At 43.0% G+C, this 70,770-nt stretch overlaps 5 protein-coding genes and 1 pseudogene across 8 annotated transcripts; 3 read left to right on the forward strand and 3 right to left on the reverse strand.

Annotated features, from left to right (window-relative positions):
- Positions 1-2,353: 2,353 nt before the first annotated feature.
- Positions 2,354-17,739, forward strand: LOC133733150 (uncharacterized; annotated as a pseudogene).
- A 2,797-nt stretch (positions 17,740-20,536) lies between these two features.
- LOC133726169 (14-3-3-like protein A) lies at positions 20,537-23,654 on the forward strand. Its single transcript, XM_062153667.1, has 5 exons — positions 20,537-20,692; positions 21,374-21,889; positions 21,986-22,108; positions 22,869-22,985; positions 23,288-23,654. The coding sequence occupies exons 2-5, from the start codon at positions 21,404-21,406 to the stop codon at positions 23,351-23,353; spliced, it is 792 nt and encodes a 263-aa protein (XP_062009651.1). The 5' UTR covers positions 20,537-20,692; positions 21,374-21,403; the 3' UTR covers positions 23,354-23,654.
- A 2,480-nt stretch (positions 23,655-26,134) lies between these two features.
- LOC133726170 (uncharacterized) lies at positions 26,135-30,806 on the forward strand. Its single transcript, XM_062153668.1, has 11 exons — positions 26,135-26,288; positions 26,372-26,516; positions 26,633-26,743; positions 26,832-26,892; positions 27,076-27,188; positions 27,572-27,657; positions 27,862-28,063; positions 29,001-29,054; positions 29,356-29,469; positions 30,115-30,171; positions 30,354-30,806. The coding sequence occupies exons 1-11, from the start codon at positions 26,260-26,262 to the stop codon at positions 30,555-30,557; spliced, it is 1,176 nt and encodes a 391-aa protein (XP_062009652.1). The 5' UTR covers positions 26,135-26,259; the 3' UTR covers positions 30,558-30,806.
- Positions 30,807-30,934: 128 nt separating this feature from the next.
- On the reverse strand, positions 30,935-31,795 carry LOC133726171 (membrane protein PM19L-like). Its single transcript, XM_062153669.1, has 4 exons — positions 31,610-31,795; positions 31,357-31,534; positions 31,203-31,251; positions 30,935-31,108 (listed from the first exon to the last, which is right to left on the reverse strand). The coding sequence occupies exons 1-4, from the start codon at positions 31,740-31,742 to the stop codon at positions 31,001-31,003; spliced, it is 468 nt and encodes a 155-aa protein (XP_062009653.1). The 5' UTR covers positions 31,743-31,795; the 3' UTR covers positions 30,935-31,000.
- Positions 31,796-32,903: 1,108 nt separating this feature from the next.
- On the reverse strand, positions 32,904-34,277 carry LOC133733159 (UPF0481 protein At3g47200-like). The gene has a single exon (XM_062160772.1). The coding sequence runs from the start codon at positions 34,275-34,277 to the stop codon at positions 32,904-32,906; it is 1,374 nt and encodes a 457-aa protein (XP_062016756.1).
- Positions 34,278-56,423: 22,146 nt separating this feature from the next.
- LOC133726172 (RHOMBOID-like protein 9, chloroplastic) lies at positions 56,424-59,375 on the reverse strand. 4 transcript variants are annotated; one of them, XM_062153673.1, is made up of 7 exons: positions 59,074-59,375; positions 58,331-58,691; positions 58,078-58,250; positions 57,805-57,861; positions 57,264-57,434; positions 57,010-57,164; positions 56,424-56,749 (listed from the first exon to the last, which is right to left on the reverse strand). In XM_062153673.1, exons 2-7 carry the CDS (start codon positions 58,683-58,685, stop codon positions 56,506-56,508), a joined length of 1,155 nt encoding a protein of 384 aa, XP_062009657.1. In that variant the 5' UTR covers positions 58,686-58,691; positions 59,074-59,375; the 3' UTR covers positions 56,424-56,505. The 4 variants fall into 4 exon arrangements, with proteins under 4 accessions (XP_062009657.1, XP_062009655.1, XP_062009654.1 ...); XM_062153671.1 differs by having other exon boundaries at positions 57,805-57,970; positions 58,076-58,250; positions 58,331-58,724; positions 59,074-59,372; XM_062153670.1 differs by having other exon boundaries at positions 57,805-57,970; positions 58,076-58,250; positions 59,074-59,368.
- Between the last annotated feature and the right edge of the window lie 11,395 nt (positions 59,376-70,770).

Consider the following 70,770-nt stretch of genomic DNA (forward strand, 5'->3'; position numbering starts at 1 on the left):
CTCTTTGTCTTAGTCGTTTACCTCAATTAGCTGGCTTTGGTCCAGCAGACAAGCCAACCAGGCAGCGGACTTTGTCGCAGCCTTGGCTTCCAGGAGGATGTGTCCTGTTGCTTGGGTCTCCAATCTACCTTCCTCCTTTTTAGCTTTGTTATCAGTTGATAGTTCTCACATCCTTTCCCAGGATTTTGTTCCTTCGGGTTTTAATGTTAGTTAGCTTATGTTGTACTCTTGTTCTACTATTTTAATATACGTTGTTTCTCATCAAAAAAAAAAAAAAAAAAGACACAGATTGAAATCTTTTGTTTCTATCTTCGGTTTGTGGTGCAAGTAATCGAAAGGCCTACACATATAGAAAGCAAACATGAGGGTTGAGTAAAGTTGAACACGAGCTTCTACATGTTATAACTCGTATTTAAATCATGCAGACATATAGTATATTGTCGGACCAAAAGATTAAAAACATATAGGATTGGAGTTTGTTAGAAGAGTAGTCCTCCCCTGCCACCTGCCGCTAGACAAAGTGACAAACTGAAAAAAAAAATGCTGATCACTTTGAGCATGCTAAGAATCATACTCCAGCTAAATGCAGTAGTAGTGCGGCTGAATGTAAACCAAATAAAATGGTATAGGAAAGAATTTTATGAAAAATGAACGAGAAATTAAGGTGATATATATCCAACATTATAGAAACTCAATTCAATCACTAAATATCTTCTTACTAAAGCTGCAGTCGGCCCCTAAGGGAGAACCATGCCTGCTTGCTTTCTGCATGCATCAAACTAATATATAAACCTCCTTGGAGTGTGCCTCAGCTTGTTCTTCAAGCCCCTCTTCTTCGCTGCACCATATATGGGGATGTTGATACCGCGGTAGTCTAGCTTCACCATAGTGAAGTTCATAGATAGTCTGACTTTAATTCTAAGAAAATCCAAGTGTCAATAGGAAAGAAATCAAAAATACTACTTTTGTACTAAATTTTCTCAGGAATTTTTTTCTTTTCTTTTAGGAATTAGGATTCCTTTCCGCTTGTAACAAGGAATTGACCATATGTTTGGATTCCTATTACATTATATATAACAATCTCTCATCCATTACATTTTTTTTCTGCAATATATATGTTCTTTGTCCAAGTTTCTTCAGTCGCCGTTAACACATCCAATACAGCCGTACATGACGACTACAGAGACACTCTGGCAGCATCCAAATGGTGCCTTAGTGAAAAATGATGATCCTCCACAGCTTTTTGAGCAAGTTGAAATTGAATATGTGTTCCAGAGCAATTAGCCGAGTTAAACGATGGCATGTATGCAGATTTCAAACAAATATTCGAATACTTCTGTTTGAGCCCAAAAGTAATTTTGGCAATATCCTTTAGTGGATCTAGCACAGCGGGCCGATACCTGCGGCCCAAAAATAAGCCTACTAGGGTTTGGGTTACAGCTTCGCCCATTCCGGAATCCATGAGGAAAACGAAACCTTATTGGAGTCAGGTAGCAGAGATTGATTAGGAAACTTCAATCAATAATCCTTCTACAACAAGGAGCAGTCGAAACCCTAGGTATATATACCAGGTTTCAAGGACGAATTAAGGGCTGGCATATCAATCAATCCTAGCGATTACAAAGTCTCCCCGGAGCAAACCTTCAACCTTGTTGAAACCCGGTGACCGTGCGCCAGTCCCAGTCTCTCCGAGAGCCGACTGTCAGCATCACCAAACCAACCGGCGACCGTACTTCCAGTCCCAGTCTCCCCAGGAGCCGACTGTGAGCGCAACCGCCACCGTTACTACCAACGAAGCAAGGGTAACGCCCTCGCAACCCAGCGAAGCTAAAGTCACGCTTTAGCGCAACCCGTGCTTTCTCCAAACTTCCCAATGATTGCTCTGCTTAGTCTGCAATACTAAGTATCGATTCGGTGACGCGAAGAGATCACATCCAAAGTCCTTATCCGTAAGGCAAAAGTCCTTTTCCGAAAGGCTAGAGAAGAACCCTGTGACGAGGTTGGTGCTCTCCTCGTCCACAGCGCTTGAAGAAGAAGTCAGGTCAAGGGACTACCCCAACGACTGCACCCCGCGGTGCTGGCACGCCTACGCAATCACTCGCTCAAAAGAGACAGTTTGCAAGCCAACTGATTTTGGAGCCAAACATTTTGGCACGCCCAGTGGGACCTATTTAGTGTCTCTTCGTGAACATTAGCCATTGGGAAGTTAAGCGAAAACCCTTACCAAAAGGTTTACGCCAACTGCCCAAAGCATAAGACCTCCAGTTACAAACCACATCCTCGCGCGGATTGTCGTGGTCTTTCAGAACAACAAGTGACTCAAAGATTCGCTCTTCATTCCCATTTAGCCGACATGTCGACTGAACAAGGAGAGAATCGCCCGACCACTGCTGAGGGTCAAACTGTCACCAACAACCAGGCCAACGAGCCGGTTGATACTGTCGCTGCCTCCAACACATCGACAAGTAGAGAAAGAGAGGCTTTCGTTCCGAAGCCTATCCCAGAGGGAGCCTCCTCCGAGGTCGTATTCGCGATTATCCTGGAAAACATTGAAAACCATAGCAAGAAAATAGTTGCTGATCTTGCAAAGGATAACGCAAGGGCCGACCAGGTCACACGCGAAATACACCAGCGTATTTCCCAACAAGCGGAGGAGACTAAGCAGCAAATCACACAGACTGAGAATGCTTTGATGGCTCATGCTTCAGGTATCGCAGAAGAACAAAACCAACGCCAGAAAGGAATAATGGAGGCTATTGCGAACCATACGAAGCAAACAATGGCTGATATGGCTGGTCTCCGTAAAGATGGAGAGACCCTCGCAACCGAGGTTGCCATGCAAAGGGCCGAGTTGAACCAGGCTAAGGAGGTATTGAACCAGACTTTGGGCGATCCCAATGCTATCCTTGGTTCTCTTGACCAACCATCCGGTTCAGGCAAATACGTCCCACCGAATCAGCGGGAGAGGGTTAGCAGCAATACAGCTATACCTTCCGCAACTGTTGCTGCCACGCCGTCAAAAAACAAAGAACAAGCGCTTGTCATCGGTGGTAGCAAAGAGAAGGGTACTGCCTCAGGTGGGCAGACTACCAGGCAGAAGCATCAGGCCTCAAAGGGCGCTGGATCCTCGCCCGATTCTACGTTCGTTCAATACGACAGCGACGGGGCAGAGAACGTATATCAAGAGTTGCCAGGAAGCTACTACGGGATTGACCAGGCTGGCAACCCGGTTAGGATAACAGCTCTGGCAAAGGGGATGCCCATGCCGGCCGTGACTCTACAGCAGCCGGTTACAACTCGCGTTGTACAGGTAGGAGAAAGAGCAACAACAAATACCATCCAAGCCATACCATTGCAGGCTGCTGCTGCTCGCCAGAATGTGGCGATACCTCCTCCTCCTGGTCCTGAGTACGTGAGACGTGATGAGGTGGAGGAGATGATCCGGCTGGCCAATCCTAGGGCCCAGATGGATGGGGTCTATGAGGGACCTTTCCCACCGCACATAATGCTCGCGCCCTTCCCCAGGGGTTATAAAAACATCATATTTGCTACTTTTTCAGGGGAGGATACCGAGAATGCGGCAACTCATCTGGCCAGGTTCAGAGTACAATGCGGCCAGTACCAGAATGATGACATCCTCAAGTGCAGGATCTTTGACACTTCTCTATCAGGGGCTGCCTTTAGGTGGTTCTCCAAACTGCGACCAGGAACTGTGGCAGATTGGCCTGCAATGGAAAAGCTCTTCCGAGAGACTTTTGGGGCCACAGAACCTGAGGTAGACTTGGCTTCTCTCACCCAGATGGCCCAACAGCCCACGGAATCCGCTGTGGCCTACCTTCAGCGCTTCCAGATTCAGAAGGCCAAACTGAATGTGATCCTGCCGGAGAAAGAGTTGATCAAGTTGGTGATCAAAGGCTTAGAGCCGCGCCAGCGAAAGAAGCAGCATGGAAGCATGATTCAGTCAATGGGAGAGCTCATCACAGAGGTGGGAAGTTTCGAACATCTCCTTAGAGAAACTGATGGCAGGAAGAATGCGTCCAGAGGGACATATATACCAGGGAAAAATCGCACCATAGCGGCCCTGAGCTACCAGCCGGCGACGTATGATCCTTACTATCACTATCACAGTGAGGATTTGGTTCAGGAGGACGATCAGAAAGATGAGAGCGACATCGCCGCTTATGAACTGACAGGGAGAAAGAACCCAGCCTTGAAACAACTGAAAATCTCCAAGGAACCTGTCAAGCTCAAATCGATGGCCTTCACTAAACCTGAGTTCACGGCGTATACATATGATGCCAACAAGGCACACGAGATTCTAGATGAGATGATCGCCGCGAAGATGGTGAAGACCGACTTTGGACCTTTCCCTCGACCAGATCAGCTGAAAGGAAAAAAGTATTGTAAATTTCATAACTTGTGGAACCATAATACAGCTGACTGTGTGAAGCTCAAGGACCAGATTCAGGTATGGCTCAATAACGGTAGTCTTCAAGTGGAAGCTCCAGTAACTGCAGCAGCGCTTGTTGACCTAAACCCTTTTCCTGATACTGGGATCAACATGGTCGATGTGAACTGGACCAAGCAGAACCAGAGGAAACCAACCCTGGATTTGAACACACAGGGGCGAGAAGGAGAGCCTAACGAAGCCCCTGCCCAGAAGAAGGCTAAACCATATGGTCAAGCCTCACCCGTAGTGTTATGCTCGCGATGCAAAGAAGAGTGTGGCATCCAAGTGTCGCACGAAGAGGTCGAGCAGACATTTCGTTTTGGCTCTCTCCCGCCCATGAAGTGGGCCTCGCCATCGCGAAACTATCAACCTTCCAACCCGAGAGAAAGGGAGGAAATGGGGTCACCTACATCACCAAAGGACTCCAACCTGTTCAAGAAGCTGAGGGCAGCTACGGTTGATCAGCAGACAGAGGATAAGGCTGCAAACAAGCACAAAGACATTCTGACCAAACCCTACATACCACTTGCTTCAACCGCTACCATCAAGGAAGGGAAGTGGTACACCAGGGAGAAGGGGAAGGCAGTGGAGATAAGTCCTTCCAAAAAGCGAAAACTGCAGCGCAGGTTTGGGGAAGCCAAGCGCGCGCTCGAGGCTTTAGACCAGGGCCTGATCAAACCTTCACAGTTGGTCAAATCGCCTGAGCAGTATCAGAAGGAGATGGAAGCACTTGCTGCCAAGCCATTAGTGGCCCCTCGCAGTTTGCGAAAGCAAGCGAGCTCAGCAAAAGAGGCATCTGAGCCCAATGTTTTTTGCAGAATTACAAAGGAGAGAACACTTCCGCCAGCCAGAAAGGAGAGCTCGCCGTCCAGGCGACCGCACGTCAGGCGCCGGTTGTTTCGCGAGGAACCAGAAGCCAAATCCTCAGTTTTCGAGAGACTGGGGGGCAAGGATAGGACTACCGACACTTTACAGTGGAGACCTAAGAAAGTCCAGAATGTAGTAGTTGCTCCCCTAGAGGCGGACGTTGCTAGGGAACCAAAGTCAGTTTCCCCAGAAAAAGCTCCCGTGGTTCAGGAGCATGAGCAGTGTGAGGTAAAAGGCCTCACTGAGGAATCCTTAGTAGACAGGCTGGCTAAACAGTTCAACACGGCTATCCCTGTCAACGAACCCAAGCTCAACCTGGAGGACGACATAGGTGAATTAGATACGTCCTGCAATATGGTTTATGTGCTCCCCGCGCAGTATGCAATACCGGTCGCTGCTCAGGAATGCGTAGAAGCTGAGGAATGTAGCACACAGCCCCTGCAGATCACGTCAGCGGTCACAACACCGGTAGAAGAGACTGTCTTTCTGGAAACAGAGGACGCCAACAGTAAAGAATTCTTCATGAGCTTCACTAGGCCAACGCCTGCTATGGTCCAGCACATGAGACCTTTATACATCACGGCAGAAGTTGGCGGTACCAAAGTTAGCAAGATCATGGTTGATACTGGAGCTGCTGTTAATGTCATTACTACTAGGACCATGCACTTGCTTGGAATCAAGAAGGAGAAGATCCAGTCAACGTCTCTCACTCTCAAGAACTTCGCGGGGACTGTGACAAAGACCTTGGGATTACTTTTCTTGCGTATCAAGGTAGGTCCAGCAGAGGGAGTTTATGCTTTCTTTGTGACAGATTGCTATGCGGCCTACAGCGCTATCCTGGGAAGGGACTGGATTCACCGGAGTTACTGTGTTCCGTCAACCCTCCATCAGGAACTTATTATGTGGAACAGGGAGACAGATAAAGCTGAGGTGATCAAAGCGGATCCTCGTCCATTCCCAGTATCCGCAAACTATGTCGATGCCAGGTACTATTTGGAGCCTATCGCTCCATTGCAAGTCAGTGGCCTCGATAACAAAGGCCGCCCTACAGGGGTGACGGCCTCTGAACTGGCACAGTGGGGGCTTACGCTCGCAAAAGAAGGCTTGGAAAGGCCTGGCCACGCTGTGCCTAAACCCTTAAACGATTAATGGATTACGACCTTCCAGAGGAAGGGATAGAGGCCCTCCACTCGCTGTACGAAAGATTATCATCATATCTAGTGGAAAAAGAGGCCTATGAGCGAATCGCGATTTTGGAAATCGTTGAAGAAGAACTCTCTGATCAGGAACAAGAGGATGAGGTGGAAATTCAGCTCGCTCCGGCAGCGTTGGACGACAGGCCTCCCAAAGTCAGAGACCCTACCGAGAAAGTCAATCTCGGGACAGCAGATGAGCCTATGGAAGTGGCTATCAGCGCTTACCTAGAGCCTAGCGAGAAACAGAGGCTTATCGACTTATTGCTAGAATTCAAAGACTGCTTTGCGGAAAAGTACGAGGATATGCCCGGCCTGTCACCGGACTTGGTTTGCCACCAGCTACCAACACTCCCTGACAAGAGGCCTGTGAAACAAGAACCGCGAAGAATGAATTCAGAAACTCAAATCCTCGTCAAAGAGGAGGTTGAAAAAATGCATAAATCAGGCATTATCAGGGTGGCCAAATACAATCAGTGGCTATCTAACATAGTGCCTGTCCGCAAGAAGAATGGCAAGATGAGGGTCTGCGTAGACTATAGAGACCTTAATACTGCTACACCTAAGGATGTCTACCCCATGCCGGTCGCGGATATGTTGGTGGACGCCGTTGCGCAACATGAATTATTGTCCTTCATGGACGGCACTGCAGGATATCACCAGATTCCGGTCGCAGAAGAGGACAGACACAAAACCGCGTTCCGTTGCCCTGGGTTCGCGGGCGTTTTTGAATATGTGGTTATGCCTTTTGGACTGAAGAACGCTGGAGCGACTTATCAAAGAGCCATGAACCTAATCTTCCATGACATCCTTGGAAAGATTTTGGAGGTTTACATTGATGACGTGGTTGTCAAATCTCAGAAAAGAGGGGATCACATCACAGATCTCAGGAAAGTATTCGAGCGCATGCGACAGTACAAGCTTAAAATGAATCCCGCTAAGTGCGTTTTTGGGGTTCAAGCAGGAGACTTTCTGGGGTTCATTGTCCATCAGAGGGGAATTGAGGTCCCTGAAGACAAAGCGAGCGCAGTCATCAACGCATCTCCGCCACGCACGAAGAAAGAGCTGCAGCGTTTGCTCGGTAAAATCAACTTTTTGAGACGCTTTATCTCTAACTCTGCAGGTAAGATCCAGCCTTTCTCTCCTCTGCTGAAGCTACAGGGCCAGAGCGAGTTCGTCTGGGAGCATAAACACCAAGAGGCTTTTGATAAAATCAAGGCCTACCTGGCGAGCCCACCGGTGCTCGTTCCTCCTAGGGCTGGATTCCCATTAAAACTATATATTTCAGCAGCTGAGGCCTCCATTGGCAGCCTGCTCGCCCAAGACGATGAGGACGGTGTCGAACATGCCATATTCTATCTTAGTAGGACACTCACAGACTGCGAGACCAGATACACTCCGATGGAAAAGCTGTGTCTCACATTGTACTTCTCAGCATGCAAGCTGCGCCACTACATGTTATCCTTTACCACTTGCATCATCGCTCAGACTGACTTGGTCAAGTACATGCTTTCGCGGCCTATTCTGAGAGGCCGCATTGGCAAATGGGTATTGGCTTTATCTGAATTCTCGCTACAATACGTGCCACAAAAGGCAGTAAAGGGACAGGCTATCGCAGACTTCCTAGCACACCACCCTACCTTGGACATCCCCATAGTGAAGGAGTTGGAGATAGCAGCTGTGACCATAACTCGGCCAGATTTAGCGCGCATCCCAGAATACGCTATTCGGTATCAAGCCACAGTCTCCTTGCAGCCCTGGATACTATACTTTGATGGTTCAAGAACGGAAACGTTAGCAGGAGCAGGGATTGTTCTGGAGAATCCAGCGGGCAATCGTTTTTCTTATTCTTTCCAGTTGGAGTTTAAATGTACAAACAATCAAGCAGAGTATGAGGCCCTTATCATTGGCCTCGAGGTTCTGCTAGAGTTGGGAGTAAGGGACGTTCAGGTACACGGCAACTCTTTGCTTATAATCAACCAGCTCCAAGGAAAGTACAAGTGTGAAAGCTTTTTGCTTATACCCTATTTGCATCGCGCCATTGAACTTCTGGATCAATTCGATGATGCGGATTTGGAGCACATACCTCGTGAGCGCAACTCTGCGGCCAATGAGCTCGCTCAATTGGCTACAGGCATTACATTGAAGTATGGCGTTCGCGAGCGCATTCTGAAAGTCGAGCACCGCACACTACCTTCGTGGCTCGCGCGGCCTGACCCACCGGATGATCCAGTCGTCGCGGTTCTCGAGCCTATTGACGTCGGTTGGCGCATTCCGCTGATTGACTACCTCAAGCAACCAGATCCTACAGCAGACAGGAAGACTCGTTTTCTTGTCTTAAATTCTTTCCTCAGAGGTGACGAGCTGCGACGACGTGGGGAAGATGGCGTAGACTTTCGCTGTGTCTATGGCCGCGAAGCCAAGAGGTTGATGCGCGAAGCGCACACGGGAGTCTGTGGAGCCCATCAAGCAGGCCCCAAGATGCGTTGGCTTATCAGAAGACATGGGTATTATTGGCCCAGCATTTTGAAGGACTGTATCGCGTTCGCGAAATGCTGCCAAGACTGTCAGGCGCATGGTCCAGTGCAGCACATTCCCAATATTCCCATGCAACCCATTATTAAACCTTGGCCTGCCCGAGGCTGGGCTTTGGATTTGATTGGAATGATTCACCCTCACTCCTCGCTCCAGCATAAGTTCATCATTGTAGCCACTGATTTCTTCACGAAATGGGTTGAGGCTGAACCTTTGAAGGAAGCTTCCGGCGCTACCATTCGCCAGTTTATCTTTCAGAATATTATTTGCAGGTTTGGCATTCCAGAAGTGTTGGTCTCAGACAGGGGGGCAGCATTTATGGGCGGTGAGGTGGAGAAACTTGTCAAGGACTTGGGCATCCAGTTCGTCCACAGCACACCATATTATGCCCAATCCAATGGTCAAGCAGAGGCCAGTAACAAGATTATTATCACCTTGCTCAAGAAGATGCTTGTTGAAAACCCTAGACAGTGGCACGATACGTTGTACGAGACCTTATGGGCTTATCGTACCTCCAAGAGAAATCCCACTGCTACGACCCCCTATGCACTAATGTTCGGTCATGATGCAATCTTACCTTTGGAAATCAACGTCCAGTCTTTGCGCGTCCAAGATCAGCATCACTTGATCGGGGAAGATTATGTTCAGGCGATGTGGCAAGAACACGAGGATCTCAGCGAGCAACGTTTGGCAGCTTTGGACAACTTGGTCTTGGAAAAGCAACGGATTGCTCGCGCCTATGACAAGAGGACGCGTGGCCGTAGTTACAAAGAGGGTGACTTGGTTTGGAAGGCTGTTTTGCCTTTTGGCGAGAAGTTGACCGGTCGCGGTAAATGGTCTCCGCGATGGGAAGGACCCTTCGTTGTTCATCGCATTCTGGAGCGCGGGGCCATTCACCTCAAAGATTTGGATGGCGACCTCCACCGCAATCCCATTAACGGGCGTTTCCTGAAGAAATACTACCCTAGTGTTTGGGAGTTTGAAGATCCACCGGATCAACCTTCTTCTCAGACAGGGGGGCAACCTTAGTCTCCCCAGGTTCGCTTCATCCATATTCAGGCCTTTTCTGTGGCCTTAGTATCCTGTGCTTGCTTCACCTACGAATACTAGGGGGGCAACACTCTGTACATTCAGGCCTTATTTGAGGCTTTATTTTTGTTCGGGCCTTATTTGAGGCTTTATTTTTTAGTCAACAATTTCAAATTTATTGTTATTGTTGTCAATTTTTCTTTTCTTTGACATTATGGTGTTAAGAATGCATGTAATGGCCTATACCTGAGGCTTTATTTTATACATCGATTTACAAAAGTGTTAAAAACTTTCATTCATAAAGTGGCTTTGCGGCCAAGAGCAGTACAAAGTGCAAATCAAAATAATTACATTTGCGGTTTACAAGGCCAGAAGTGGCTTAGAATAAAAACCATAAAGTTACAGATCTACTAAGAGTTTCTGGATCTTGTGGCAGCGAGGGGGCTGTGCTCGGGCATTCATACTCTTCCTCTCTTCACCCACATGCCTCCTCTGATCTGAGTCGCAGCCGCTACCGTCTGTACCGGACGAAAAAGGAAAGAAATAACCCATCGCAACCCTTCTGGTTGGATTATCCTCCGGGATGGAGATGGTCTTCACGGAGAGTGCGACTCACAACCACATCTACCTCCAGGGGAAAAACATAAGTCACGCAGTCAGACCCTGGAGGTAGGCTACGGAGCAAGAACAGGCGACCCATATTGGTCTTCCGCCCTTCTTCCTCCTGCTCCACGCGGGCAATCTGAGAAAGGGGACCCCTCAGAATCGGGTTCCGCCGCGTCGGGAGCACCACATGTTCCTCAGTCTAAATGAAGCCGGTGGATTTCACCGCGACTTCCAGAGACCAAAGACATGTGGTTGGACCTGAGGTTAGGCCATAAGACCTACCCAGGTATTGAGGTTAAGCCATAAGGCCTAGGAATTTGAGGCTAAGGCTGATATCGTGAGGAGAAGATTGTAGAAACTGGAGGAAGAGAAGCAGAGATTGTGATACTATTTCTGGGAAACCCATATTCATTTGTGTATATCATCTCTCCAGAGTGCAGGTATTTATAGTGCCAGTCTCAGTGGCCTCGACCGTACGATGGGCGGTTGTGATTTTCTCACTGCCATCAATGAGCGTATCAATTGGTGTTAAATGCTAAGATCTCGGAAATGAAGATAATTGAAAGCGCGTGGGAAGCGGGGCAGTCTCCAAGGAGGTAACCGCTCCATTTCGAGATTATCTTTTCAATCTTTTCAAACAGTTTTAAAAGCATTAAAACAAATTAAAGCGCTGAACAGTTTGAGAAGTTAAGTTGATATGTATTTGGGCCAAGCAATGTGGGCTAAATATTAAGTTAATAATAATATTATTGTTCATACGAAACATGGGCTTAATTCTAAAGGCCCAAAAGTCTGCAGCCTGCATGGGTCAAGCGAAGGAAAAGTTCATCTAAGCGAAAACTAGCATCCGCAGCAGCTTGTGCGGCTTGTTGGGCTGCCACACGAGCCTGAGCCAGTTCCTGGGATAGCGTCTCGAAGGCAGCGAGGGGTTGTTCTAACTGAGGCTCCGCATGAGTAAGCCTGGTAGTAACGTCAGTTAACCGGGCTTGAAAAGCCTGAATCTGGGACCTCAAGTGGTTCCTTTCGAGCGTCAGTTCCCTGATGAGGTTAGCTTGGTCACCCAAGAAATCGCGCGTGGTCTCTGTGTGCTGAGTGAGGTTCTGATAGTGCGTCTCGGTCTGCCTAGCCTGCGCGTTCGCGACTGCCCGCTCATTGAGCCCTTGGGGAAGATTTTGCAGCAGTTGATCGACCTCTTGGAATTGATCTTCAGTGATGGCTCCCTCGCGGAGAAGTACCCTCAAATATTCTAAGACTCTCACGGGCGCACCAGGAATCAAGATATCAGGGCCCAGGAAGCGACGAAGGCCTTCTCTAGCTTCATCTACGACCCCAGGAGGGGTCACTTCGAGTACGCGACCTAACCTTTCCAGAGTGGAGGGAATTGGTTGCACAGCGACAGGGGCCTCAGGAGGCTCAGCGACAGGTGCTGCCTCTGGCACTGGTTCAGGAAGGTCTTCCAATTCTCCGGCTTCAGCGACTTGGGGGGCAGGGGGAGGAAGTTCCTGACCAACCATATTAAGAGCGGGCTCAGCAGCTTCTGCCTCTACAGCTTCAGCTACAGCATCCTCAGTGTTGAAGGCATTTGGATTTTGAAAGAAGGTATTGTCAGAATATTTAAGCCAGGAAGTAATAATGAATTAGTTGGTTAAGGGAAATACCTCCTCAGCTGGGGGCTCACGCACAACGACCGCTGGCATTGCCTCTGGGTTAGCTTCGCTGGGAATAGGAATTGAGTCAGGCGCTATCTGTTCCGGGACAGGTATATCGCTTGGTTCCTCGCGAGGCGCATCCGGTAACGGTAGTCTATCTTCGGCCTCAGGCGAGCTATCATCTATGATCTGCACTGGGATCAAGGCCAACTGTGCATTACTGGCAGCGCCCGCAGGAGGTGGAGAGTTGTTCACAATAGTTGGCGCTTGGGCTTGGGAAGCAGATGTGCCTTCGCCAGTAGCTGAAGATCCTTCTTCAGTATGTCTCAAGGACCTGTGGCGAACCTGCGAATGAGGATTGTTACATGGTCGCATAGAATGAAAAGAAATTGCTAACAAGTACTGAGTGTGCTTGTGTCTTACCAGTCGGTCAGCGATTGGTTCATCTTCTGCCCATAGGTCAGTTCGAGGATCAGAGCGACTGCGTTTCCGAGCCGAGAGGGCGGCGATCTGTTGGGGTCAGAAGATTAGGTTTGATTCGTGGAGGAAGTATGATTTACTCAAACAGAAAGTTCTTACAGTCTGCGAGTCATCATCATCAGAGGAGGATTCTTTGTCTTCAGGCTCTGTCATTACTGCCTTTTGTTTCCCAGACTGGCCAGTGGCTTGGGAAGTGTTGGCTGCGCGACTGCCAGAAAATGGCGCATTTCCCTGGAATAGCAAAATTTGAATTAAAAGGGAAGGGCAAATGAACAAAGGACAAAACATGAGTCAGGATATTTACCTCTTGAGGGGGTTCGCGGATTACGATACCAGCATGGGCCTGACGTGGGGCTCGCGCGGGTCGCGGAGCCGGCTCAGCAGCAGGAGGAGGAGCTTGTGCAGCGTCTTCAGGGACGCGAGCAAGTAGATCGACGTCGGCAGTATAGGGGTATCGCAGTTCCCCGAAAATGGCGGCGAATAGCTCATCATGCTGTTGCCCCCAGCAGTTAACAGAAACTTCTGCCCACCATGCTTCGTATCCTTCCTCAGCCCCATCCACAGAGTCAATCTCTTTAGCCCAGTCAGGGAGATCAACCAGTGCGAGTGTGCTTTGTGCTGGCAGAGGCCCAGAAAGAGGCCCAAGTGTACGCCAAGAGGTGTTGTAGTTCCAAGCATCATACAGAGGGAATGGCACTAATTGGACAAAGCCGAGTTGGCGAGCGAAGTGGTTGGGAGCGTAGAGCTCGTAACTGAGTTCGTCAGCGGCAATCCTGATGTCCGAACAGGAGATTGCGCGGCGAAAAGCCAAGCGCGCGCGATCACTGTAGCGAGAGGCGCCAGGGAGAAATCCGTGTTCAAGCGGAGCCGGGAATCTTCTACTCAGCACTAAGTCGCAGTATGGCATCTCGTGCAGAAGGTACAAGTATGTGAAGCACTCAGAATAAGGAGGGGATGTGTACCTTTCATCGCGACTGAGCCATCGTCCCAGGAGTTGATCAGTAGGTGGAAGCAATGGGATGTCGTCGCGACGAAAATATGGGAAGTAAATTTGAATCCAGAAGTCAAGAATCCAAAAAGGGCCAGAAATGCTAGTCTCGAAGGGATGCATGGTGGCTTGGTACAAAGTGCGATAGAGGGCACCCAGCACTGGTTGTCCTAACCCCACGCGGCGACCGTTGTAGAGGGCCGTTGCCAGAAAGGTCCAGGCACCAGTGGGCTTACAGGAGGAAGTACAGAAGATAAACTTACAGAGCCAGTACTCCAAGAAGGCAATCCCGCCAGTCGCATTGTGCTCCTGGCGGTAATAAGCCAACCACCGCGGATAGGAGCCACTATGAGCGATGCGACCATGTTGGGCCATGGTGGAGGTAAAAGTATCAGAGTCGAATTGGCCATGCAGATAAGGCTCGCCGTCGATGGGTAGGCCAGTGATGGTGAGAATGTCCAATAAAGTGATACTCATTTGGCCAAATCGAAAATCGAAGGTGTTGGTGGCAGTGTTCCAAAAACAGAGAAAGGCAGCGAGTGGCGAACGATTGTCACCAATAGTGTGGGTGATACCTGCTGCGTTCCAGCGAGCCAGATCTCGAGCTCGCGCTTCACGATACCAGGAAAGCTCCGCCGCACTGATAAAAGATGGCCAATGCCCTATTTTTGATCGATGATTAGGGGCACTCCAACTGGTAAAATCCCCAGGAGTCCTTCGGAGGACTGGGATGGGGCGGCGAACAGGTAAGCCATAGAAGGCGATGGCGTCGGCCGGGAAAGAATCTCGCGGCGTTGGACCCAGTTCGGCATGGTTGTTCGAGAGTCTGAGGAGCAGGGGTCTCTGGATAATGGTCTGGAGGACCAGGCTGGCACCGATGTTGGTTCCCCAAGAATGGGCGGCCTGTTCATTCAGTTCTTCTTCTTGATCGATAACTATCTTTTTCGGGGGAGCCATTTCTGGGTTTCAAAGAGGAAGATGTGTGCAAAAGAGGGTTTCTGGGTTTAGGAGACTAAAAGAGTTTCTGATGTGACAGGTCTGAAGTGGCTGTAGATTTAAATAAGAGATTTTGTGAGGGAAACGATACGACAGAAAGGCGTTTTCGCGAGCGAAAGGACGCAACCCTCATTAATGACATCGTTTCAAGCATTGAACGCGTCGTTTTAGTCCCCTTCAATCAGTTACATTTTCATGGGCCTGATTTCGAGGCCTGGGGGGCAATGTTTGAGCCCAAAAGTAATTTTGGCAATATCCTTTAGTGGATCTAGCACAGCGGGCCGATACCTGCGGCCCAAAAATAAGCCTACTAGGGTTTGAGTTACAGCTTCGCCCATTCCGGAATCCATGAGGAAAACGAAACCTTATTGGAGTCAGGTAGCAGAGATTGATTAGGAAACTTCAATCAATAATCTTTCTACAACAAGGAGCAGTCGAAACCCTAGGTATATATACCAGGTTTCAAGGACGAATTAAGGGCTGGCATATCAATCAATCCTAGCGATTACAAAGCCTCCCCGGAGCAAACCTTCAACCTTGTTGAAACCCGGTGACCGTGCGCCAGTCCCAGTCTCTCCGAGAGCCGACTGTCAGCATCACCAAACCAACCGGCGACCGTACTTCCAGTCCCAGTCTCCCCAGGAGCCGACTGCGAGCGCAACCGCCACCGTTACTACCAACGAAGCAAGGGTAACGCCCTCGCAACCCAGCGAAGCTAAAGTCACGCTTTAGCGCAACCCGTGCTTTCTCCAAACTTCCCAATGATTGCTCTGCTTAGTCTGCAATACTAAGTATCGATTCGGTGACGCGAAGAGATCACATCCAAAGTCCTTATCCGTAAGGCAAAAGTCATTTTCCGAAAGGCTAGAGAAGAACCCTGTGACGAGGTTGGTGCTCTCCTCGTCCACAGCGCTTGAAGAAGAAGTCAGGTCAAGGGACTATCCCAACGACTGCACCCCGTGGTGCTGGCACGCCTGCGCAATCACTCGCTCAAAAGAGACAGTTTGCAAGCCAACTGGTTTTGGAGCCAAACAACTTCACATTCAAGGACGCTGTGGGTGTTGAAGAGGAAAAGAAGGATGATGTCCATCACTCTCAAGAAGACTCAAATTCAGAAGAGGATAATCAACAAAAACAAGAAAAGGGCGTTTCAAACAAGAAGAAAAAGCGCGTGAAGATGAACATTGCGGAACTGAAACAGGTGTGTGCAAGGCCTGATGTTGTTGAGGTGTGGGACGCAACTGCAGCTGGTCCTAAGTTGCTGGTGTTTCTGAAATCATACCGGAACACAGTACCGGTGCCAAGGCATTGGAGCCAGAAGAGGAAATACTTACAGGGAACACGTGGTGTCGAAAAGCAACCTTTTCAGCTCCCTGATTACATTGCTGCAACCGGAATTGAGAAACTCAGACAGGCGTACAATGAGAAAGAAGATAACAAGAAGTTGAAGAAAAAGCAACGAGAAAGAATGCAGCCAAAGACGGGCAAGATGGACATTGATTACCAGGTACTTCATAATGCCTTTTTCAAGCATCAGGTAAAGCCAAAGCTCACAACAGTTGGCGATCTGTACTACGAAGGGAAAGAGTTTGATCAGGTGACACTGATGGATCAGATGAAGCCGGGTGCCATGTTGTCACATGAACTAAAAGAAGCTCTTGGTATGTCATAATAACACTATACTCTCACATCAAGATGATCACCACAGCAGCCTAAGCAATGAGGATGCACATAGGCAATCTTTACCCAAAGGAACTATCTGGAATTCTTCCCCACAAGAGGAGACAACTCGTGCTCTGTCTCAATAGTACAAGAATCAGTTCCTTGTTGTTATATGTTAGCTTCAGACTTCACCCAAACCACACACTTCAATTGTACAACAGACAACTCCTTCAGAAAGCACATGTGATCCATTGTCCAGTAGTAGCTAGGTCTTTATCAGTTGTTGACTTGTTGTATAAATAGCATCCTACTGTAAACAATCTTCAATCAAGCAATTCCATTTCTCTTCATGTCAGAGGGTGCTCCTCCGCCGTGGCTCATTAGTGTGCAGAGATATGGTCCTCCACCATCATATCCACATCTGAAAATCCCGGGGCTGAATGCTCCTATCCCCGGCGGAGCTAGCTTTGGTTACCATCCCGGTGGCTGGGGAAAGCCTCCTGTTAATGAATATGGCCAACCTTTGTATGCGAACGTTTTTGGTGTTGAGCAACCTAATCATGAGGAAGAGCCGGTTGAAAAGATGAAGCATTGGGGTGAGTTGGAGGAAGAAGAAGAAGAAGAAGAAGAAGAAGAAAAGGAGGAAGAAGAGGAAGAGAAAGAAGAGATTGAGAAAGAAAAAGATTTAGAGGAAGATATGGAATCTGTAGATAGCTTTTCAAGTGGCGGAGCTGATCAGACAGTATTTGATGTGATCGAGCTGCGGAAGCAACAGGGAAAAGAAACAGCTGAAAGGCCTTTGTACCAAGTACTTGAAGAGAAAGAAGAAAGAATTGCTGCAGGGACATTGCTCGGAACAACTCACACGTATGTTGTTGGCAGCAACAGCAGCCGAGACGACAAGGCAGGAGCGAAAAGGGTGGATCTGCTCAGAGGTCATAAAGCAGATAAAGTGGATGTGACTCTACAACCGTACCTGAAGAGTTGGAAGCTATGGAGAATGTGTTACCTGAGAAGTATCAACAAGCCAGGGAGGAGGAGAAGATGCGTAGTCAGCCGGAGGATTTTAGTGACATGGTTGCGGAGAACGAGAAGAAGAGGAAGCGTAAGATGCAGGAAAAGGAAGCCAAATCCAACAAGAAGCAGAAGGATTTTAAGTTCTAGGTGTACAGCAAGAAACACTCTAGACCATGATAGATCCGCTCATTAATGCAAAGTTAAGATATAATGTTAGTGTGAACTCCATGATCAAGGAATAAAGCCACCATATTAATCGCAAAACTCGGCCATAAAATAAATCAGGCGCTAACAACAAATTGAGCTAGTAGAATCACAATCAATGATATCGATCGTCATAGATTAAGTTTAATGGTTGAGGATGATCGTGTTAAAAGTCGTACGTGGTTTATTTAAGGTGTTATCAACACGGTCATGTACTTTAGATGGAAAGTTAAGAGTATATGATTATATTAGGACTCTATATGGTTGGACGGTTTGATCAGTTTGCTGAATGGGATCTCTTAGTTGGTCGGTTCGTGGTTTAGTAGATGTTTGGGTTGTTTTGTAAGTGAAAAATTCGATGCTAGCCAATGAGGGTTGTACTTCTCATTAGCGCCACCATGGTGGCCAACGCCAGTTCCTAGGCTACCATAACAACAACGTCAACTCGCGCAGCAGACCCAGCCTGCCTGAGCTTGTTCTTCCAAGGTTGGTTTTGTAACTGCGGCAAAGAATGCGAAAGTTGAAGTGAAAGCTAAGGTTAAGAACGTAGGGTTCCCAGGAGGTTACATAAAGAGGTTACATAAATAGTGATTGGTAACCGAACAATTACGTTAAAAGTACTCCTAGCTATAGTGCAAGAAATAAACACGATAGTAAAAGAGCAAGGAAGTAAACTCTAATTTAAGTGCAGAAAAATAAATTCCAATAAACTAAATGAACAATAACGTAAAGAGCGAAAAAGTAAACGGCTTTGAACAACAAAACTATCAACTATTACCAAAAAAGTAACAATAGAAACAATTGAAATATCGATACTAGGTTACAAGAAAATGAAGGGAAATGACTTGAACTAGTAGAGCTAACAACTAAGAAATTGAAAAGACAATGAAACTAATCTGGAGCTAAGAAAAATGAAAGGAAACCCATGATGGAGTTTTGGCTGGAGTTGTGTGTGTGTTCCTTGTCTTCTGTTGATGCTTCTTTATATAGAGGTGGACTTGCTGGATGACCAAGCGGATGTAAAGTCTTTCTCTCGAACTCAAATTGCTTGCTTCAGTCTTATTAGGACTCCTAATGCATGTTAAGTAATATACTTGATATATACTAAAGCCCCACGTCATCAGCTAACAAATATGCACGATATATATGACTTCTCAATATTTGATCATGCAATTAAGCATTGCACCATGTCATGCAGTAGAAACCCATTCAAATTCAATAAGTATTGTGCATGATTACATTGCTTTGGAGTGTTTGGTGACCACCAAAATACATTGACTTTAATTAGTTCCAACGTTCTTGCTTGCTGCATGGAATTCTTATCATCATGTCAAGAAACTTAATCTCCTCCGATATTTCTAGTTGGAACATATCTCTTCTTCTTAGCCTCATCAAGATAACCATGCTAATAATTAAATAAATCATTAGTAATTATCTTAATTTTGTCTTTTCAACGGCTGCAATTTGATGGAATGGAGGTTCATAAACCGGGTGTAAACAACTTCTCTTGAGCTAGAGCTAGGATTTGATACAATTAGTGAATACAGAGTTGTTTTGATGAAATTAGTTCAAATTGATTTGGTAATATGGAAAAGTTGCGTGTTTCTAAGAAATGGTTATTGTTTTTGTTGCAGACTAAGAGGACAAAGAAGGCTGGAATCGTCGGAAAATATGGTACCGTCGAGATTCTCCATAATATATATATATATATAGTTTAAGAAATCTAAGCCCACCCAAAGTTTCAATCCTGGATCCGCCACTGTTATGGTGTTTAGTTGGAAGGATAGAAATACAAACTTTGTGAGCTACTCGAGCATCTTGCACAAGTTCTCTTGCACCTTTTAAATGAGTATGTTTTCTTATTTAGATTTATCCCTTTAAATATATGTGCTATGTACATTTTTTTTATAATAAGAACCAGTGCGGTTGCTTTTAAGTATTGATTAATGAAACTACGAAATACATGGCGACACATGGTGCATAAACCCCAAATTACAATGTGCATCAAGAGAACTTCCTGAGATAATAACAAGAGTCTCAACTAAAACAATGTATTATATCAAGCACCAACTAGCGAATAGTGCTTTATTGACCACTTCATTTACTTTAAAATTGTGGTGACATATCAAAAAAATAACTCTACTATGAAGAAGCCAAAAAGATCACTGCCGCCGCCTTTTGAAGAAAATAAACCCTAGCAAAGTCTAAGATTTTCTCCCTCTCTCTCACGGCTTGTCCGTTTTTATTGTGAACCGTTATTTATCTACCATGTACATTATTTAAAAATGAAGTAAGAAGATAAAAAATACTTGAAAGTTCTCTATAAGAAATTATTCTACGATAATCGTGTGATATGATTACGTAGATACATTATTTGTCCTAACTCTTCAACTATTAAACTATGATCAAAATTTTGACTTTAGTGCTCATATCAAGATATACTCTGTCATGGCAAAAACCCTTTGCTCGGTTTGATATGTTTGCTCGACTATGACCTTTCACAGGGTTGTATGGTCGTGGTTCCAAGTCTCAACACTGCATCACATTGTGTGTTTTGGTCATTTTTGTAAAGGGTTACAAAGCATTAACTCAATCAAGGACAAAAGGTGCTCCTTCACCAAACGCCCATCATTCAAGATTTGACCAAACACGTCAACGCGGTTGGCGGTGTCGTACTGTCGTTTGCCAAAAGGGCCGAAACGGTGTCGTTCAAAATAGATTTGGGAAACCGTCAAGTCCGTCCGGCCCCACTCACAACGCACAAGGCACGCAAGCAATAATATCAACGACAATCAACAATGTTTGTAGGGTGGCCCTTTAGTGATGGCGTTGACGGTCAACGTCCAGCGTGGTCTGCTCCAAAATAATCTCCCACGGAATCTCCGCCACCCACCACGTGTCTCGTTCCGATTGGACCTACCTCCACTCCTCTCCTCGTTTAAAGCCCCCCACCCCAATGCCCATTTTCCATTTTACGAGCCTAGATCTTCTTCTGCTTCGTCGTCGACCGAGACAGGTACGGACGCTGCAACTTCGCTTAGGGTTGCGCTAGGGTTTGATCCAGTTTTTTATTTTTTATTTTAAAATTTATTTTTTTCTTTCGGATTTCGCAGATCTGTTTCGCGTTTGGTGATGATTTGCGTTAGATCTAGGGTTTTGAATTGTTTTTTTTTTTTTAAATATTTTTTGGATGTGATTATCACTTGTATGTGTTCGTGATTCGATCTGATGGATTTAAGCTGTATGATAGTTAGATTTGGCTACTGGATTGATCCGATTTAGATTTATGACTGGAAAAATGTTGTTGAATCGGAAAAATGTAAGGGATAAGGAATCGAATAAAGCTTGGAATTTACTGTTTGGCTAAGTTGAGAGCAAGATTAGCAAGATTTTTGATCTAATCTGATCCTGATCTGTTTGATTGTGAAGAGAAAAAAAAATTAAAACTAGTAAAGGAACGAATCCAGCGGTTGGGATTGTATTGGAAATTGTTTTATATAAACAACTGGAACTAGCTCTCGAGTTTGTTTTTTTTTTTTTTTTTACAGATCTGAGCAATCATTTATACCCTCGGTGCTTGCTACTGTTGTATGTAACTGATATGCTTTATGATATGATGATTTGTTCCGTGGAATATGTGGTGATATTTGTGTGTGTAAATAGTGGCTTCAATTGATGATTGTTTAACACATTTCAGGTTTGAGAATTTTCTTAATACACTGCAAAGATGTCGCCAACTGATTCTACACGCGAGGAGAATGTTTACATGGCCAAGTTGGCTGAGCAAGCTGAGCGTTATGAGGAGATGGTTGAGTTTATGGAGAAGGTCGCAAAGACTGTTGATGTTGAGGAGCTAACTGTGGAGGAAAGAAACCTCCTCTCTGTTGCTTATAAGAATGTCATTGGAGCTAGGAGAGCTTCGTGGAGAATTATCTCTTCCATTGAGCAGAAGGAGGAGAGCAGGGGTAATGAAGATCACGTGTCAATCATCAAGGAGTACAGGAGCAAGATCGAGACTGAACTGAGCAAGATCTGTGATGGGATCTTGAACCTTCTCGAGTCCCACCTTATACCCTCAGCATCATCTGCTGAGTCCAAGGTGTTCTACCTCAAGATGAAAGGTGACTACCATAGGTACCTTGCTGAATTTAAGACTGGAGGTGAAAGAAAGGAAGCAGCTGAGAGCACATTGTTGGCTTACAAATCTGCTCAGGTTGGTGCTGAGCTTGTTTTGCTGCCACTCTTAGTTGTCTATTTGTGTTTGTGATGTTTCAGTGATCACTAACCTTGTTTCATTTCTTTGGTGTAGGACATTGCTCTGGCTGAGTTGGCTCCAACTCACCCAATAAGGCTGGGACTTGCTCTCAACTTCTCAGTGTTCTACTATGAAATCCTTAACTCACCAGACCGTGCTTGCAATCTGGCTAAACAGGTAGATGCACAAGGCTTTTATACTTGCTGTTTATCTGTTTATTTCATTGACATCCAAGTCCATAGTATTTGAGTAATTCTTTGAAGTTGGTTTATGACATGAATATTAATTCATTTGAATTGATTTCTAAAGCTTCAATACACTTAGTTGCTATAAATATCCATGTTTTATTTGTCTGCTCTGTGTGTTCCATTTATGAATGTCGTTTATTGGTTTTAGTGGAGCTGCTGTTTGCATGGTTTCTTGTTAGTTGGTCTTTAAGCATAAAAGAAGCTTGCTTTGGAGATTTTTTTTCCCTGAATAGTTTCTAATTCCTGACTTTGACTTTACAAATGCCTTTCTTTATTTTGATTAGTTTTAAATATTAGGGTGTTGATCTAGCTGGATAATTAACTTTTTTACACACTTTGATAAAGCTTTTGTTGCTTCCCTCACTTTTGAGAATATTTTTTTTTCCTTTTTTTTCTTTTTACACCTTTTAGAATAATCTTAGGTTGCATGTTATATCTGCATGTGAAGTCTATATATTATCCTCTCTCTGGTGGGTTTAGGGCATGAATTTGGTCATATGTTCTTTACTTTAAAAACAGTTGGTTCGTTATATGAACGTTTTTGTTAATACATCTTGCATATTTTGCATATATTCTTTTCAAAATTAACTTTACTCTTCTGGCTGGCTGATTAAACTTTTTAGCCTGACATTGTGAAATTAAATTTTGAATGGAATGCTTACTGTTTGCCTTTTATATTCATCTCTCAGGCTTTCGATGAGGCTATTTCTGAACTTGACACACTGGGTGAAGAATCATACAAGGACAGTACTTTGATCATGCAACTCCTCCGAGACAATCTGACACTGTGGACCTCTGACATCACGGTATCTTTCTCGCTTTGTCAAAACACACTGCATGCACAAATATGCTTCAATGCATCCATGTGTTCTGATGTTACCTATAAGTTTGGACACGAGACTATTACCGTATTTATGCATGTCCATTTATCCTGTATTGAAAGAACCTGTTCTTATACCAAAACTGAATTTTAATTATCTTTATGATTGGACACTACTTTTTTCTATTCTTTTTTATTTTGTAGTATTGGTATGCAATCTCATGTTCTAACATAAACATTACATTTTTGGTTTTTGTTGGCCAACTGTTTTTGTTCCTGTTATCTTAGGATGATGCTGGGGATGAAATCAAGGAAGCATCAAAGCGTGAATCAGGCGAAGCCCCCGCACAGTGATGAATTTGGATCTTAGGATATGTGCTATGTGTACCTTTATCTTCAGACCTTTGTAATAGATGCCATGTGGTTGTAGCAGGATTTCTCTATGAACTTGACGATCTCGAGTGCGTCAGCACTTAGAGTTGGAATATTCCAACAGATCGTAAAATTGCTTTTATAATTGGCGAGAAGAATTTGGTTCAGTGCTTTGATTGCTCTGCTATATGATTTAGTGTTAAAAAATTAGTGGTTTATGATGTCCTTTTCGATGTTCAACTGTTCTGATTGTTATCCAGATTTGCATTGTTGGTGTGCTTTCTATTTTCTTCTTCCTTTATGATGTGGCAACGTTGAATCCCACCTGTTTGTGTACGATGGTTAACCCTCATTGTTCTGTCTCTCACAGATATCATTCTTCAACTAGACCTCATTCAAAGGCAGTTGATGTTTACGTTGCCTATTATTGTTGAAGTGAAGTTGATGTATTGAAATTGAGTCAAAACTCAAAAGTACACTAGGTGTCATATAAAGTTAAGTATTGCTTTCAGTTTCCTATCCGCCATGCATTAGCTTTGCCTCTTTTGCATAGCTTCTATTGCTGCGGATGTCCCTCTAGCCATTGAGGGACGCAAACACACGCATGTCTCGTCATCTTGTTTACTTCTTTCTCAATCTGTTGCCCTGAGTCACCTTGTTTGCTTGGTATTTGGTTCTGGCTCTTGTTCACTCTGTCGCCATGTGTACTTTATCATTTGCCTCTCGTCAATTTTTCTGGAGGAATTAGAGCATTTCCAATCGCACCACCTTCATAGCCTCTCCTACTCATCTGCATGTGACACGTACTCTCTTCTGTGACATGGTATAATGAGAAAATAAGGATTTGCGTGTATAAAGCAAACTATTAGGCCCCGTTTGGGATTGCTTCGCTTTTAAAAAAATCAGTTTTTGTTCAAAATTTCAGATTTTATTGTGTTTGGTAAATAAATAAAAAACAGCTTTAATTGAAAGCTATAGGTCACTGGCAGTAGATTTTAGAAGCAGCCTATAAGTTGCTTTTAGAAGCTGCTGTGGATCAAAACACACTCTGCAGTTGTTTTATGTATTGGCAGCACTTTTAAAAATATTATTTATCAAACACGAAACTGTTTTAATTCACAGCTGATTATTCTCACAACACATCAGCAACAGTTTTTTTTTTTTAAAGTCACAGCAATCTCAAACTAGCCCTTAATCATTGCACCAAGATAAGAGACTCAGTTGGACCCCTTCCAATTAAATATATATATATATATATATATATATATATATATATATATATATATATATATATATATATAAGCAATTAAAAATGCATTGCACTAACCAATTCCTACTATCCATTTCAGCAAGTATATGATATCTTGAATGGCGAATATTCATTATTAAATTACGTACATTTTATAAAAAAATGCTCTCTCTTTCTCTTTCTCTCTTGAGAGAAACCCCAAGGCTGCAACCGGCCTTGAATGGCGGCGGCGGCGCTGCAAATTTCCTGACTCTCGACAGAGAGGTTTCCCGGCTACGTAGTGGCTCGGTAATTTGGATTTGGAAGGGGGGCGGCGCTTCTCTTTCTTCTCCCCTACTTGGCTGCGACGACGATTGTCTCCGACAGTGTCCCAAGATGTTAAGTTTGGATCTGGTTTGCCCCCTTGATGGTTGCGAAGATGCGGGAATTCTCGCCTTTAATCTCGTTGGTGTTGGGCGATGTCGGAGGGGAACTCGTTGATGGCTGGGTTGCTCAAGTCTATCTGGGTTCAGATCCGATCGGGGGCACTTGGGAGGTGATGGTTTGCTGGGATCGAACAGGCGTTGACGGCGTGGTGCGTTGTTTCGGTGGTTGGGTTGGATCGGGTTCGGCCTTAGGCCGAAGAACTGTAGCGGACACGGCTGTGTTCGTACGTCTTCGTGGTTTGGAGAACGAAGATGATGGAGTGGCTGCCTGGATGACGAGTGTCGGCGGCGACCCGACGGGTGGTTTTTGGCTGGAAAGATGCATGTGGGCTCAATAGGTTAGGGCTTTGGTTTACCCTACTCTTTGGGCCTGCATGTGGAGTGGCTGGGCTTCTTGGGCCTTGAATTGGTCTGTGGGCTGGCTTACCCTTGTGCTATGGGGCTGGGTCTCCTTGTGCTATGGGTCTCCATGGTCTCCTTATATGACATATTCTATTTTTTTTCTTTCAATTTCAATGTTCGTCTATTTCAATCTATATAAAAAGATTAGTAAGTTAACAACTATGAGCAATGAAGAAAATATTGATTTTTTTTTCGTGTTTTAATTTTTTACTTTTAGTGTTCATAAAGAATATTGCAATTATTCAAAAAAAAAAAAAAAGAATATTGCAAAGATTTTGATGAAGTTAACACTAATGGTTTTGTGAATTGAATAATGAATTAACCATGAGGAGAGAATAAAAAGACAAAAAAAAAAGTAATAAATTTAAATTTGGGCGGAGAAGAAAAAGATTAATGTTATCCAATGAGAAATTAAGTAGTATTTGTATTTTATTAACTAATTATGTATTTAGTTTTCTTTACAAATTTAAATTTTAGAAAATTAATGTACTTATTAGTCATTTTGCATTTGAGTAATATAGTCTTTCAATAATTCAAATGTTTGTAGAGTGAACTAAGAAAATAGTAAGGTAACAATAACTGCACCCAAACTAAAATCGTCGCCACAACTCCATTAACCACAAGCCACAACCCCGTAAACTTTTATTGGCGCGTCAAACTTTTCCCACTACGACGCCGTCTTGCCCACTTGGAGTTTGTGCGCATCCTGTTCCAACCCAAATCGGTGCTAGCAGCTCTGCCTATATATATAATAAACTCTCAGTGCTCCACAACTCTATTACCCCTGCTTCTACTATTCCATCACTCTTCCCATGGTATCCGATACCGCCATTATCACCTGGTACCTTCTCCTTCCTCCTCTACCCCTCCTTCACTCGCTATTTACTTGCCTTGCCACTCCACGCGTTTCGTTTTTTGTCTCAGGGGTTCCGGAGAAGATGGCCAATTGGGAATCGGGAGCAACGAGGAGAAGGACCTTGTGTGCGTTGTCACCGCCCTAGAGTCCCGGACTGTTCGCTCCGTTGTCGCCGGTAGCAGAAACTCTCTCGCCATTTGTGAAGATGGCAAGGTGGGTCCCCTCTCCCTTCTGGCTCCTCTCTTTTTTCTGTTTTCATTTGTCTCTTTTTTTCTGGTTACCTGAGAGTTTGGAGGTTTTTGTGTGTTTGTTTTGTGGTGAAATTATAGCTGTTTACATGGGGTTGGAATCAGAGAGGGACTTTGGGGCACCCTCCCGAGAGCAAAACTGAGAACGTTCCTAGCCAAGTTAAAGCTCTTGCCAGTGTTAAAATCGTTCAGGTAAATTTGTTTTAACCATGCTTAGAAAGTAGGGATTGCATTGATTGTTTTGTGTGATTCTCATAGAGGCTTTTCTTTTGGAATATAGGCTGCTATTGGTGGATGGCATTGTTTGGCTGTTGATGATCAAGGCCGCGCTTATGCCTGGGGTAACAGCTCTTTCATACTATTGTTTTTTTTTTTCGTTATTTTTGAATTTGAAGATATAAGAACTAGTGTAACTCCTTTAGCCAGTTGTAGTTTTCTCCTTTGCTGCCGAGAATAGAGAAACCCTTATGTTTTTATTGAGGTTATATATACCATTTTGAGGGAACAAGAGTTGTTTGGTGCAGGTGGAAATGAGTATGGACAGTGTGGTGAAGAACCTGAGCGTGACACTGGTAAACCTTTGAAAAGGGACATAGTGATTCCTCAGCGCTGTGCTCCCAAACTTGTAGTTCGCCAGGTGAGTTGCTAATGCGAATTTTTTGGTTCAGTGCATGATACAAACTGTTGGGTGTGCATCAGCATTGAATTTAGTTGCATTCTCTCAGCAGAATATTCTCCTTTCCCACGCACTTGGTAGTATTCTCCCCAACTGTTGTTGTCTGATCATTGAGTTGTGGCAATGGATTTCAAAAACCACTTTGAAATGAAAGATCAGATGAAGCCAGTGATTTGTTCTGATGTAACTATAGAAACGATGAGCATACACTATTAGCTTACAATTTTTAAGAGTATTAGATTATATGGTTATTATTACTCATTTGGAGCTTATATATTTTGTCCAAGGAAGTCAGTATCAAGTGGCATCTCTCCGTATTTGATATGTCTACTTTCACATCACAGGTAGCTGCTGGGGGCACTCACTCTGTGGTGCTTACACGTGAAGGGCATGTATGGACATGGGGTCAACCATGGCCTCCAGGAGACATGTATGGTGCCCTTAGACTTAACTTTGTCACTTGTTTCTAAGCATCTTTTTTACATAGCATAATGTCTATATCAAGCATCTTTCTTACATCACATAATGTACTGTACCAACCCTTTTCATAGTTATACTACCAACCTGCATGCAATTGAGAACTCATTGGACTATTATCAGTACCATCATCCGTAATTTTTCTTCTGATTTTCAGAAAACAAATTTCAACACCTGTACGAGTACAAGGTCTTGATGCGGTGAAGCTCATTGCAGTAGGAGCATTTCATAATTTGGCTCTCCAAGAGGATGGCACTTTATGGGCATGGGGTAACAACGAATATGGACAGCTTGGAACAGGGGATACGCAGCCAAGATCACAACCCATTCCTGTCCACGGACTTTCTGGTCTTACTTTGGTTTGTATTGCAGTCTCCTATTGGTTTTCTTTCATCTCTTTTAGTCGTTTATGCTTACCAGGTAACACAACTGTTTGATTATCAAAATTTCTTTTATTGTGCACCTTCTGGAATATGCTATTCACAGATGTGTGGTGTTCTCCTGACCTAGATTTCATCATAACTGTGTCATCTTCTGAAGCAGTTTTGAAGTCTTGGTAGTCTATATTGTCCCTATATGGAACAATTTCTACAGCAACTACAAATTAGCAGCAGGTGCTGAATTGGGGGGGAAAGGGCACTGTAGTCATTAGTCAGGGTGGGATGTTGATAGAGCGGCAACTACATAAGCAGTAGCCCACTGGGGCATCTGTACCTTGGCCTTCATATAGTACATAACAAAGTGGCTTAAGATTTGAAACATTTCTACCACATACTCAGGGTTGAATTCTTGAAGCAATGAAATTGTTGCTCTTACGCTTCTGTAGCAGTTAAATATTAGAATGAGTCAACAGAATTAATCTTCTTTCAAGTTTATGTTTAATCCTTGGAATGTTTGCTGGTCAAATTAGGGTTCAGAGAATGTAAGTGTCAAAGATCAACCAACTCCATCCTGTCACTTTTATGCATAGATTCTTGCAATACAATACTGATGATGTAACTAAATTACTTAATAATACATTAATACCTATTTATACAGTGAAAGAAAAAAATTGGGAAATATCTTTATGAGATTTGTTATTAGGTAGAAACCCGGAAGCCTCTCCTCACTCTAGCCTGTCTTGTGGTGCTAATTTTGTCTTGCTTGTTTGTGATTTTCTTCTCCTCACGTAGCCAGGAGATAATGATACAATGGCCTCTGGCTTTTATGTTTATGACTTTATCAACTGCTCATAACAAGATGGTTATTCATGACTCATGTGATATGATTTATTAATCTTTTGTGCCGCCACTATAGGTGGATATTGCTGCTGGAGGATGGCATTCTACTGCACTAACAGATGATGGAGAGGTGATGATTACTCTCACTTTACTAAATATTAGCTATGAGGTTTTTCATTTGCATGAGTGTAATCTATTGGATGCTGTTATTAGTCTAAAGGTGGTTAGTCTTACACTATAGCTTCAGATGCATAGGTATTGAGATCATAGCTGTTTACGGTTTTTTTTTTTTTTTTTTTTTTTTTAATTAGATGATGCGTCAATCACTATCTGAGATAAATTTTCGATAATTTAAATATCCTGTATTGTTAACTTTCTATGTACCTGGGCTAACAGAACCTTATTTCCTTGCCTATATTATTATATTGCAGGTGTATGGATGGGGCCGAGGGGAACATGGTAGACTTGGTTTCGGCGATAATGATAAGAGCAGTAAAATGGTCCCGCAAAAGGTTCATCTTTTAGCTGGGGAGGATATCGTTCAGGTACCAATTATATTGTTTTCCTTGCAAATCCTCTGATAGCTTTGCTTAGTTGGAACTTAGAATACATGGAAACCTATTTGAGTATATAAAGTCAGTGCAGTGACTGACACGTCAGGAGAGGTGGGTTCTGGACTAGTTCTAAATTCTAACAATGCTTTTGTGGTCGATGGTGATAGACAGCAAATGATGTTAGGATTTCAGATATATTTTCTAATAAAGTTCTTATTCTGTTTTTTCGTAAGACCAGAAAGGGGTTTCATGTATTCTGATTTGGGAATTCCAAATCGACTAATTAAAGATGTTAGCTGTTTCTCCATATCAGTTTTGGTAGAATGGGTGAAAAAGAGGAAAGAGATCATCTTAGTGTGCTAGCCTAAGACATTATTTCATGATTTGAATCTCATTTTTGGCACTATGCCTTATAGTCTTAGTCAGAACATCTGTCAACGTTTCCTACCATTTGAAATAGACAATGATACACTTGGCTTCTTCATCATTTGATTGAATGGTCTATGAACGACACGTTGTCTTTTGCCTATTGTCAATTGTTTCTCTTGTTTTGACTGCTCTGAAGTTCCTGCACGCTGTAGTAGTAATCTCAACTACTTTAACAGCTTGAGTAACTCTTGCTTAATTGTGATATAGGTGTCTTGTGGAGGCACTCACTCTGCTGCATTAACACGTGATGGGCGCATTTTCTCGGTAAGAAACTCTTACTGCCGTCATTAAGCTGAAAAATGCAAGTTCCCAGAATATCAATAACACTATTGAAAGACCTCTGTTCGACCTAGTTGGTCGGTGTCTCTTTCTGGTCTTCAAAATTTTAAATTTTCTTTTACATTATGTTTGATTCCGAAATCAACTGCATATGTTTATATTGACAGTATGGTCGAGGTGACCATGGACGTCTCGGATATGGATGGAAGGTAACAACTGGTCAACCGATGGAAGTCCCCATCAAACTCCCTCCCAAAAATGTCAGTGACACTGAAGCCCAGGGACATTGGATTGCCAAACTTATTGCCTCTGGAGGTCGCCATACTCTGGCAATAGTCGAATGGAAATTAGATGAATCAACTGAATCATAATGGTGACGAGTTCATTTTTCAGTACCTAGAATAATTGATGTTTGGTTCTGCATAACAGTACTATTTAAGATGAAATAGTAAGCATATGAGGAATGATAGTTAACTTTACTAGATCTAAAAGGGAGTGAATAGATTGATCAGTCTCCAATTTTATGTTGAAAACTTCGGGTTAACAGTTATTGTTGCTGCCATCGTTTGTTTATGGAGTTTGGTTTTATAACATTCTGCAATTTACCCAACATTTCTTTATATTGCTGCCTTCATTTTGTGTGTGTGTTTTTTTTTTCTTTTAGTTGGGTGGATCATCATTGGTATCTGTTTGATGCTACGGCAAGCGAAATGTACATTGAAAATTTTACAAGTTCCTTGAAACTGATACACAAAACAAAGCGTGGCTATCAGCTAAGAGATAACTAAACACTTGGTAGTGAGAGGCACAGAACTCAGACAACAGTTGGTCCATATCTCCTCTTGAACAGCCCAGCATTCAGTAGCACCAAGTACAGCAATTGACTTAGTAGGGATATTGCAATTAAAAGTTCCAATGTTTGCTGAAAAATTACAAGAGTATAGTTTGTTTACTGTTCAGTTTTGCTTCAAACAACTAATTATAAGTAAGCTAGATCTTGCTTAAAATTCTCTTACCAATCGTCTTCCTCTGTGTCCCCCTAATATGACCTCCTTACATACAAAACTGCATCCAAGACAATCACCCAAGGTGGTAAATGAAAAGATTAGCAAACACCGACTACAGTTTAGGTCCAGTATTTTGAATCCGTTTTAGTTTAGAGTAAATTACCCGAAAGCCAGGGCTATCATAGCCCAGGAAATAATGGCTATAGAAGCTGCAGCAGCATGACTTTCGTGCTGCCATGCTTGCAGATGCATCATCCCTATAATTACAGAGCAAGCACCAAACGCTCCGGCAATTAGAGCAAAGATTAACATAAAGTTAGTCGATGTATTCCCTCCCAAATCTGCATAAGTATCACTTCTCAAAGCTCAAAACAGTAAAACTATGTAACGTACTAAACAAATGCAGAGGAACGTACGTGGGTGATTTTGTTCGCCGTCGATGTACTTATCAAGTGACCAACCAGCCAATCCAACCACGATCAGATGAACCACCAGGTTGACTGCTAAAATAGGAGCCATGAAGCTTCTTCCAACTCTCCCAAGCGCCATTGTTAAAAAGCTTAAGAACACAAGCTACAGTTCAAATCTCAACGCAGGGCGGAAGGGACTCACCGAGGTTTATAGTTATAAGTGGGTGATTCATGTTGATGGAGAAAAGGACACAGAGCTCTGGTTACGTGGTTTCTTGTTAGGACCTCGCCTACAAACGTGTCACTCTTAAGGGCATGGTGCCTTTAAAGTGAAGATAAACCCTGAAAACGGACTTCTTGGAGTCCACTTGGATTAATGAAATTACGAGAGTTTATTTGAAAAAGTCCAACGACACGGCTAACCTTAATTCTTCAACCTAAGGAGGCCAATTCAGACCAAAGAAAAAACCCAAGGAGGCCAATTCTCTCTTCTATGAGCTTATCAACAGTACCACCCTAACTTTATGCCCATTTTGCCCTTGCATTCTCAGGGTCTTCAAGGTTAATGCACTTGCAGGATTTACCGTTTTGCCCTCCATCATCATCCTAACTTTCTTGACGCTGCTCTTGATTCTCAGGGCTTTCAAGGTTAATGCGGCTGTTAAAACTTAAAACCAGAGTACCAAATCCTATGCCCTATTCAGACTATAATTACCTGGCTATATTCTTAACCAAAGTCCACGGTTTCAAACTAGCATTTATTCGGAGAGAACCGGATGAGCATGTTTTCTAAATCGAAGCTGACACATGGCCAAACTAACAACTCTTGTTATATTTTCTCTGGTTTTTACTTCTAAAATTCAAAAGACGTTTTTCTCTATTCACTAGAATCACTAGCTGCCTAAAGGTCCGGTGTATCAAATTGCATAGAATTCAGAACAAACCGATAATGGGTGGCAAATCCGGCCACCATGGTTTGTGAAATACTACGGACATTCTCGAGAAGACAAGGAATTCAATTCACCTAATATTGATGGTATATCAACACATTAGTGGTAGAGAATTAACATGTTATTGTAATGAAATCGGTCTACTAGCTTGCAATTATGAAAATTAATGAATTATTGTACAAACAATTATTTAGAGTCTCTTTAGGTACAATAATGTATAAACATCAACAATTCAACATAGATTACAAATTCAATTACAATGGCCAAGCCTTATTCGTTAAGGTTGAAAGAAAATGAAAGGCAATTACCAAATAATAAAATGAAACATGCATAACAGGTGACATCCAACATTAACTGGGATGATGGTATTGCAGGATTGTGTATATGGTTCCTAAGAAGGTGAGGACCGTGAGGACAAAAGCTGCAAAAAAGGAGATTGTAGCCCATGGTGTGCCAAAATAATCACGTCTCAATTTCTCTCTCCACCTGTTCCATGGTACTTTGTAATATTGTTGCACCTCTCCGCAGAGTCCCAAGTAGTAGAACTCAGAGAGTGTGGCGTCATGGTATAGCTCGTTGAAGAACTTCGAAGCATCATCAGCACTCAACAAGGTGCCTATTATATCTTTCTCACATAGAAGATCCACATCCTGGCTCGTATCGATGAGGTTATCCATCAAAAACGCGTAGGATGTTATCTTATGGAAGCAACTGTGATAGCACTGCTCGTAGGCCATAAGGTTCCTGAACAAAGGACCTGTCCTCTCATCGATAGCCAAATGAGGAATGGTGAATACGCCATTTTTGAACGTTATGTTCAATATGCAACCTGGGCGGCTCTTTACCTTTTCAAACTTAACGCCTGCCTCTGAAAGAGCAGTAGCACTAGGTATCCTCTGCGGCAAGTGGCGGATCAACTTAAATGTGTCGCTTGTACTCGCCTCCGTCTGAGGACTTGGGTCTTCTAGTCCTTCAACGAGGGAAATTCTAATCAGATAAAGTATATGAAGAATTTTATCATCAGACTCGGGATTGAGGTAGCTGAAAATGTTAGGATCAGCCACTGAATTTTTGAAGAAGTCGATGACCAATTTACTGAGGGAATTACGGTGACCAGTCAGACCACCCTCAATTAGGTCATAGAAAAACTCGAGCACAAACCAAGGCAGCTGATTTTCGAGTAACAGAATATCATGGTATAGATATTCGAGCATACAAGGCACGTTGAAAATGGGGTCGTCCTCATCTTGTCTGTCTACAAAAGATTTCTTCCGAAATAATTCTATCAAGAAACAACCATCGAGTATAAGCATCTTGATAAAGTCACTTTGGTCAAGATGAAAGCATGGTTCATAATAACCTCGGGCTTTTTTTTCCTGTTCCTTGATGCTTTCGATCAAGCTATCCAAGGTTATTGTTTCCTTACGCCAGAGAAGACAGTTTAAATACCATTTTTTCACATTTTCGACGAGTTGAAATTTTTCAGCACCTCTGTGAAATGGTCCGATTGAGACTATGTTAGGTTTGTATGCCTCCTCTTTTTGTCCTCGTAGCACCTCGGGAACTTTGAGGATGCAACATGTAGCAGGCAAAGGTGATTTGGCGTTCAAAACCTCTGTATTGAAGGTTGTTTTCCAATGTTCAACAGTCATACCTCTATGTTCTAGATGAACTTGAACGCTTTCATCCACTTCACCCCTTTCTATATCACTGCTACCTCCCATGCCTTTGTATTGGATCTGATCTAAGTTGCTCATATTATGCTGAAAAAACAAGTTTTCTTGAGTTATTATGATTTGTAAGGAATTCATCCATGGTTTTCCAACTTTTAATTACAATGAAATTTATAAATTTTGACTTTTTATCAAATGATAAGTACAATTCAACAATTTTACTGAGATTAATACAATCTAAATAAGCTATCACAATAAATATGAAGTGTTGCAGAGAAAAATTAGGGCTCCTTTGGATTGTTTCCATTTCGTTAAAAAATTTCATAATTGTTTCCTCCGGTGGTTGCATCGGGGAGTCGACGCTGATGGGGTGTGAGAGTCGGTCAGTCTTCTGGTGAGGGGAGGCTGAATTTGTTGGTGGTTTGATGTGCGGTGGTGATGATCGTGGTGGGGTGGCACCGCGCATCTGAAGTTGGGTTTTCTGGGACTCCCACACTTGTATTGACACATTAATAAATAAGACTGGGAGGTTGGTTTTAGACTTTTAGAGACTTACTACACTGGGGTCGTGTCGTCTTCTATACCCGATTTTCCTACGGGTAATGGGGGGTTGGTTTTAGAGACTACAGTGGGCTTGTTGGGCCACTGGGTGTCAACTAGGGTTTTCAGATCTGGGCCTGTTGGGCTCCTCATTTGTGGGCTTGGGTCTTGTGGGCTCGTAGAATGTTTAGCTTTTTAATTTTTATTTTAATTTTGGATCCATCTTTTATCACAAAAGGATGATGGCCTATTTTGTTTTTTCTGTTTTTTTTTTAAATGGGAAATGTCAACAAGATACTAGTGACTTTGTGGTTAGTTTATTTGTTCTTTAAATTATTTAATTTCTTGCTTTTGTGCTTAACTAAAATAGGTAGATGTGTTAGGGGTGTGCTTAGTATTATGCTCGTGTAAGGCTAGTGTTGCATGTATACTGTAATGAATTTTACTGATGGTGCGGCCATTTGAGCAAGTCATTATTGTACAACTTGCTGAAATGCGTAATGGATCACCTTTTCAACTAAACAAAAGGTTTTTTAATCAAAAAATGAATCACAAAGAGTTAACAAAATTAAAGACAGATAGAGGGGGAATATTTAAAAATTTGAGGATTTCTACTATTTTTCACTAATATACAACCTAATTTAAAAACTTCAACTATTGATCCTTTAGATACCTATGCAAGAGTTGTGTCCAAAAAAATCAACCAATTCATAATCATTTGGTCATTGAAAATATATACACAAATGTAATATGTTAGATAAAATTAGAACGAATATTGTGCTAATCAAATAGTTAAATGTTTTTTGATTTGGCTAATTTTTTGTAGGGAGCATGTGTATATGTAACTAGAGAATGGGTGGTTTAAATTATTAAACTACATGCTAAAAATAAAAACATCCTCAAATTTCAAGTTTAAGGACCTAATAAGGATCCTTTTTTTTTTTTTTTTTTTACCAAAAAAAGGATTGCTTGTGCAACCCACTTTGTGATTATCGGTATCTCAACCATTCAGTTTTTAAGTTTTCATGAGTAGATCACTTCTACAAATTTTTAGCCAAATCGGTAATCATTAAGATATTCACAATCACAATTTACCATTATGAACATGAATGGTTCAAGTTGGATAGATTTGGTTGATCCATTGATTTGATCTAGTTCGACACCTTAACAATACCAATGTGGCTAAAATTTTACAGAAATGATCTACTCATGGATACCTAAAAACTGAAAGATCGAGATATCAATATATGATCGAAAAATAGACCTCACAAATGATCTTTTTTTTTGCCAAAAAGAAAAAGAAAAAGAATCCTATAAGAGCCATGTGTGTGTGTGTGTGTGGGTGTGCGTAGATGTGTGTGTGTATTTTAGAATGGAGAACAATATTATTTACAGGACTATTTTTAAATTTTATAGCTTTTAAGTTTTTAATTATAGGAGAAATGTATGGTTGGTAACACAATAGTCAACAAGGCACATTACAAACTTGCCCATCAAGGTTAAAGTCATGCATGCGGCATGCCGTTAAATTTAGGTAATCAAAATCTCATTAATCTGTTCATCATAGTATTTTTTTTTTTTTTTGAATCGGCCCGAGGGGCAATAATATCATTCAACCTGTTCATCATAGTATAGATAGACTAATTGCAGAAATAATAGTTGAAATAGAAATGGGAAGATAAACATGTACCTGAAAATCAGACAAGTTGCAAGATCATTCATCAGCAATAAAAGAGGCATGCCATCAATAGAAGAAGATAAGACTCTTTTACTGTAGAAGAATGAATGTGATTAGGTACTATATAGAACTATATATAGGGGTGTCTTTCTAATGAGGACTATTTGAAGACTTTTGTGTTAGACTTACTTTTCAATCACATTTTTGCAAATCAAGCATAGATGTTTAGATATTTATGTGTAGATCATTTATGCAATTTTTTCAACTAAATTGAACATGAATAGTTCATGTTTGACATATTTGGTTCGTTCATTGATTTGATCTAGTTTGATACCTTCACTATTAGCAATTTGGAAGAAAATTTTCAGAATTGATCTACTCATGCATACATAAACATCTAACGATTGATTTGTCATAATGTAATTGAAAAATGGGTCTCACAAACCATTAATTAGAAAGTCCTCAACTAATCCTCATTTTAGTGGACCTCATTAGAATTACTTCATGTAGGGGAAAACTTCTCTAAAACATAATCTTCAAACACACACAAAGCAAAAGTGCACTATAATATTCTTAACATTTAATTGCACAAGAAAGCACATAACATATTTCTTTCTCAATCCAGAAGCAAAGAAATTCCAACTCTTTCGAAGATATGTAAAAGAAAGAAAAAAAAAAAGTGCAGCACATGAATTGTACGTACGTGGTCTATACATTACCAACTCCACTGGAGATGTTAACAAAAAGAAGAAGATGTGCTATATTGGAGAAGGATTCAGAGCATCGACGTGCACTTGTACTGACACGAATGAATGGCTAGATAACATTAAATACACTTTTTGGATATTATATATCAATGGTTGAGATTATCTAATAAGTGTTGGATCACATACATAGGTGGTGCATAGAAGAATTTCCAATACTTGTATGCCTTAATGAAGCCCGCGACGGAGAGAGAAACATCAAAATAAAAAGTGAAGAGTTAAATAAACTCTTGGGTACTTGCATGTTGCACGGGAGAGCTTTTAGTGTATTCAAAAGTCGCAAGTGAATTTTTATTACTTATTGCATTGCTTGAATTCCAATCATTTTGAAAATATTAGTTTGTTTATTTGTTTAATGGCTAGTTTGGAATTGCTGTGACTTTTAAAAAAAAAAATTGTTGCTGTTGTGTGATAAGAATAATCAGCTGTGAATTAAAATGGTTTTATATTTGGTAAATAATATTTCTAAAAGTGCTATTAATACATAAAATAATTAACTTGCCCAGTACCATTTAGTATAATGGCATAAGTCTTCCATTTGTAAGTGAGAGGTCGTGAGTTTGACTCACAATAGGCTAGTTGCTATATATGAGTTGTTTTAATTGATTAAAAAAAAAAAAACATAAAACAACTTCAGTGATTTAATTGAAAACATCTCCTAAAAGTAACATTTGGGCTGCTTCTAAAATCTGCTGTCAGTGACCTATAATTTTCAATTAAAGCTGTTTATTTATTTATTTACTGAACACAATAAAATCTAAAATTTTAGACAAAAACTGATTTTTTTTCAAAGAGAAACAAACTCAAACGGGCCTTAAATGTAAAGTCTAAAAGAGCATAGTATATATCCCATGTCTTTGGCATAATATGGGCTCGTCTTTATAATGAGAAAGATGCTTTTTGCTTGAGTGATACAATCTTCGCATCAAGATTGTCGGTTACTCTTCCCCAACATTGCAAAATCCATATACAGATGGATGTGGTTTTTGGCCCTTGATGCCAGTTGCATATCATGTGGCTTGATGATTTGTAATTATCTCTTTCACTAACTCACGCATATAAATCCCATATATAAGTTCCATTTTCTGGAAATTCAAAAGTATGAACACATCTATTCCTGTAGGTTCAACTGTTCAAGACGTTCTTTTGCATGGGTAAAGAGAGAAAAACATATGAGACACAAAGTCGACCTCCAAGTGATCCATGGTTATAGGTAACATGATTAATAAAGTTCTAATTATTCTCTCTCTCTCTCTCTCTCTCTCTCTCTCTCTCTCTACCCTATCATTTTGTTTGTTTACCCTACTTGCTCATTATGCCCTACAATTTTAATTTTATTTAAGTAAATCTCTATTTTGTGTTTAGCCCAAACTCTAGGTTACTTGACCTAGTGGTAATATGGTTACATTAGAAGGATCTAGGTTCCTATTCAATGTACGATTACTTTCCTTATATGATTTAGATTTCAAGCATTATAATCCTCTATATAAAGAGGCCCCTATTATCAATGAGAATACACAGCAAATTCCTCTCAATTTTAGTTTCTCTATAACACGTTATCAGCACGAGCCCTAACCCTAGCTTTACAAACCAAAAACCCCAGAAATTGATCAAGCTTCACCGGATTAGCCTCGCCTGCGCTACTACTGCCCCTGTAGCCCCCGCGTCGCAACTCAACGCTAATCCTACCAGATTAGCCTCGCTGCCCCTGCAGCGCCCGCAAGCCTTGCTTGCCTCCTGCCTTTGCGCGACACCGCGACCCAGCGCCGCCAGCGACACCGCGACCTCGCGACCCCGCGACCTCGCGACCCCGCGATACAGTGACCCCAGTGACTCGCCCGCGACTCTGCATACCCGCGACCCTACGTACCCCGCTACGACAGAGACGCTAGCAACTCCGCGACATCCACGACCTCCGCGACCGCTTACAAAGCACCGCATCCATCACTCTGCAATCCTAAGAGGTATGTTTTACTAAAGGTTACCGTTTTTGAAGTTTTTTTTTTCTTCTTTTCTTAGGGACTTCCAACATCTCTTCTTCTACCCTCCTTTTTTCTTCATAGGGGAGACCAAAAGCCGAACTGTGGGAGTTCGTGCACACTCCAAGCTTGGAGCTTGTAGAGTCCTCCAAACTTAGAGTTTGTTGAGAAGAAAACGATCGACCACATACATCGTTGTTTCGATCTAATCCAAAACCCCTCTTGGAATCGGATTTTCTTGGAAGCGACTACGCTAAGAAAATCCCTAATTTCTTAGAAGCGACTACGCTCAGAAATTTAATAGTTTTTCGTGGTAGCCTTTTTCGCTCCGAAACTAACCATAATCTTGTGTTGTTTTTCAGGATGAGTAACCTGAACAAGTTGAACTTTGTTCCACTGGAGACAACTGGCGCTGGATACCATAGGTGGGTCCGAGATGTGCGCCAACATATTAAGGCTAATGGACTTCTGGAAACCATCCAAGAGCCTAGTCAGAACATGCTCTCCATTGAGCAAGCTACTGCTTTAAGCTACTGCTTTTGAAGCAAATCAAGCTAAAGCCATAATTCTCATGACAAGGCACATGAATGACGCGCTCCAAAGTGAATACCTCAATGAGGAAGACCCCAGAAAGCTATGGGTGGAACTTGAGCAGCGATTTGGCAACGTTCGTGACTCCCTGCTTCCTGATTTAGAAGTGAGATGGCATAGCCTCCGCTTTTGTGATTTCAAGTATGTGCTTGATTATAACTCGGAAGCTCTTCGTTTCAAGTCTTTGTTGGAGTTTTGTGGCAAAACCATAACTGATACGATGTTGATCGAGAAGACTCTCTCTACCTTCCCCATCTCTGCCCTGATGATTTCAAAGAATTATCGGAGTTATGTGAATGCAGGACGTATCACAAGGTTTCATGAGCTCATTGGCGCTATGAACGTAGCTGAAAAGCACGACAATATCCTTGTGAAGAACTATAATGCTAGACCCGTGGGAACTAAGTCTATTTCGGAGTCTAACTATAGTCGCGCCCCCAAGGGAGGACGCAAGGAGCGAAACCCTAAGAGTAGGGACAATTCTGGACGTTCTGGTCCATATTCTCGCCCTAAAGAGGAAGGAAATCGCGAAGAGAGGTGTGCACGGAACCGTGGAGGTCAACGTGTGAAGAGAGAGAGAGGGGGAGCCTCCGACGTATCGCGAAGCAAGGGAGGCAAACTACATAGAACAAGAAGATCAAGATGGCGATCTGGATCTAAGGGTGGAAGACTACAAGGATCAAGACCCAGAAACTGGCGATTTTGATTAAGTCTTTTTATTTTCCAAGAGATGTAGGCAATTGCCATATTATTTTTGTAGTAGATTTGGCTTATTAATAAAAGTTGAGTTCTTTTCTTTATGACTCCTTTTTAATTATGAGCATTTATTTTAGGAATTGATGAACTTCAATGTCTTGCGGATAGTGCGACTACGCACACCATTCTACGACATAGGCAATTATTCTTAGAGATGTTGCCTACATATTCCTCTGTGACTACGATGGCTGGGCCATCAGATTTAGTTCAAGGACATGGAATGGCCCAATTCCTATTGCCAAATGGCACATTGATTAAAGTCACTGAAGCTCTCTACGCTCCTAAGGCAAATCGAACCTTATTGAGCTTTAAAGATATAAGAGCCAACGGATTCCATGCGGAAAAGCATAATGAGAACGGAAAAGAGTTCCTTTGCATTACCTCTAATGATTGCGGATGAAAGCGCATCTTAGAGAATCTTATGTGTCAATCTAGTGGACTTTATGTCACTACAATTCGACCTATTGAATCCAATAATGTCATAAGAGAAGATCTCTTGGATTTAGACACATATTGGTTTTGGCATGACCGACTAGGACACCCTGGTCGTGATATGATGCTCCGTATACTAAAGACTTCACACGAACATCCATTCTTCAGAGTGAGAAGAAGCAAGAATTGAAAATTGATTCCAAGACTTAGTAAGACAGCAGCAACTACAGCTTCTGGCGCTGCAGCTGTCTTGGGCCGCGAGAGGGCTGCCCACATCCCTTATGATGACGCCATCAATGGCGCCAACCATGAGCATGACGCCATGGTTGTTCCTCCCAATGGCCTTGACGCCATAAATACCAATTCCCATGGCTCCAACGCCATGATGGGAGATGTAGTCACATATTTTGCTTCTAATAGCGCTACAGACGCTCAGGCCCAACCAAAATCCTCATTGGTTGCTTCGAAGGCCCCTTGCTCGTTTTGTAAAGCCTGTTCCTTCGTGAAATTAGGATCGAGACCGTCCTACGCAAAAGATCCTAAAATACTCATTCCGTTGTTACAGAGAATCCAAGGGGATATCTATGGACCGATTCAACCATCATGCAGACCTTTTAAATACTTTATGGTATTGGTTGATGCGTCGAAACGCTGGTCACATGTCGCGTTGTTGTCCACTCGAAATGCTGCTTATGCTAAACTCCTTGCCCAGATTATCCGTCTATAGGCTCACTACCCTGACCATCCAATTAAGTCAATTCGACTTGATAATGCTGGGGAGTTTACATCGAAAACGTTCAATGACTATTGCATGTCACTGGGGATTGATGTAGAGCATCTAGTTCCCCATGTTCATACCTGTACCTACATGTACGTTTGCAAAGCATAATTAGCTATAATCAGCCACGTTCATCGTACCGCCAGAGATACCAACTACCGTCAAAGGAGTGACCCACGGATAAGCAGCCAGGCGGGCCACGGCCTGAGCACAAGAGTTCCCCGGGATCACCGCTGACGCGCCGCCACGCACTCTGCCAAGACGGCATCAGAAGCTACTGAAACTGGGAACTGAAGCACATCAGTCCCACATCGAAAACAAAGAGAAGATCAGACCTCTCCTCACCTATAAAAGGTCCTCTCTTCTCTCTTCATTAGGACGCATGAACTACTCATTTATTATTGTGCTGCCTATGTGTATCAACTGACTTAGGCATCGGAGAAGTGAAGACCGCCCAACGCGGTCTCCCTCTGACGCCCTGTCTTTCATTTGGCAGCCAGCAAGGATCATCAAGTATACAGAGTAGCGGTCCGCCCACCGGACCCGCGTTAAACGAAGGTTTGGCTACCGCCAGACTTTGAGCATTAACAATACCCAAAATAGTCTCGCAGAAGCCGCTATCAAACGACTATAGATGATAGCACGGACATTGGTTATGCGCACCAATCTCCCTGTTTCTGCTTGGGGATATGCAATATTGCGTGCAGCGACACTAATTCGTCTACGACCCACCGCAACCCAATCTTATTCTGCGTTACAGCTAGTGACTGGGTACGAGACTGATATCTCGCACTTACGCATTTTTAGGTGTGCTATCTATGTGCCTATTACGCCGCCACAACGTACTAAGATGGGTCCACAACGATGAATGGGCATCTATGTTGGCTATGAATCTCCAACTATCGTCCGCTACCTTGAACCCTTGACAGGCGATCTCTTTACCGCTAGATTTGCGGATTGTCACTTTGATGAGACAGTCTTCCCATCGTTAGGGGGAGATAAGAACACAGATGTTCAACAGGAACGACAGGAATTGTCGTGGTTTGTCCCCATTATGTCTCATCTCGATCCCCGTACCGTACAGTCCGAACTTGAAGTGTGAAGAATAATCGAGCTCCAAAACGTAGCAGACACTCTGCCTGATGCGTTTTCTGATGTTGCTAAAGTGACGAGATCACACATATCTGCTGCAAACGTGCCTGCAAGGATTGATGTCCCAAATACTGGACATAACGCCACTCCTGTGACACCAGGAGATGGCGCCATTGCCCAGCATGGCAATGATGTGGAGTCTATGGTCGCAGGTCCTGCAAGAAAGCGCAGTAGACCAATTGGTTCAAAGGATACTCGCCCTAGAAAGAGAGCGAATGAGACACAAACAAATCCTTTGATCATCGATACTCAAAATCCGTCCCATGAGAATGTTCCGGATTATGGTTATGTCTAAGAGACATCATTGGGGGACGCCTCAATGTCAGAACCTATCCCTGAGAACGTAGAGATCTCTGTAAATTACACTAGTGTACATGGGACGTGGGAAAGAAGCTCCATCATCGTTGATGATGTATTCGCGTATTCTGTAGCGCGTGAGATTATTGAGACCGATGACATCGAACCACGCTCCGTTGATGAATGCCAATGTAGAGCCGATTGGCCAAAATAGAAAGATGCGATCCAGGCAGAACTTGATTCTCTAGCGAAAAGAAAGGTATTTGGAAAAATCGTGCCAATATCACCCAACACCAAACCAGTTGGTCACAAATGGGTATTCGTTAGAAAGCGTAATGAGAAAAACGAGATTGTAAGGTACAAAGCTCGCCTTGTGGCCCAAGGCTTCTCACAACGCCCTGGAATCGACTACAAGGAGACTTATTCTCCCGTAATGGACGTCATTACGTTCCGCTACCTTGTCAGTTTGGTAGTTTCCAAAAAATTGAACATGTAGCTTATGGATGTGGTTACAGCGTATCTATATGGGGATCTAGATACGGAAATATACATGAAAGTTCCATATGGATATCAGTTACCCAAATCAAGTGGCTCTAAACCACGGAGCGCGTTTGCTATAAAATTAAAACACTCACCATATGGATTGAAACAATCCGGACGGATGTGGTATAACCATCTAAGTGACTACTTGATTGGAAAGGGATATGTCAACAATGAACTATGCCCATATGTGTTCATAAAAAGGACAAGTTCTGGATTTGCAATAGTAGCAGTCTATGTCGATGACATGAATATAATTGGCACCCTTAAAGAATTAAGGGAAACCGCTGAACATTTGAAATCCGAGTTTGAGATGAAAGATTTTGGGAAAACACGGTTTTGCCTCGGTTTGGAACTTGAGCACCGTGAAGATGGTATCCTGATTCATCAATCAGCTTATACCCAAAAGATGCTTAGGCGTTTCAATATTGACAAGATTAAGCCTTCAAGCACCCCAATGGTCGTTCGTAGTCTTGATCCAAAGAATGATCCATTTCGTCCAAAAGATGACGATGAAGAAGTGCTAGAGGCAGAAGTGCCCTACCTAAGTGCAATAGGCGCATTATTGTACTTAGCACAATGCACAAGACCGAACATCTCTTTCGCTGTGAACTTGTTAGCTAGATATAGCTCTGCGCCAACACGACGCCATTGTACTGGTGTTAAAGATATCTTTCGATACATAAGTGGTACGATTGATATGGGCTTGTTCTATCCCTACAGAGAGATGATGGATTCGGACCCATCAAATGCCTGGGACGCCACACGTAGTGGATTCCATTCCCTCTCCCCATCCCAAAACAATATAAGTGTTTTGGAAGGTTTTGCTGATGTTGGGTACCTCTCTGACCCGCACAAAGGTCGTTCCCAAACTGGTTATGTATTCACCATGGGAAATACCGCGATATCTTGGAGGTCTACAAAGCAGACCTTAGTCGCTACCTCTTCGAATCATGCAGAGATTATTGCTCTTCACGAAACAGTTCGTGAATGTATATGGTTACGATCCATAGTTACGCATGTTCGAAGTAATTGTGGTTTGAAGTCTACCACAGATGAGCCAACAAGCATTTATGAGGATAATGCTGCTTGCATTGAACAATGAAGCAAGGCTACATCAAAGGTGACAACACCAAGCATATATCGCCCAAGTTCTTCTACAATCAGCAACAACAGAAGCTCCTCAAGATCAAAGTAAACCAGGTTCGATCTGAGGACAATGTGGCAAACTTGTTTACTAAGTCATTGCCTAAATCCACGTTCGAGAAACATGTGGCAAGGATTGGCTTGCGGAAATTATCTGAACTCCCATGATCATAGTCATCAGAGGGAGGCGCAGACATCAGGGGGAGATGTCTACATGTTCGTCTCGAAGTGTGAAGGGTGTGTTGTGCTCTTTTTCCCCTTCGACCGAGGTTATTTTTGTCCCACTGGGTTTTTGTTACTCGACAAAGTTTTTAGCTAGGCAACGAGAGAAGCACCGCGTTTGGGCAACACAAGGGGGAGTGTTTAAGTAAATCTCTATTTTGTGTTTAGCCCAAACTCTAGGTTACTTGACCTAGTGGTAACAGGGTTACATTAGAAGGATCTAGATTCCTATTCAATGTACGATTACTTTCCTTATATGATTTAGATTCCATGCATTGTAATCCTCTATATAAAGAGGCCCCTATTATCAATGAGAATACACAACAAATTCCTCTCAATTTCAATCTCTCTACAACAAATTTCAATTATTAAAGTTACTTATCTAACCCATTTTTCCTTCCAAAAATATCCTTATATGGCATATCCTGATATCTAATTAAAAAAGATTTTTTTTTTCAACAAAAATCTCTCATTTAATTTATAGGGCTAATTACTGTTTAGTACCCTGTGGTTTGGGTCCAACATCAATTCAGTCCCTCGACTTTCAATTTCATCAAAAACACCCCCACATTTTCATATTCTCGTCTAATAGATCCTTCCGACTCAATTCCGTCAATTTCAGCCGTTTAGCTGATGACATGGCGTTCCAAGTCAGCACAGGTGGGCCCCACACGGAAGTGAAATTCTAAAAATATCCCTGGCCAACCAAATATGGAAAAATCTAAAATAAACTCCACACTTTGGAGTTGGGGAGACTCGAACCCATTCCAATACACATGCAAATAAAAGCCCCAACCACCAAACACTTACATGGTGTTGGTATATTACAAACAAAAATAATATATGTATAATAGTTTAAAAACACCCTCTCTCCTCCTCTCCTCTTCTTCTTCCTCTTCTGCCATGAAAGACCCAGAAGCATGTGCAACACGGCTACCCCTACCTCTTCACCAACCTCCTCCGCTCCTTCCTCGACTCCGCCTCCGACGAAGATTCTGACGCCGACTCCGACAGCCTCGTCGTCCAGTTCGGGGACCGCCCCCGGCGCAGCCCTTCCTCTTCTCTCACGCAAAAGGTCGAGCAGGTGGAGTGCGGTCTCAGGCTCATGGTCCCTGCGCTGGCGGCGCGTGCGAGGGACGCCCAGGCAGGGTTCGTGGAGTGCGTGGCGAGGAACTGGGGGCCTTACGACGCCGGGAAGAAGGAGGCGGCGATGGCGGTGATGGCGGAGGCGATGGAGGCGGAGATGGTGAGCGTTCTAGTGGATGCGAATAGGCTCAGTGCAAGACTCCTCTCAGTAAGCAATGCCGCTTGGCTATTTGATTCTTGGTCTGGTCCAAGAACAACACGGCGACGGTGGCCGAATTTCTCAATGGCATGGCCGAGAATTTGGCTCTAAATTTTTTATTTTTTATTTTGGTTTTTGAATTTTTTGAGTTAGAAAGAGGAAGGTGTAGTTATTTAAAGTCTGATATGATTCTATTATTGGTTGTGAGTTGTTGATGGTGCACATGCTTCTGGGTCTTTCATGGCAGAAGAGGAAGAAGAAGAGGAGAGGAGGAGATGAGGTGTTTTTAAACTATTATACATATATTATTTTTGTTTGTAATATACCAACACTATGCAAGTGGTCTGGTGGTTGGGGCTTTCATTTGCATGTGTATTGGGATGGGTTCGAGTCTCCCCAACCGCAAAGTGTGGAGTTTATTTTAGAATTTTCCATATCTGGTTGGCCAGGGATATTTTTGGAATTTCACTTCCGTGTGGGCCCCACCTGTGCTGACTTGGAACGCCGCGTCATCAGCTAAACGGCTGAAATTGACGGAATTGAGTCAGAAGGATCTATTGGACGAGAATCTGAAAATGTGGGGGTGTTTTTGATGAAATTGAAAGTCGAGGGACTGAATTGATGTTGGACCCAAATCACAGGGTACTAAACAATAATTAGCCCTAATTTATACCAATAAAAAAATTCTAATATATTAAAGTTTCATAATAAAATCACAATCTAATTTACTTTCATTTTTTTAATTCTTCTTTCAGTTTTAACTTATAATGTTCGTCTATTTCAATCCGGCCATGTCAAAAGATTAGTAAGTTAACAACTATGAGGAATGAAGAATATATTATTTTTTTCTGGTGTTTTAAATTTTTACTTTCGGTGTTCACAAAGAGATAACAAAGATTTTGATGAAACACTAATGATTTTGTGAATTGAATAACGAATTAACGATAAGGAGGCAACAAAAAGACAAAAAAATAATAACAAAATTCAAATTTGGATGAAGAAGATGAAGATTAATGTTAGATTGTTAGCCAATGAGAAATTAAATAGTCTTTGTATTTCTCTATCCAAAAATATCATTATATGGCATATCCAATTAAAAAAGAATATTTTTTAACAAAAATATCTCATTTAATTTATACCAATAAAAAAATATTATAAGTTTCATAATAAATTCACAATCTGATTTACTTCCATTTTTTTAATTTTTTCTTTCAGTTTCAATGTTTGTCTATTTCAATTCATGTCAAAAGATTAGTAAGTTAACAACTATGAGAATGAAGAATAGATTTTTTTTTTCTGGTGTTTTAAATTTTTACTTTCGGTGTTCACAAAGGGATGACAAAGATTTTGATGAAACACTAATGATTTTGTGAATTGAATAACGAATTAACGATGAGGAGGCAACAAAAAGACAAAAAAAATAGTACTAAATTCAATTTTGGGTGGAGAAGATGAAGATTAATGTTAGCCAATGAAAAATTAAATAGTCTTTGTATTTAACTTTATGTAAATTGGATCTCACTTCGCTCTCTCCTAAGCGAACCCTAAGCGCTTGACCACTTCGCGACGCCATACTGCCTCGTCCGACGACACGCCCTTGTGGCGGCGTTGTCGGACGGGCCATTCAAGATGTAAGGGCTGATCCTTGGTCCTTCATTATCCCCAGTCGATGTGGAGAATAGAGTTGTCGGCATCAGAGTTATTTCGCTGGGATCCAGACGCGATGGTGGGCAAGGTCAGCGGTGGTTTAGTGGCTGGCAGCGGTGGTCATGGTCTCCAGGGCGAGATCTTGCAGTCTTTGTCTCGGGGTTCTTTCCAATGGAGATAGATCCAAGTGGCAGGCATGGGGCTGGATCGTCGTTGGCTCAGCCTGTTTGCAGGTTGCAGTGGCGCGCCGAGCTCTGTCTGCTCCATTTCGGATTTGGTTGGTCGGCCTAGGTAGCGACAGGCGGAGGTGGGAGCGTGGAAGGTGGTAGGCCGCGACGGGATTCCAAGCGAGGCGCTGGTACGGTGGCTGCCGTTTCTTGACATGGGCTTGGGCTTGGGTTAGGGTTGTTGGTTTGGGCTTAGTTTTGGGCCCAACCTACTTTACTAGTTTTCTTTTAGGATTAATTTCAGTTTACCCCCCTGAGGTTTGGGGGTGTCATCATTTCACCCCCTCTACTTTCAATTTTGATTTTTTACCCCCCAAACTTTCCAATTTCAATCAGTCGTGTCCAATTTGGACGTTAACTCTGACCTTTGAGGGCTAAAATGGTCATTTCAAGATAAATAAAAAAATTAAAATAAAAAAAATTCCTTTTTTCTTTTCTTTTCTGTTTCTTCGTTTTTTATTTATTTTAATTTTGTCTTCAACCTATACGCCACAAGTTATAATAGGTTTATAAAAACAAAAAAAATACTCTAGGTGGTTGAAAGCCGTTCGCCGGTCTACAATATTTGTGATATATCTCCATAAAAGTGAAGAATTTTAGGATATATCCCCAATAAAGTGAAAAAATATCTGTAAAAAATAATTTTACACACTCGCTGGTCTATGTGATTTGTGATATATCTCTGATGAAGTGAAGAATTTTAGGATATATCCCCAATAAAGTGAAGAAATATCTGTAAAAAATAATTTTACACTTTATCTATAAATAAATATCTGTAAAAAATGATTTTACACAGATATTTCTTCACTTTATTGGGGATATACATATATTTACAGATAAAGTGTAAAATCATTTTTTACAAATATTTCTTCACTTTATTGGAGATATATCACAAATATCGTAGACCAAAAATGATTTTACACAGATATTTCTTCACTTTATTGGGGATATACAAATATTTATTTACAGATAAAGTGTAAAATTATTTTTTACAATATTTCTTCACTTTATTGGGGATATATCCTAAAATTCTTCACTTTATCAGAGATATATCACAAATATTGTAGACCAGCGAGCGGCTTTTAATCACTTAGAGTATTTTTTTTTGTTTTTATAAACCTATTATAACTTGTGGTATATAGGTTAAAGACAAAATTAAAAAAAAAAAAAAAACAACGAAGAAACAGAAGAAAAAAAAAATAAAAAACGAAAAAACAGAATTTTTTATTTTATTTTATTATTATTTTAGTTTTTTGGTCTTGAAATGACCATTTTAGCCCTCAAAAGTCAGAATTAACGTCCAATTTGGACGAAATAGGAGAAATTGGACACGGCTGATTGAAATTGGAAAGTTTGGGGGGTAAAAAATCAAAATTGAAAGTAGAGGGGATGAAATGATGACACCCCCAAACCTCATGGGTGTAAACTGAAATTAATCCTTTCTTTTATTTCCTTTTTTTAAGGAACTCTAGGTTAGTAATTAGTTTTAATTACTTTCAATAATTTCCTAAGTCTCTTAGGGACCTACGCACTTTTGTTCATCTAGCGAATCTTCTGGAGTAGTACCGATGGATGATTCAAGCTATTTCGATGTATTTAATGTCAAATGAGTGACCTAGTTCTATGTACCGCTGTGGGTACTAACACATCTTCTTGTCTGTCTCGATGGCAACAGAAGGGTATGTAATGGCCATTATGGCTTTTGATTAATATATTGGCTCTGCCTTCCTTAAAAAAAATAGTCTTTGTATTTAATTTATTGGTTAGGGAGAATATCACAAATGGTCACTCAACTTTTACTTGTTCGACACTTTGGTCACTCATTTTTTAAATATATCACTATAGTCACTCAACTTTGACTCTGTTATTCACTTTAGTCACTTCGTTAATTTTTTCATTAAAAAAAATATATTTGCCACAATATTAAGGATATTTTCGACCAACCAATTGTGAAAAATTGAGAAATCTGAATTGGAATGAATGAGAGAAGTGATTAAAGTGAGACAAAATGCTCATTCGGTGAATAAAGTGATTGACAGAGTAATAGTTAAGCGACTAAAGTGATATATTTGAAAATTGAGTGACCAAAGTGTCGAATGAGTCATAGTTGAGTGACCATTTGTGAAATTCTCCCAATTGGTTATGTAATTAGTTTTCCTTACAGATTTTGATTTTAGAAAATTAGTGTACTTATTAATCATTTTGCACTTGGGTAATATAATATTTCAATAATTCAAATGTTTGTAGGGTGAACTAAAAGAATGATAGGGTGGCAATAACCACACCACACACACACACACATATATGAGTTTTTGTCCATTTACCCCATTTCTATGGATTTTTTTCCCACTTACCCTATTAAGTTTTTTTAATTCCCTCTTACCCAAAACACTCTAAGGAAGTCTTCCCTAATACCCCATTAAGGTTTTTTTGTTTTGTTTTTAATACCATTTTACCCTCACCTCTTTGTTACTTAGAGAGAGAGAGAGAGAGAGAAAACTAGGAGACTTTGCCGGAGCTGGTCACCGGCCGCCGAATTCCGGTTACCAGCAGCCGGATTCCGGTCAACTTTCGCCAAAATTCTGCCAACCTTCGCAGGAATCCGGTCATCGGCCGCTGTCCACCGAATTTTTTTGAAAAACCTATATTGCCCTCCAATAGACGTATATTGCCCTCAATAGTCTATTGCCCCCTAATAAACATCTATTGCCTCCCAATAGACGTGTATTGCCCTCGAGTAGACGTCTATTGCCCCCTAATAGACGTTTCGATCACCGAAATGGGAATTAATTTTCCTAAAATTAGACAAATAAAACTTTGATTAAAATAAAAAACGAGGAGATTACATCAATTCAAAACGTTTATTGCCTCCCAATAGACGTCTATTGCCCCCCAATATACACTTCTTCTTTTTTCCTTTTTTTCTTTCCTTCTCGGAGTTCCACCCACAATTTACCCAAAACAAAAAAGATTTTGACCATTATTTAACTGATAGCAATTACCAATTTGATCTATCCAATATTATAAAGGCCAGAAAATAGTTCATCATGATGTAACCAAATTAAATATTGATCTATGTATACGCACCACCTTGGCCCAACTTAATGACATCAAACCACTAATGGCAAATCCCCTTATAGAAGGCCACATTTCCTACATGAGTCCATAATATTACTTGGAAACTTTTCCAGAATGTTTGATACTTGTTCTAATAGAACTTCAGTAAGGCAATCCAAACCAAAGTTTCGCAAACAGCCAATTACTGTAAAATACTACGCAACCAATGCAAATGTAGCAGACGACATGCACAATAAAAGTGGCAGACCTAGATAGTAATTTCAGGCCATAAAATAATTTAACGGGAGAATATCACAAATGGTCACTGAACTATGACCCATTCGACACTTTGGTCACTCAACTTTTGAAAATATCACTTTAGTCACTCAAGTTAGATATCGTCTATCACTTTAGTCATTGGTTTTATTTTATTCATTAAAATCTCATAAATAATACATTATCTCAAGGATATTTTAGTCAAATTACTCAAAAATTAAACTGTTTTTTTTGTCTCTTTTTCTTTTTCTGCTTTTTATTTGTTTCTTTCCCTTCCCTGTCTCTTTGATCTGCGCATGGAGCCATAGACAAAATTTTCAGAAACTCTTTCATGATCATTAAATCAAATTATCAGATCTGATTCGGCCTCGGCGGAGCGATAATTCTTGTTGAGCCTGTCCTCGGCGTCCTTGAGAAGCTTCTCATAGGAGGCGTGGAGCTCCTCGAGCTGGAGAATGGCCTTGCAGTCTCACTTCTCTAACTCGGCGGAGTCGCGGCACTCCTGCTAGCGCTCGACGAGGTGGGCCCGCCACTGGAAGCGGTCGACGTCGGAGGGGCGAGGGAAGAGAACGAGGTCCTTGAGCTTCTTGGAAAGAGTGGGCTCGATGTGAGCGAGCTTGGCCGTGGCGGTGTTAACGGCCTCGTGGTCGGGGGCGGTCGCCGAGGGTGTTGAGGACAGTGAGTCTGGGCGACGTCGGAGACGGCGCGGGTCATTGCGGCGATGACTTTGGGGTCGGAGAGGTGGGGCATCTGGTTGAGGAGGCCTGAGGATGAGGATGGTTGCTGGGGTTTGATCAACTGGGGCTGGCCATCGTCGATTTGAATGGACCCGAGGTCGGAGATGTTAGGGTAGGAGATGGAGTTTTAGGGCTTGTGAAATTGGTGATGCAGCCTAGCTAGCATGGTTCATTGATAAGCAAATTGAGATTTTGAGATTCAAATGGGAGAGTGGGAAATCAATCATAATCAGCCATGGATTTTCTTCTTTCTGAAAAAGCTCAAAGACCACCAATAATTTAGATTTTTTTTTATAGTGATTAGACAAATTTTCCCTCAAATTAAGGATTTGTAACAATAAATCTAATGGTAGTGACTAAAGTGATAGATGATGTGTAAGTTGAGTGACTAAAGTGATATTTCCAAAAGTTGAGTGACTAAAGTGTCGAACATGTAATAGTTCAGTGACCATTTGTGATATTCTCCCTAATTTAACATCAACACTTCCAGTGATGACAATTCAGCAGCCAACACAGCAACATGAGTAACCACGTCTCGGTGCATATAACTCTTTTCATTCCTATTGATGCCGCCAAATTAAGAAAACAAAAACATACATGTTGAGACAAAGCTCTTGGCCGAGAGGAGAGAGAGATAGTGCAGATCGGCGCGGCGCGGAGGAGACAGAGAGGAGAGAGAGATAGTGCAGATCGGCACGGCGGGGAGGAGAGAGATGGCGCAGGGACGAGGTATCTCCGACCGGGTACTTGAGAAGGCGATGTGGCCGGGGGGAACAGTGAGCAGAGGCTGCTGCTGGCCCGGCTTGGAGGATCCATTTTCGAAGTTAGGCTCGGAAGAGGAGGAGGAGGAGGAGGAGGACATAATATAAAGAAACCTCGCCGGAAAACACAGGTAAACCTCGCCGGAGACTTGACAGTGATGAGAGTGAGAGAGCCGGTTTGTGCAGATTGAGGAAAGAGAGAAACTGGATCGGAAAGAGGAGAGAGAGGGATTGGCAGTTGTAATTCTTTAATTGTGTTGAGGGCAAAATGGTAATTTGATATTAAATTGTGTAAGTGGGAACAAAAATCTGTTGTTGGGGTAAGTGGGATAATTTTGGCCAATTTTAGTGCTTTTGGTCAAGCACCTCATATATATATATACATACATATATGCAGTCTTTATATGCTAAGGACCTCCTTAGATTTTAAAATCTAAGGATTTTCTTGAATATACTCACTTTTAGATTGCATATCCACATCTCAAACGTTCAGTTTTTAGGTCCCAATGTATAGATTACTTCTGCAAATTTTCAACCAAATTGATGATCGTTAAGGTATCGAACTAGATTAAATCAATGAACGAACCGAATCTGTCCAACCTAAACCGTTCTTGTTCATAATTGTAAATCGTAGTTTTGAATGCCTTAATGATTATTGATTTGGCTGAAAATTTGCAAAGATGATCTACTCATATATGCCTAAAACTGAACGGTTAAGATGTGGATATGCGATCGAGAAGTGAGTTTATTCAAGGAAATAAAAATCTAAGGAGGTCCTTAGCATAGAAAGACTGCATATATATATATCTAGCAACATACATATACATGGCCCTTCTTGTGAGAAATTTCTTTTTTGGCCATTTTAAGAGGTCGCTTATTCAACCCACTTTTTGATTACATATTCACATCTCAACTATTCAGTTTTTAGGTCTATATGAGTATATCACCTATGCAAATTTTTAACAAAATTGATAATTATTAAGTTATTCATAACTGCATGCGATTTACAATTATAAACATTAATGGTTCATGTTGGACAAATTTCCATTGATTTAATCTAGTTCAATCATTTGCAAAAGTGATCTATACACTATGAACTAAAAGATGAACAGTCGAAATGACGAAATGCGATCGAAAAGTGGGTTCCACAAGAGATCCCTTAACATGACCAAAAAAATGAATCCCTTTGTGGAAGGGCCCTACACACACACACACACACACACATATACACACACATGCGAAGCCGTTCAAAAGTGGTCGTCCACAAAGTAGAAAACATGCGAACATCCATCCTCACAGCTGCATCAGGCGCCGACTTTGGCGCTGCTCTTGCTAGACGAAGGTTCTGGGCATCCCGGACGGCGTCACCATGAAGATGAAGGCCAAGGCATTCGAGGTCGGAGGTCTAGGTGGCTAGCCTTCACGCACCATCAAGGTCGACTGTAAACTCGTAGCCGACGAGTCCACTAGCAAGAAGAAGCTCAAGATCGAAGCCTGGTCTCCGTCCGGCAAAAGTAGCGCCGGCGTCGGCGCCTAATCAAGGCAAGAGGATGGACGACGGCTATATATATATATATTTGTGTGTGTGTAGAAAATCAGAGGCGGACATCCGCACTGTCCCAAAAGTGTGGATGTCGATACTTCAGCTCCGTTTAGGTGCCGACGGCGGCGCGAATCTTGCCGGACGGAGGCCAGAGGCATCCTAGACCGCTTCTGGGTAGCGATCGAGGTCGAAGGTTTTGGGCAGCGACTGCAAACTGGTAATTGGCGAGTCCACCAGCAAGAAGAAGGTCAAGATCGACCCCTGGTCTCTGTTCGACAAGTCCCGCCGTGCCGTTGCCACCTGAACGGAGTAGAAGCATCGACGTCTGCCCTAGAACGGGCATGTATATATATATGTATATATATATTTTTTTTTTTTAAGGAAGCGAAATAAGGGCTAACTCATCGTCCTTATTCGAAATTTTATTAATAGAGGGGGGGGGGGGGGGGGGGTGGGGGGAGGAGTAGGCCAAAACCCCTTCCCATGGGACACAAAGTGACATAGAGAGTACGGTACAAGGAAATACTAACAAATAAAATTGCTGAGAAACTTTCAACATAAAGAAGGAACTAAATGCGAAAAGGCACAAGCTAATTCTGGGACACAAAGTGACATAGAGAGTACAGTACAAGGAAATACTAACAAATAAAATTGCTGAGAAACTTTCAACATAAAGAAGGAACTAAATGCGAAAAGGCACAAGCTAATTCTAATGACAAAGTCAAGAGAACCTATAATTGACTAAGGAAGCTAGATCCCTACCATACTCAGATACTCTGCAGAAAAAGAGTTGGGCAACGTTCTCCACCAAACTGCTCCATCAAGCATTGCGCCATATCTGGCAAGCTTGTCAGCCAATGCATTCCCCTCCTGATAGATATGTGAGATTCAGAAGGTTAACTGAGTAATTAGATTCAGACAATTTAACATTCAATACACAATCTCCATGGAATTAAATTAGGTGATTTGAGATAAGCGAGCAGTACTAAAACAGAGTCTGTTTCTAACCAAATATGAGTCCAACGACGAACCAAAGCAACCTGGATTGCTTCAATGAATGCTAGGACCTCTGCATGACTGCATCTATAGCGCTGGTACCACAACTTTATTGGAAAAACCACCCAAGAACAGGCCCTCAAAATCTCTAAATACACCCACAAAACCAGCTCTAGTAGCTCACTAAATGACCCATCTGTATTCACCTTGATCCAACCTGTTTTGTTGGGGGGTCACAGGGATAACATGTATCCAAAATTTATTTGGTCAATTCTTGCAGGAAAAAGTCATGCTTGCACTCTTTATGTAGAAAAATGAATCCCAAACTTGAATCGGCTTTGATCACTTGCTATTGAAAGAAACAACAGCATAACTGATAATTGATACAATATAAAAATGCACATGAATTACAAGTGAAAGTTATGTTCTCTCATAAAATCTAAAAAACATACTTACCGGGCACCAATATTAAGAATTTATGGTCACTCACCTTTGAATTTAGCACAAATATATTTTCAGTATTCTAATTTCAATCTTTTATATTAAATTCAAATTTAGGTAACTATAAATTTCTTGTCAAAAGTACATACCATCGAAAGTTGATTCCGGTTAAAACTTAAAAATACCTAAATAACACTAGTCTCTCATAATCATTCTTTTAGTATCATAGTTGCAGCTTGGCCAAAAAAAAAAAAAGTATCATAGTTGCAGAATTTTGTGAAGCTTGAACATGTTATGGCCTTACCAATTGCCTTTCTTATTTTTATTTTCCATTATACTATGAGACATGAGGGACAAACAACGATGGTATAAACTGTATATAGACTAATATATTTGTATCATTCTACCTAGATTCATATACAAGTCCTTCACGTCTACACAGAAGAGTCTGATGCTAAGGCGTTGAGTGGAGGTTCAAAAAAGAGAAGTAGAGAACTCAGAACAAGAACAAACACTGTGAAGAGAAAAAGTGATTTGCAGGGATCAGCATAACGTCTAACAAGTGTGATTCCTTCCTCTTGTCCACTTGTTGAAGATGATGATGCTTCGTCCAGTTGAAGACTTGGGCATGTCAAAAACCCATATGCTATTCCTGTCAATGCAGCTCCAAAATGTGTCCTGCAACGTTTACCCAACAAAGGGTGTCAAAAGCAAATTTGAAAGTCACAACAAACTCACTACAAATTTGTCACTACAAAATCGAGATAGCTTTTATTCACACTCAAAGAAAGGCATGCTGCTATCGAAATTAGCTGGTGTACTATTTTCAAACTCACAAACCGAGTGCATGATGACTTTCTGAGGGAGCGAATGACATTCCCTAAATCAGATGGCATATAGTGAATGATTTGTCATATACTAGTTGGTTTTAAACTTACCAGTCATCAATTGGACCAAAACTGCTCACTGTGAAGGTAAGAGCTGTAGTTATTATTGCCTTTTGGAACATAGTCTCTGAGACTTCCTTTGCAGTTATATCTTTGTTTTGGGTCTCATAAATGAGCCAAGCTCCGATCATGGCAAATATTGGTCCCTGTGATCCATTTATTAACTTAGTCATGTAAGAAGAGAGATAACCCTAGACAGGAAAAATAAGTTAAAAGGTAAGGATAGAAGTTGAGGAATTGCTTACTGTTCCACCAACAGTTGGTTCTGGTGTGTGGAGAAAGCTAATCAAATTGCCAGAGATTCCTCCAAGTATATATATCAAGAAAAATGTGAATGAACCATAGCCTCTGCACACCTTAGGTCCAAATGTAACAAGTCCCCAAGAACCAATAGCTATATGAATAAGTCCAGCATGCTGCATATACCAAAAGTTTCTTAAGATCTAGGAAGTCATATGAAATTTGAGTCAATCATATGTCACATTAGAATTCAATTCCTAAGTAGATAATGCAAGCATTGCAACTAATTGTTCGACAACGTGCAGCCTCAACGTGTATATGGAGAGTCAGACTATACAACCAGAAAGAAGTGAGGGATGGTGGTTGCGAGCTCAAAGCCTACTGCAAACAAGGGTTTGGTACCATGCCATGTTAGACAACCACTGTGCCCAAAAGCTTAAGCTATCAGGGAATGGGTCAACAATCTATATTAAGCTAAACGCTAATAATATAAAGATGTTAAACGAAGACATAATGGAAACACGAACCCAATAATCAATCTTGTACCAGAAACATCGGTGTGACTAGCCTCCACCACTCTCCGACCAGGATCAAATCATTCATCTTTGCTCCATATAACAATGGAAGAGAAAAAAGCTCCAAGTCAGAATTCCTAACTGGACTTGCTATCTCAAACAGAAAAACTGCAATGTTTATAGAACCCAATATGCTTCTGCAACCAAAGATCAAAAACAAAGAATCATGTTTTGAACTTTTAATTCTTTATGTGCTACCAGATTTTTAAGTAATAATCCACTTAGATGAAGCACAGTCTTACACTAGGTAGAGATCAGAGATTTCGCTATCTTGACCATTATCATCAGTTGTATTTGTAAAGCTCTTGACCAGTTTCCTTTCAGCACCTTTTTTGGATTTTTGAATGATAGATGATGATTTTGGAACTATATTGTCTCCAGTTGCAAGATCAACTGGTTTTTCAATCTGGTTTGCATCTGTGCCAATAAAAAAATGTAAAATTAATTTCCTTGCTAAAATGGAAGAGATAGAAGCTACTCAACTAGGAGATACTTGCCTTTATTAAGTTTTTCAAGATAAGCATCAAGATACTCCAACTCCTCCTCCAATCCCAAATGACCATTTTTTCTACCGAGTGGCTCAGTTGTCTTGCTTGAATTTTCTGAAGGCAAAGTTGTGCTATTTTGGAGTTTTTCAAAGTAGGAATCTAAAGAACTCAGCTGCTTCTCATTCGTTCTAGCATCTGATGCATACGGAACCATCCCACGATTGTGTTCTTGTGAATTATGTGCTAAACTGCATCTTAGACGGCTTTCTAGTCCTTTAGATGAACTTGGTCCGCCTATTACATTACGTATGGGTTGAATATGCCCTTTGTATGGTATCCTGTAGCATATTGGAACCAAAGCCATCTAAACCTGAATGAAGAATGGAACAACTTTAACAACTAACTTTAAAGTTGCAACACCCGTAAAACACTATGAATGTTAGTCCTACATGTCACACTGTATTTGTGGAAACAAGGATCAAAAGCTAGTAGCACTGAACATTCAAAGTTGGAAGCAAACATTATTGCAGGGCCCTTAATAAGTACTATGTCAGTATACTCTGTATGTGATAAGCAAGCTCACATGCACCACATAAATGGAAACCTAACCATAGAAGGATCGAGACTTTCTCTTTGAAGTTTGGTTTATTATCTGAGCAACCAAACAGAGGCCAGCTTTACTAAAGAACAGTCTGGAAGTGGATTTGAGAAAAGCAGAGATTTTATGAAAATGCCAATTAAACAGTAGGTACCTGAAATCCCAAATTTATTGCAAAATGGGTGTTATTGTATCCAAAGCTCTTGGAAGTTGAAGGGGCCAAGCCTGAGGTTGTCGCTCCATTAATGAAACCAAACAGACACAACAGACCTGTCAAAGCTTACAGTTGAAAGGAACACTTTCTCACTGGGATTTGAAATGAAATCCAGACTAAATCTTCTCTTATCTCTGTTGGTCCAGTACGATGTTGCCATGTGTGCAACCGCCGATCGCTTTGTGGTTTGCGTGGACGGACGACATTTGACAGGGATCAACGTATACATTTGACACCATCCCAGGCTTCAGTGGCCGTCGAAATTATTGGTCCAAGAAGCCTCAAAGCATAACAAAGAATAAACGTATGCATTAGATGTGTGCTTCTTGCTGGGCTTAAGATCGCAAATTCCAACCCAAACACTTTGGTCTACCCCATCAATACTGTTTCTCACCTTTTCTTTCCTTTCTATTTTTGAAACGTGGTTTGGAATCCAACATAATTAAGAGGCTCATACCCACACGTGCCAATATTATTCATAGTCAAACTAAAATACAACGGGGAGGACGTTAGGCCTAAAAGCTCCGTGAAATACAGCAATTAGATTAACCTGATTATGATACAAATTTCTCCAATGACCCAATTAAAGTATGTATCATAATGACACAAATTCATAATTTTGAAAATGAGATGTGGTTGACGAATTGTATTAGAGTTTTTCTATTGGAACCTCTAAATTTACTCACTTGACCTCTATGCTTTCTACACCTCTTATCAAATTTTCAAAGACTAAATTTACTCACTAAACCTCACTAAACTTCCTCAAATAACCTCACTCATATAATTTGCAAACAAATTATTATCTTTAAAATAAAAAATTTAGTCATTTCTGTTTGAGCCCAAAAGTAATTTTGGCAAGATCCTTTAGTGGATTTAGCACAGCGGGTTGATACCTGCGGCCCAAAAATAAGCCTACTCCGGTTTAGGTTACAGCTTCACCCATTCGGTGATCCATAAGGAAAACGAAACCTTATTGGAGTCGGGTAGCGGGGATTGAATAGGAAACTTCAATCAATATTCCTTCTATGACAAGGAGCAGTCGAAACCCTAGGTATATATACCAGGTTTCAAGGACGAATAGGGGACCTCTCTAAAATCAATCAATCCCAGCGATTACAAAGCCTCCCCGGAGTAAACCTTCAACCTCGTTGAAACCCGATGACCGCGCGCCAGTCCTAGTCTTTCCAAGAGCCGACTGTCAGCATCATCATATCAACCCGGCGACCGTATTTTCAGTCCTAGTCTCCCCAGGAGCCGACTGCTAGCGCAACTGCCACCGTTACTACCAGCGAAGCAAGGGTAACGCCCTCGCAACCCAGCGAAGCTAAAGTCACGCTTTAGCACCACCCGTGCTTCTCCCAACTTCCCAGTGATTGCTCTGCTTAGTCTACAACACTAAGTATCGATTCGGTGAACGCAAGAGACCACAACCAAAGTCCTTATCCGTAAGGCAGGAAGTCCTTTCTCGGAAGGCATAGAAAAGAACCTTGTGGCGAGGTTGGTGCTCTTCTCATCCACAACGCTTGAAGAAGAAGTCAGGTCAAGGGACTCCCCCGACGACTGCACCCCACGGTGCTGGCACGCCCGCGCAATCACAGCAGCAAAAGAGACAGTTTGCAGGCCAACTGGTTTCCGCGTCAAACATTTTGGCACGCCCAGTGGGACCAACATAGTGTCTCTTCGTGAACGTAGCCATTGGGAAGTCAAGCGAAAATCCTTACCAGAAGGTTTACGCTAACTGCCCTAAGCATAAGACCTCCAGTTACAGACCGCATTCTCGCGCGGACTGTCGTGGTCTTTCTGAAGAACAAGTGACTCAAAGATTTTCTCGCCATCTCCAATCATCGGATATGACAGCTGAACAGGGAGAGAATCACCCGACCGTTACTGAGGGTATGGGTGTCACTACTAATCAGGCCAGTGAGCCTGTCACTACCGCTGTCTCCAATACAGTGGGAAGTGAAGAAAGAGAGGCTTTCGTTGCGAAGCCTATTCCAGAGGGAGCGACCTCCGAGGTCAGTTTCGCGATCATCCTGGAGAATATTGAAAATCATCGCAAGAAGATAGCCACTGATTTTGAAAGGGAAACCGCAAAGACAGATCGGATCATACGCTAAATAAACCAGCGTATTTCCCGACAAGTTGAGGAAACTAAGCAACAAATTGCACAAACAGAGAGTGCATTAAGGGCTCATGTTACAGGTATCGCAGATGAGCAGAATCAATGGCAGAAAGAAATCATAGGGGCTATTGCGAACCAGACCAAGCAGACGGCGTCAGATATGGCAGGTCTTCGCAAGGATGGAGCTAATCTCGCGACCGAGGTGGCCATGCAAAGAGCTGAGTTGAACCAAGCTAGAGAAGTGTTGAATAAAACGTTAGGAGATCCTAACGCTATCCTTGGCTCCCTCGGCCAACCGTCTGGTTCGGGCAAGTACGTGCCGCCAAATCAGCGAGAGAAGGTTAGCAGCAATACCGCTACGCCTTCCGCAACTATTGCTGCTACGCCACTGAAAAATAAAGAACAAGCACTGGTTATCGGCGACAGTAAAGAAAATGCCACTTCGTCAAGCGGACAGACCGCCAGACAGAAGCAGCAGGCATCGAAAGGTGGTGAAACTTCGTCCGACTCCACCGTGTTCGTTCAATACGACAGCGATGGGGCAGAAAACGTATATCAAGAGCTGCCAGGAAGCTACTACGGGATTGACCAGGCTGGTAACCCGGTCAAAATAACAGCTTTGGCAAAAGAGATGCCTATGCCAGCAGTGACTCTTCAACAACCAGCTACAACCCGCGTTGTACAGATAGGAGAAGGGGCAGCAACTGTAAACCAAGCAATACCCTTGCAGGCTGCTCGCCATACGGTGGCGATACCTCCTCCTCCTCCTCCGGGCCCAGAATATGTGAGACGAGAAGAGGTAGAGGAGATGATCAGGCTGGCTAATCCCAGGGCCCAAATGGACGGGGTTTATGAGGGGCCTTTCCCACCGCATATAATGCTCGCGCCCTTCCCCAGGGGTTATAAAAATATCATATTTTCTACTTTTTCAGGGGAAGACACCGAGAATGCAGTAACTCACCTGGCCAGGTTCAGGGTGCAATGCGGCCAGTACCAGAACGATGACATCCTCAAGTGCAGGATCTTTGGCACTTCTCTTTCAGGAGCTGCCTTTAGATGGTTTTCCAAACTCCGACCAGGAACAGTGGCAGATTGGCCCGCAATGGAAAAGCTCTTTCGAGAAACTTTTGGAGCCATTGAGCCTGAGGTCGATCTGGCTTCTCTCACTCAGATGGCCCAGCAGCCTACTGAGTCCGCTGTTGCATACCTTCAACGCTTCCAGATTCAGAAGGCTAAACTGAACGTGATCCTGCCTGAGAAAGAGTTGATCAAATTGGTGATTAAGGGCTTAGAGCCACGCCAGCGAAAGAAGCAACATGGCTGCATGATCCAGTCAATGGGATAGCTTATCACAGAAGTGGGCAGCTTTGAACATCTTCTCAGAGAAACTGACGCAAGAAAGAATGCGTCCAAAGGGATATATGTGCCAGGAAAACATCGCACCATAGCGGCCCTGAGCTACCAGCCGGCTACTTATGACCCTTACTACCATCATCACAGTGAAGAGATGGTTCATGATGAAGATGAGGAAGAGGATAATGACATCGCTGCTTATGAACTGACAGGGAGGAAGAATCCAGCCTTGAAACAATTGAAAATCTCCAAGGAACCTGTCAAGCTCAAATTGATGGCCTTCACTAAACCTGAATTCGCGACATATACATACGATGCCAATAAGGCACATGAGATTCTAGATGAGATGATCGCCGCGAAGATGGTGAAGACCGACTTTGGACCCTTTCCTCGACCAGATCAGCTGAAAGGGAAGAAATACTGCAAATTCCACAACCTGTTGAATCATAATACAGCTGACTGTGTGAAACTCAAAGACCAGATTCAGGTATGGCTTAATAATGGCAGTTTGCAGGTAGAAGCTCCAGTAACAGCGGCAGCGCTCGTAGACCTGAACCCTTTTCCTGACACTGGGATCAACATGGTCGACGTGAACTGGGCCAAGCAGAACCGGAGGAAACCAACCCTGGATTTGAATACAAAGGGGCAAGGAGACCAATCTGACAAGGATGAGGCCCCTGCAAAGAAGAAGGATGAACCAGTAAGTCAAGCTTCATCCGTGGTCCTCTGCTCGCGATGTAAAGAAGAGTGTGGCATCCAAGTGTCACATGAAGAGGTGGCGCAGACGTTTCGTTTTGGCTCTCTCCCGCCCATCAAGTGGGCCTCGCCATCGAGAAACTATCAACCTTCTAGCCCTAGAGAAAAAGATAAAATGGAGTCGACATCACCCCCAAAGGACTCCAATTTGTTCAAGAAGCTAAGAGCGGCCGCAATTGATCGGAAACAAGAGGAGAAAGCTACGACCAAGCACAAGGACATTCTGAACAAGCCCTATATCCCACCTGCTTCAACCGCCACCATCAAGGAAGGCAAGTGGTACACTAGGGAAAAGGGAAAAGCAGTGGAAATAAGTCCTTCCAAGAAGAGGAAACTGCAGCGCAGATTTGGGGAAGTCAAGCGCGCGCTAGAGGCTCTGGACCAGGGCCTGATCAAACCTTCGCAGTTGGTCAAATTACCTGAGCAGTATCAAAAGGAGATGGAGGCACTAGCTGCTAAGCCATTAATGACTCCCCGCAGCTTCCAAAAGCAAGCGAGCTCAGCAACAGGGGCGTCTAAGCCCAGTGTTTTTTGCAGGATCACCGACGAAAGGAAACCTCCACCAGCTCGAAAGGAGAGCTCGCCAACTAGGCGACCACATATTAGGCGCAAGTTGTTTCGTGAAGACCCAGAGGCCAAATCCTCAGTTTTTGAGAGACTGGGGGGCAAGGACAAGACTACCGATGCTTTACAGTGGAAACCTAAAAAGGTCCAGAGTGTAGTAGTCGCCCCTTTTGAGTCAAGCTCTCCTAAGCAGGCTACCGGGATACAGGAACATGAGCAATGTGAGGTAAAAGGTCTTACAGAGGAATCGTTGGTAGACCGGCTGGCTAAGCAATTCAACACTGACACCCCTGTCAACGAACCCAAGCTGAACCTGGAAGAGGACATGGATGAGACAGTTATGACTGACACGTCCTGCAACATGGTTTACGTACTGCCCGCGAGGTATGCACTACCGGTCACCGCGCAGGATTGTGTAGAAGCTGAGGAAAGTAGTGCACAACCCTTGCAGATTACGTCAGCGGTCACGGCACCTGTGGAGGAGGCTGTCTTTCTTGAAACAAAGGATGCCAACAGCTGAGAATTCTTCATGAGCTTCACCAGGCCAACACCTGCTATGGTCCAACACATGTGACCTTTATACATCACCGCAGAAATTGGCGGTACCAAAGTCAGCAAGATCATGGTTGATACCGGAGCTGTCGTTAATGTCATCACTACCATGACCATGCACCTGCTCGGGATCAAGAAAGAGAAAATCCAGTCTACGTCCCTTACACTCAAGAACTTCGCGGGGACTGTGACAAAGACCCTGGGATTACTGTTCTTGCGCATCAAGGTTGGCCCTGCAGAGGGAGTTTATGCATTCTTTGTGGCAGATTGTTATGCGGCCTATAGTGTTATCCTGGGCAGAGACTGGATCCACAGGAGTTATTGTGTTCCGTCAACCCTCCATCAGGAACTCATTATGTGGAACAGGGAGACAGATAAGGCTGAGGTGATCAAAGCGGATCCTCGTCCATTCCCAGTTTCCGCGAATTATGTAGATGCCAGATACTACTTGGAGCCTATTACTCCATTGCAGGTGAGTGGCATCGATAACAAAGGCCGCCCCACAGGGGTGACGGCCTCTGATCTGGCACAGTGGGGGCTCTCGCTCGCAAAAGAAGGCTTGGCCACGCTGTGCCCAAACCCTTAAACGATTAATGGATTACGACCTTCCGGAGGAAGGGATAGAGGCCCTCTACTCGCTGTACGAACGGCTATCGCCGTACTTAGTGGAAAAAGAGGCCTATGATCGAATCGCGACCTTAGAAATCGTCAATGAAGAACTCTCTGATCAAGAACAGAAAGATGAGGTAGAAATTCAGCTCGCTCCGGCCGCGCTGGACGATACACCTCCTAAGGTCAGAGACCCTACCGAGAAGGTCAATCTTGGAACAGCAGATGAGCCTATGGAAGTGGCTATCAGAGCTTACTTAGAGCCTAGCGACAAACAGAGGCTTATTGAGCTATTACTGGAATTCAAAGACTGCTTTGCGGAGAAATATGAAGATATGCCCGACCTGTCACCGGACTTGGTTTGCCATCAGCTGCAAACACTCCCTGACAAGAGGCTTGTGAAGCAAGAACCGCGAAGAATGAATTCAGAAACCCAAGTCCTCGTCAAAGAGGAAGTCGAAAAAATGCATAAATCAGGCATTATCAGGGTGGCCAAATACAATCAGTGGCTATCCAATATAGTGCCAGTTCACAAGAAGAATGGTAAGATGAGGGTCTGCGTGGACTACAGAGACCTTAATGTCGCTACACCTAAAGATGTTTACCCCATGCCGGTAGCGGATATGTTGGTAGACGCCGTAGCAGGACATGAATTGCTGTCCTTCATGGATGGCACAGCAGGGTATCACCAAATTCCGGTCGCAGAGGAGGACAGACATAAAACCATGTTCAGGTGTCCTGGGTTCGCAGGCGTTTTCGAGTATGTGGTTATGCCTTTTGGGCTGAAGAATGCTGGGGCCACTTATCAGAGAGCCATGAACCTAATCTTCCACGATATCCTGGGAAAGATTTTAGAGGTTTACATCGATGATGTAGTGGTGAAGTCTAAGAAGAACGGGGACCACATCACAGATCTCAGGAAGGTCTTCGAGCGCATGCAACAACACAAACTCAAGATGAACCCCGCCAAATGCGTGTTCGGAGTTCAAGCAGGAGATTTCCTGGGCTTCATTGTCCATCAAAGGGGAATTGAGGTCCCTAAAGATAAAGCAAGCGCAGTCATCAACGCATCCCCTCCGCGAACGAAGAAGGAGCTACAGCGTCTGCTGGGTAAAATCAACTTCCTAAGACGTTTCATTTCTAACTCTGCAGGTAAGATCCAGCCCTTCTCTCCATTGTTGAAGTTGCAAGGACAGAATGAGTTTGTATGGGAATCTCAACATCAAGAGGCTTTTGACAAAATCAAGGCCTATTTGGCGAGCCCACCAGTGCTTGTTCCCCCTCGGGCTGGGTTTCCATTGAAGCTATATATTTCAGCAGCTGAGGCTTCCATTGGCAGCTTACTCGCCCAGGATGATGAGGACGGTGTCGAGCATGCCATCTTCTACCTCAGTAGGACACTTACGGATTGCGAGACCAGGTATACTCCTATGGAAAAACTGTGTCTCACATTGTACTTCTCCGCTTGCAAGTTGTGACACTACATGTTATTCTTTACTACATGCATCATTGCTCAAACCGACCTGGTTAAGTACATGTTGTCGCGACCTATTCTGAGAGGTCGCATTGGTAAGTGGGTACTGGCTCTATCCGAATTCTCGCTACAATACGTTCCACAGAAGGCAGTGAAGGGACAGGCTATTGCAGACTTTCTGGCCCATCACCCTATGTTGGATATCCCCACAGTGAAGGAATTGGAGATAGCAACCGCCACCACAACTCGACCAGATTTGGCGCGCATTCCAGAGTACGCCATATGGTATCAAGCCACCGTCTCCTTACAACCCTGGGTATTATTTTTTGATGGCTCCAGAACAGAAACATTAGCAGGGGCAGGGATTGTCCTGGAAAACTCAGCGGGTGATCGTTTCTCTTATTCTTTCCAATTGGAGTTTAAGTGCACAAATAACCAAGCAGAGTATGAGGCCCTTATTATTGGCCTAGAAGTCTTACTGGAATTGGGAGTAAGGGACGTTCAGGTACGCGGTGACTCTCTGCTTGTGATAAATCAGCTCCAAGAGAAGTACAGGTGTGCAAGCTGTTTACTCGTTCCATATTTGAATCGCGCCATTGAGCTTCTGGATCAATTTGATGACGCGGATTTGGAATACATACCTCGCGAGCACAATTTCGCGGCCAATGAGCTTGCTCAACTGGCTATAGGCATTACATTGAAATATGGGGTTTGCGAGCGCATTCTGAAAGTCGAGCGCCGCACGCTGCCTTCGTGGCTCGCGTAGCCCGACCCGCCTGACGATCCGGTCGTCGCAATCCTAAAGCCTATTGACGTCGATTGGCGAATTCCGTTGATCGATTACCTCAAGCAGCCAGATCCTACAGCAGACAGGAAGATTCGTTTTCTTGCCTTAAACTATTTCCTCAGGGGTGACGAGCTGCGCCGACGTGGGGAAGATGGCATAGACTTTCGGTGTGTCTATGGCCGCGAAGCAAAGCGATTAATGCGAGAAGCACATGCAGAAGTATGTGGCGCCCATCAAGCGGGCCCTAAGATGCGTTGGCTTATCAGAAGACATGGGTATTATTGGCCCAGCATTTTGAAAGACTGTATCACGTTCGCGAAAGGATGCCAAGATTGCCAGGTACATGGTCCAGTGCAGCACATCCCCAACATTCCCATGCAGCCTATTATTAAGCCTTGGCCTGCACGAGGCTGGGCATTGGACTTGATTGGGATGATTCATCCTCATTCCTCCCTCCAACACAAGTTCATCATTGCGGCCACTGATTTCTTCACCAAATGGGTCGAAGCTGAGCCTTTGAAAGAGGCTTCAGGTGCCACCATTTGACAATTTATTTTTCATAACATCATCTGCAGGTTTGGTATCCCTGAAGTGCTTGTCTCAGACAGGGGGCAGCGTTCATGGGAGGTGACGTAGAGCAGCTCGTCAACGACTTGGGCATACATTTTATCCACAACACACCTTATTATGCTCAGTCCAACGGTCAAGCAGAGGCCAGTAACAAGATTATTATCACCATTCTCAAGAAAATGCTTGTTGAAAACCCTCGCCTTTGGCACAACACGTTGTATGAGACACTTTGGGCTTATCGCACCTCCAATAGGAATCTCACTGCTACAACACCCTATGCACTACTGTTTGGTCATGACGCAGTTTTACCCTTAGAACTCAACGTTCAATCCTTGCGCGTCCAAGATCAGCATCACTTGATCTGCGAAGATTATGTCCAAGCGATGTGGCAAGAGCACGAAGATCTGAGCGAGCAGCGCTTAGCGGCTTTGGATAATTTAGTGATGGAAAAACAGCGTATCGCCCGCGCTTATGATAAGAGGACGCGTGGCCATAGTTACAAAGAGGGTGACCTTGTTTGGAAAGCTGTTCTGCCCTTTGGCGAGAAATTGACCGGTCGCGGTAAATGGACTCCGCGGTGGGAAGGACCCTTTGTTGTTCACCGCATTCTAGAGCGCGGGGCCTTTCACCTCAAAGATTTGGACGGCGACATCCATCGCAATCCCATCAACGGGCGGTTCCTAAAGAAATATTACCCTAGTGTTTGGGAATTCGAGGACCCCCTAGATCCCCCTTCTTCCCAGACAGGGGGGCAACCATAGTCTTCATCGGCTCCCATCATCCATCCATACTCACGCCTTTCCTGTGGCCTTAGTTTCATGGATTTGCTTCACCTACGAACACTAGGGGGGCAACACTCTATACATCCAGGCCTTCGTTGAGGCCTTATAGCAATTTCAATTATTTCAATTTCAAATTTCTTGACAATAGGTGTTAAGAATATATATATGTAATGGCCTATGCATGAGGCCTTATTTTATAACAGTTTTTTTTTGAAACAATACTCAGAAACTTTCATTCATAAAGTGGCTTTGTGGCCAGAAGCAGTACAAATCGAAACAATTACATTTGCGGTTTACAAGGCCAAAAGTGGCCTAAAAATCATTAGAGTTGCATATCTGCTTAGAATTTCTGGATCTTGTGGTGACAAAAGGGGGTTGTGCTATGATCACGTATACTCTCCTTCTCTTCACCCACATCCCTCCTCTGATCTGAGTCGCAGCTGCTCTCATTTGTATCGGAGGCAGAGGGAAGGAAATAATCCATCCCAACCCTGCTAGTGGATTACCGTCCGGGATGGAGAGGGTCTTCAGAGAGAGTACGACTCACAACCACATCTACCTCCAGGGGAAAAACAGAAGTCTGACAGTCTGACCCCGGAGGTAGGCTGCGGAAGAAGAACAGCCGGCCTCGAGTGGCCTTCCGCCCTTCTCCCTCCTGCTCTACGCGAGAAATCTGAGGAGAGGGATCCCTCAGAATCTGGTTCCGCCGCGTTAGGAGCGCCGCGTGTTCTTCAGCCTAACTAAAACCGGGGAATCCCATCCGGGTTTCCAGAGACCAAAGACATGCAGATGGACCTGAGATTAGGCCATAAGACCTACCCAAACATTGAGATTAAGCCATAAAACCTAAGAATTTGGGGTTGAAGCTGAGATCGTGAGGAGAGGATTCAGAAACAGAAGGAAGAGAAGTAGGGTTTATGAAACTATTACTGGGGAAGCCATATTTGCTTGAGTTTTTATTCTCCAAAGTACAGGTATTTATAGGACCAACTTCAGTGGCCTCAACTGTGCGATGGGCAGTTGAAGTATTTTCAACGCCATCAATAAGAGTATCGATGGAATTGAATGCAAGGATCTCGGAAATGAAGATAATTGAAAACGCGTGGGAGGCGGGGCAATTTTCAAGGAGGTAACCGCTTTGTTTCGAGATTATCTTTTCAAACAGTTTCAACAGCAATAAAGGCAAATTAAACGTTAAACTGCCTGAAAATTTGAACATATATTTGGGCCAAGCAAGGTGGGCTAAATATTTAAATTATTAATAATAATATTGTTCATACAAATATGGGCCTGATACTGGAATACTAGAGGCCCAAGAGTCTTCGGCCTGCGTGGGTCAAGCGGAGAAAAAGCTCGTCCAGTCGAAAGCTAGCATCCGCAGCAACTTGTGCGGCTTGTTGGGCTGCTACACGAGCTTGGGCCAGTTCTTGGGACAGCATCTCGAAGGCAGTAAGGGGTTGTTCTAATTGAGGCTCCGCATGGGCAAGCCTAGCAGTGACATCAGTCAACCGGGCCTGAAGAGCCTGAATCTGGGACCTCAGATGGTTCCTCTCGAGCGTCAGATCCCTGATGAGGTCAGCCTGGTCACCCAAGAAATCACGCGCAGTGTCCGTTTGATGAGTAAAGGTCTGGCAGTGTGTTTCGGTCTGCCTGGCTTGAGCGTTCGCTACCGCCCTTTCATTGAGCCCTTGCGGGAGATTCTGCAGCAGCTGGTCAACCTCTTGAAATTGGTCTTCAGTGACAGCACCCTCGCCGAGAAGCACCCTCAGATACTCCAAAACCCTCGCGGGCGCGCCAAGAATCAGAATATCGGGACCCAAGAGGCGACGAAGGCCCTCTCTGGCATCATCTACGACCCCAGGTAGGGTCACTTCGAGCACACGAGCTAACCATTCTAAAGTGGACGGAGTAGGTTGCTCAGCGACAGGGGCCTCAAGAGGCTCCGCGACAGGTACTGCTTCTGGCACTGGTTCAGGAAGTTCTCCTAGTTCCTCGACTTCAATGACTTGGGGGGTATGGGGAGCGGGTTCCTGACCAACCACATTGGGAACAAGTTCAGCAGGATCCT

This window comes from Rosa rugosa, chromosome 1 (genome assembly GCF_958449725.1).
Source record: "Rosa rugosa chromosome 1, drRosRugo1.1, whole genome shotgun sequence".
Classification (NCBI taxonomy): domain Eukaryota; kingdom Viridiplantae; phylum Streptophyta; class Magnoliopsida; order Rosales; family Rosaceae; genus Rosa; species Rosa rugosa.

Coding starts and splice junctions, on each gene's coding strand:
- LOC133726169 (XM_062153667.1), top strand. CDS start 21,404: ATGTCGCCAACTGATTCTACACGCGAGGAGAATGTTTACATGGCCAAG. Junction 21,890..21,985: donor TGGCTTACAAATCTGCTCAG/GTTGGTGCTGAG, acceptor TCTTTGGTGTAG/GACATTGCTCTGGCTGAGTT. Junction 22,109..22,868: donor CTTGCAATCTGGCTAAACAG/GTAGATGCACAA, acceptor TTCATCTCTCAG/GCTTTCGATGAGGCTATTTC.
- LOC133726170 (XM_062153668.1), top strand. CDS start 26,260: ATGGTATCCGATACCGCCATTATCACCTG. Junction 26,517..26,632: donor CCATTTGTGAAGATGGCAAG/GTGGGTCCCCTC, acceptor GTGAAATTATAG/CTGTTTACATGGGGTTGGAA. Junction 28,064..29,000: donor GACTTTCTGGTCTTACTTTG/GTTTGTATTGCA, acceptor CCGCCACTATAG/GTGGATATTGCTGCTGGAGG.
- LOC133726171 (XM_062153669.1), bottom strand. CDS start 31,742: ATGGCGCTTGGGAGAGTTGGAAGAAGCTTCATGGCTCCTATTTTAGCA. Junction 31,535..31,609: donor CGGCGAACAAAATCACCCAC/GTACGTTCCTCT, acceptor ATACTTATGCAG/ATTTGGGAGGGAATACATCG. Junction 31,109..31,202: donor GACACAGAGGAAGACGATTG/GTAAGAGAATTT, acceptor GTAATTTTTCAG/CAAACATTGGAACTTTTAAT.
- LOC133733159 (XM_062160772.1), bottom strand. CDS start 34,277: ATGGGAGGTAGCAGTGATATAGAAAGGGGTGAAGTGGATGAAAGCGTT.
- LOC133726172 (XM_062153671.1), bottom strand. CDS start 58,685: ATGGCTTTGGTTCCAATATGCTACAGGATACCATACAAAGGGCATATT. Junction 58,251..58,330: donor TCTTGAAAAACTTAATAAAG/GCAAGTATCTCC, acceptor TTATTGGCACAG/ATGCAAACCAGATTGAAAAA. Junction 57,971..58,075: donor ATCTCTGATCTCTACCTAGT/GTAAGACTGTGC, acceptor CTTTGGTTGCAG/AAGCATATTGGGTTCTATAA.